Source organism: Schistocerca piceifrons, chromosome 4 (assembly GCF_021461385.2).
Source record: "Schistocerca piceifrons isolate TAMUIC-IGC-003096 chromosome 4, iqSchPice1.1, whole genome shotgun sequence".
NCBI classification, from domain to species: domain Eukaryota; kingdom Metazoa; phylum Arthropoda; class Insecta; order Orthoptera; family Acrididae; genus Schistocerca; species Schistocerca piceifrons.
This window is the reverse complement of record NC_060141.1, coordinates 825661069-825733157: the sequence shown is the minus strand read 5'-3', so window position 1 is coordinate 825733157 and position 72089 is coordinate 825661069. Positions and strand designations below refer to the sequence as shown.

Genomic DNA, 72089 nt, shown 5'->3' with positions numbered 1-72089 from the left:
ATTAGAAAATCAGAGGCTTAAAGTAGTAAAGGAGTTTTAATATTTGGGGAGAAAAATAATTGAGGGTGGTCGAAGTAGAGGGGATATAAAATGTAGACTGGCAATGGCAAGGAAAGCGTTTATGAAGAAGAGAAATTTGTTAACATCGAGTATAGATTTAAATGTCAGGAAGTCTTTTCTGGAAGTATTTGTATGGAGTGTAGCCCTGTACGGAAGTGAAACATTGACGATAAATAGTTTAGACAAGAAGAGAATAGAAGCTTTCGAAATGTGATGCTACAGAAGAATACTAAAGATGAGATGGGTAGATCACATAACTAATGAGGAGGTACTGAACAGAATTGGGGAGAAAAGGAGTTTGTGGCACAACTTGACTAGAAGAAGGGATCGGATGATAGGGCATATTCTGAGGCATCAAGGGATCACCAATTTAGTATTGGAGGGCAGCGTGGAGGTTAAAAATCGTAGAGAGAGACCAAGAGACGAATACACTAAACAGATTCAGTAGGATGTAGTTTGCAATAGGTACTGGGAGACGAAGAACGTTGCACAGGATAGAGTAGCATGGAGAGCTGCATCAAACCAGTCTCTGGACTGAAGACCGCAACAACAACGTACTTAGTATGGAGGGTGAAAAGAAGGGGACATTTCACCATCATACAGGATATCGTTAGTCTTGCTCACAGCCACATTGTGGGGGGGGGGGGGGGGGGGTGCATCGTTACACAAGAGAATACAATGGGTGTGCTTAGTAGTACAGATGCATAGACGGCATAACATTGCAGACTCCTCAGATTAACAGAAAGAAGAACTCCAGACTGCAGTAGTCTCCTTGATTGTGGGGAATTTATTACTGAGAGCAGTAGTGCATCTGATGTCATTACACTTTCGGTCAAAGGGAGATTTGATGTGTATCAGCATATCTGCATCTGGAATCATGAAAGGGAATGGGAGGCAAGTATCTTCCTCTCCAGCCAAACGGTCAGTCGGTTCGTTCCCTGGGATGCCTACATTACTTGGAACCCAGATAAAGACAGCTTAGCGGGCGGCATTCGAAGGGCAGAAAGAGGGTCATGGCTAGCAGGGACTATAGGTGATGAGAGTAGCATCTGTGTATAGCCTGCAGGCTGCTCATTGAGTCAGTGCATATTAAAACATTATGGAGGGAGGCCTGGGTAATAGAATGGCTACCAGCTTTGCTGTGAACACACTACATGATACCACCAGTAAATGGTATTCCGTGCCAGTGGGAGATGTAAAAGTGTATCCCGCCATATCTATCGTTCTAGAACCATCTGTGTAGAAGATGGTAGCACCCTGGAACTTTTCAAGGATGGAACATATAAGGCTTCAGAATATCGTAGGTGCTACAGAGACCTTAGGACCCTGGAACAGCTCTGTACTAATCTGTGTTCTAGGCACCATTCAAGGGGAAGTGTGGAAGGAAATACGTGGGCACATTCCTGTGAGTGGAGTTGGAGATCCAGACAGAGGGAAGTGAGATGCATTGACACCAGCAATCCCATCGAGTGCGGGTATCAGGAGGGAGGCATCCCTCGTTTGCAAATTCAGGGTACATGGGATATTCAGGGAATTATTGAATGACGATTGCGTAAGAAACCAGGAGTTGGTCCCACCATATTTGCAGAGGGGCAGTCCCCACTTCTGAGAAGACACTGTCGACGGGACTAATGCAAAAGGCACTGATAGTCTAATGCACCCCGTAATGATGGACAGGATCAAGTAGTTTCCGAGTTGAATGAGCGACTGAGCTGTAAGCCTAACGCCCATAGTCTAGTGTGCACAAAACCAGAGTGGGCTAAAGGTGGAGAAGCGTAGCACAGTCTGCCCCCCAAGGCATGTGGGCCAATAGGTGGAAAGAATTAACACATTGACTGCGACGTGAGCCAACGGTGGCACACAGTTACATGGGTTGTGACGTCACATTAGCCGTATTTGGTTCATGTATACATTGTACTGTGGGCCGCGTGAAGCATAAGTGGCTCACACGCAGAGTTGTATTTAGAGGCCTCGTGAACCTCATAGGGCTCCCAGATAATGCGTTTCAACTATGGGTTTAAAGGTGGTGGCTCCACTGAACACTGTCATGTTCGTAGCACTCAATATTGTTATAACTGGTAGCCATGGTGATTCCTAACTTCGGCGTACGGTCAAATGGTACAGAAAGATCGTTTTTTAAATCTTTTTTGGAACATGTTTTTAAATGCTCAGTGCTGTACAACTTGGAAAACAAAGGATCAAAGTCTCGCATACAAATAATCCCTTTAAGGGCGCGACTCTACTGCTATTCAATGCCAAAGATCCACAACCACGAGCAACATTACAACCGTTCCACGAAGGTAACAGCCATCGCCTTGTGACAGTAGAGGGACCAAAGCAGAACAGCCAAAGATGATGTTCGGGCTGTTATACACGTCTGTGAAGAATATAAGAAAGAAAGGATGCTCTGAAGAAAGTGAAGAGGGTATGCACTAAATGCAATGAATGGGACAGTTTTGTGCAGCGAGTGTTTTAGTGACATTGACAATGCTGTGTTGAAGAAGTAGAATATTCTAAGCTCTTTATTCATGAAATAGACCAATTAAAAAAAATTGTAAATAATGTAATATGTAGGTAATATAATCAAATAAACTAAGTGTTTGAATCATTTATTGAAAAACGGTTTTTTATACCTAAGTGGTTTTAAATCGTGTGAACCACATGTGGCTCATGTGGCCACAGATTATAATTGTGTTAAAATGTTGTTGTTGGGCTACGTGAGCCATATATGGCTCACTCCTGTTATCAGTCCAGATCAATCATAAATTGACATTCATTCTTAATGTTGCCATCCATGCTTTTAATTTCACTGAAGGTTTTTTCGACTTTTCAGTATGAATGTAGTCATTCCAATGGTATTTTCTTTCTTTGATGGTTCAAATGGCACTGAGCACTATGGGACTTAACATCTGAGGTAATCAGTCCCCTAGACTTAGAACTACTTAAACCTAACTAACATAAGGACATCACACACATCCATGCCCGAGGCAGGATTCGAACCTGTGACCGTAGCAGCAGCGTGGTTGCGGACTGAAGCGCCTAGAATCGCTCGGCAACAGCGGCTGGCTGGAGTGAGTTGTTGGGAGGTGGAGAGAAGACGGTGCGATTGCCGGAGGAGGGGAGGTAACCCGGTCGGTGAAGAGGTGTTTTGAAAAGGATTGTACAGGCGACAGTTTTAACGGCTGTGTCTTGCGATGGTCTGCGTAGCCAAGCAGTTGGTGGCCGTTAATCATTTACATTTTATTGAGAGATTGTAGTGCCGACTTACTCCTCTGATGCTGTTGGACGATTATGTCGCTCACCTGATAAGGTGACAACATTTTGTTTATGTGTTTCGCTGGCCCGGCACGTTCCGCCTTCCACACTGCAACGGTACCTCACCTGAGACAAACTATTAGCGAGTGCTGAGTTATGAAAATCTGTTAGTAATCCATGTCGTGGTCGGACGCTACGCAATTTGTTGCGCCATTTTGATGGAATTATTGTTGCTTGGTGTCCAATAACGCCGGCATTCTGCCTTACCATCCAGACCGTTCGGTTTGTTATGTATAATGTTTTACAACTGAGTGTTTAGTTTGTTCCGGACAATCAGGTGGATCTTGAACAGTATGATCTAACAAACCACGGTAACTCCGTGAGACCCTTTTGCGGAGGTTTGAATGGCGGCATCCACCAATGAACATCGATATCAATATGGGATATGATCACCATGCACACGTACACGTTGCCATACTCTGGATCAGGTTGTCGAGATGCTGCTGGAGTATAGCCTCTTATTCTTGCACCTGTGCCTGTCTGAGCTCCTGAAGTGTCTTAGGGATTTGAAGACGTGCAGCGATACGTCGACCGAGAGCGTCCCAGACGCGCTCGATGGGGTTTAGGTCTGGAGAACAGGCAAGCTACTCCATTCCTCCACGATGGCAGCTCGGTGGGACCGTGCATTATCATTCATCAGGAGGAAGGTGGGACCTTCAGCATCCCTGTGAAAAGGCGGACATACTGCTGCAAAATGACATCCCGATACACCTGACCTATTACAGTTCCTTTGCCAAAGACATGCAGCGGTGTACGTGCACCAATCATAATCCCACCCCACACCATCAAACCACGACCTCCATAAAAGGACCCTTTCATGGACATTTAAGTGGTTGGTATCTGGTTCCTGGTTCACGCCAGATGAAAACCCGGCGGGAATCACTGTTCAGACTATATCTGGACTCGTCCATGAACATAAACTGGAACCACTGTTCCAATGACCATGTACTGTGTTCTTGACACCAGGCTTTACGGGCTCCCCTGTGGCCAAGGGTCAGTGGAATGCACCTTGCAAGTCTCCGGGTGAATAAACTATGTCTGTTCAGTCGTCTGCAAACTGTGTGTCTGGAGACAACTGTTCCAGTGACTGTGTTAAGGTCCCAAGCAAGGCTACCTGCAGTACTCCGTGGCCATCTGCAGGCACTGATGGTGAGATATCGGTCTTCTTTCGGTGTTTTACACTGTGGCCGTCCCGTACTGTAGCGCCTGGAAACGTTTCCTGTCTGCTGAAATCATTGCCATAATCTTGAGATCACACTTGTGGCACACGGAGGGCCTGTACTACGACCCTCTGGGTTTGAACACGCTCCAGTCGCTCTAGTATTCTACCACTCATAATGTCATCAATATGTGTCCTTTGAGCCATTTTCAACACACATTCACCATTAGCATGTCTGAAATCGTGTGCACACTTACTCTCTGCACCGTCCTTTGACATGCACCAACACACCTCTGCGTATGTGGACTGCTACCAGCAGACCGCAGATCAGATGCACCGCATGGTCATTCCCCGAGGTGATTTAAACCCGCAAGCCGCCCACCAGAGCGTTGTTTCACCATGTATCAGCATTATCCTTAATTTACGAGCATGAGTGTATTTGTAAGAGAAGTTTCTGATGTACCGGGTGATCAAAAAGTCAGTATAAATTTGAAAACTGAATAAATCACGGCATAATGTAGATAGAGAGGTACAAGTTGACACACATGCTTGGAATGACATGGGGTTTTATTAAAACCAAAAAAGTACAAACGTTCAAAAAATGTCCGACAAATGGCGCTTAATCTGATCAGAATAGCAATAATAAGCATAACAAAGTAAGGCCAAGCAAAGATGATGTTCTTTACAGAAAATGCTCAATATGTCCACCATCATTCCTCAACAATTGCTGTAGTCGAGGAATAATGTTGTGAACAGCACTGTAAAGCATGTCCGGAGTTATGGTGAGGCATTGACGTCGGATGTTGTCTTTCTGCATCCCTAGAGATGACGGTCGATCACGATAAACTTGCGACTTCAGGTAACCCCACAGCCAATCATCGCAGACTGATGTCTGCGGACCTGGGAGGCCAAGAATGACGAAAGTGGCGGCTGAGCACACGATCATCACCAAACGACGCACGCAAGAGAACCTTCACGCGTCTAGCAATACTTTTAATTAAACCCCATGTCATTCCAAGCATGTGTGTCAATTTTTACCTCTCTATCTATATTATTCCGTGGTTTATTAAGTTTTCAAATTTATACTGACTTTTTGATCACCAGGTAGATTATTGCTTGTCCAGTTGGGAGTCCATATGTAAGGTTACTCTTTCTCTTAAATGAATATATTTGGGCAAGGTTTTGAAACTGTCTGTAAGTATACCCCGTTAGGCGTGCAGTGTTTTCTATTTTCTATGGAAAGGTATTACCTTTCACATTTGAAAAGCCCGGCCGGTGTGGCCGAGCGGTTCTAGGCGCTTCAGTCTGGAACCGCGCGACCGCTACGGTCGCAGGTTCGAATCCTGCCTCAGGCATGGATATGTGTGATGTCCTTAGGTTAGTTAGGTTTAAGTAGTTCTAAGTTCTAGGAGACTGATGACCTCAGCTGGTAAGTCCCATAGTGCTCAAAGACATTTGCCAACATTTGGAAAGTTGTTATACATTCGTTAGTAACTGATAGACTGCATGTATAAATGTTCTCTGAGTGAGAGTTTATTATTATAAATGTTATTTCTTCACTATTTGCTAATACAAAATACAGATATTCACAGTTCATGTGTAAAGTTGCCATTTTTTTTCCAAACGAATGTATTTTTAAAACTGTAAGGGAACTTACTGTAGCCCTTTTTTTATGAAAAGGTATTATCTTTCTTTTTGAATGCATTACGGGAACAGCAGTGATCAATGTCTTACAAATAATTACTATTAAAAACAGTCTTTAACCTTGTTAAATAAATCGTGATCAAGGCTGTTTTTAATAGTAATTATTATCTTTCTCATTTGAAAAGTGGTTACACTTGGTTTGGTATTGAAAGCCAACTGATGGGATCCATGTACAAATCTTCTCTCCCTAGAAGTTTATGGAAATTGTTATTTCTGTTGACTGACTTTAATAAATATCGTGAACAATAAAAGATGAATGCTCGCCTGCCCTCAGGTCTAGTCCTTTCGCTCAGTCCTTTAGGCGTTTTATGATACGCCGAAGTAATACCGGTTTCAGAGGTGAGTGTAGTGCCAACTCTAACCCGGAAGAGCTGGTGGGATAAAAACTCGCCGATAAAATTGAGAGAAGGCCGCGAAAGCCCCAGTAATGGAGTATTACTAAAATATGACGGCGCCAAGCCATATGTCTTATGTGGGACGCAGAAGACCGCAACAAGGTGTCAGAGTTTACTGAAAGCTTGTCACATGGGTGTTTCCAATCTGAGTAAATGATAAGTTGTAGATCGTCCTTCCTGGAAGATCCACTTAAACAGGGACAAAAGGCCCCGAGATTCAAGTACCCAACAAAATCAGAACTAACCATCCTCTTGAGCAGTTTACAAAAGAAGTTGGTCAGGCTAACCAGTTGGTAGCTGTCGAGGGAAGTTTGCTTCTCCCTGGGCCAACTACACTGTTTCGCCATTGCAGGGTGAAGACACCCTTGAGACAAATGTGCTTCAAGACCCTGAGTAGATGTTGCGTCTGGGTAACGTCCAAGTGTTGTATCATGTAGTTGTGGATGGAATCTAGGCCTGGAGCCGAGTAATGTGAAGACGTGAGACCCTGCAAGACTTGTTACTCAGTGAACGATCCGTTATAGGCATCAGATTGGCGGGGATTGAAATAGAGGGGATTCTTCAGCTCGTTGTTTCTGCCAGAGGTTACAGAATAGGAAGACGACGCCAATGCCTTCACAAAGTGTGCCACAGGGTGTTCTGCAAGGACCTGTGGATCAGTACATAGAGCGCCCAGTAGGGCAAGACCCTGGACACCTAATTGTCACTGATGGGCCAGAAGGCTACGGAGCTTGGACCAGCCCTGGGATGAAGAGGCGTAGATCCAAGGATTCCTTTTTACTCTATTTAGTTAGAGAGTGAGCTTTAGCACAGTGACGCTTAAAAGTGATAAGGTTAGTCCGTGAGGGTGTCGTTTAAACTGTTGCAGCACCTGATGGCTGCCCTGATTGGCGACTCATATGACATTGGTCCACCACAGCACTGGTCGACGACGAGGGGAGTAGCAGTGCCAGCAGCATGAAGAATAGTGTCAGGGAAGTCTTGGACGACTGCATCGATGTACTCTGAGAGAGAGTGTGCACAGCAGATGTATATAAAGACCAATTATCTCCGTGGAATGCCTAACTTGAGGGCTTGTCTGCCTGGCGGCGGCAGGGGAACAATAGAATCACCGAAAAGTGCTCACTGTAAGAAAGATCATCATGGGGTGATCAGAGTAGGGAAGCCCCAAGAGCAGGGAAGGAGATCGTGAGATCGATGTCAGAAAAGTGCCGTGAACAACACTGAAGCATGTAGAAGAACCGTTACTGAAGAGACACAAAATGAAGTCCATAATAAGTTGGTCAACTAGAAGACCATACTTATTGAAGCGACACTCCCTCAGAGGGTGGTCTTCATTGAAGTCCCCAAGGAGGAGTTATTGTATTGAGGTATATAACATAAGGAAATGGCCTACCTGGAGGGAGGTAGACATTGTAAACAGTTAATGCTGCATCGGTCGCACTCGTACCGTTATTGCTTCCAGTTTGGTACAAAGGGGGAACCAGTCACTAATGACGTTGGTGCAAAGCAAAGTGCAGAGCCCTGCAGATGTTATCTCAGGGCTGGCACAGTTCTGACAGAACACCTGATAACCATGAAACATTGGAGAGTGGTCATCACAGAAGTGCGTTTCTTGAAGAGCTAGACAGAATCCAGAATAAGAGTTAGCAAGTTTTTGTATTTCCAGTAAGTGACAGCAGTATCTGCTGCAAGTCGACTAGATTATCACATAGCAAGATTCAAGGTTAGAGATAAAGAAGCCAAGGGGAGGTAATGTCACTGGGTCAGTGATCATCACTGACAAGGATGGGCTGACATCCATAAATAAGGATCTCGAGGGGGGAGGTACTGCCAGGGTCACTGGGAAGAGGACTTCCCCTGAGACTTACTTTTCTTTTTCATCTTCTTCTTCCTCCCTTTCAGACATTGAGGAGGGTAGGCACAGAGGGAGAGCAGGCTTCTGCAAGATCTGGAACTGAAAGAGAGTGGGCCAACTTAGAGTGTACAGACTGTGCAACACATGGTCGAGTTGTGGTAGCAGGCCTCTGACTTGAGAGATACCAGAGAGTGGGGTCCTGAGAGGGAACCCCATCACCAGCAGGCACTGAAGAAGGGGTCACTCTATTGGCCAGAGAGCTGAAGCAACACATGGAGAGGAGGGCATGGAAACTGCAGGTTAGGGGAGAGTGGAGAGGGGCACAGGACTGGGGTAACGAACAGGTAGGAGGGGGAAAGGACGTAACAGGGGCGAAAGTGGAAGATATTGACACAGGCTGGAGACAGTCATATTTTTAATGAGCCTAAGTGTCAAGTACGTACACTCTTGTATCTTATTTTCTTTCTTGTAAGCTGGGCAATCTGGCGAGTGTAGAGTGTGGAGGTCATGACAACTTACAAACAAAGGTGGCAGAACGTAGGAGCTACCCTCATGGAGTGGGTGTCCACAGCCACCACACACAGGGTCCACCGTACAGCAGTAAGACATATGTCCAAAATGCAAGTGCTGAAAGCACCTCATGTGAGGCGTACCTACACCTTCACATTACATCGGTTACACTTTAACCATGACCTTCTCTGGGAGGGTATCTTCCTCAAAAGCGAGAAAGGCACTGTATCAGTGCAGTTCTCTCGACAACCCTTCTACACACATTGGACAAAATGAAAGCCGCATCACTCCAGACTAGCCTGGAGTTCCTCATGTCTGAAAGATGAGGTCACTATGAAAAATCAATCCCTGGACCATATTCAGAGACTCATGAGGGGTAATAGAAACTGGGACACCACCCAGACAATTAAAAATACGAAGAGCTGCAGAATTGTGAGAGGGGGTGGGGGGGACAGAAGAAGCTTTGATCAATGGAAAGCCTGGCTACATCTTATTGAGATACTCAACCATACTTGTCCCCGACATTATCTGTAAGAAACAATGGCTTTGTGGCGGTGAATGTCTCTCTGTCAGTCCTAGTACAGACCAGGCGTCAGACAAAGTGTTTCATCCTAAGATGGTGAGGATGCCCCTTCTTCCAGGGTGTAGCCAAGGAACGGAAGGCTGGTGGGTCATACAAAGCAGCATTCAATGATCCATTACCACTCAAAGAGATGCATGTTTGAGAACAACCAGATTTTTGCACCTTGATACACTTCATGCACCAAGCATCCACTTTGATACCACCCACTCCAATCAGGGGCTCTCCCCATGGGAACCACCCAGCCACAGCAAAGGCCCTCTGGCATGGCAGCCATTGACAGGAGTTCCAACGCTCCAGGAGGACAAGCAACCACTCCTTGGCATGCACGGGGAGGCACCAGCTCAGTTATAAGTAGTGTGATCATCTTGTCAGGGGGCTCAGCCAGATGGTACATAACAGCCACACCACATGGCTGGCTCCATGTGCTGGTGAGCTAGTGGGATGGAGGGGGGCTATGGCAGGGAAGCGAAAGGAATCCCTGCCATAGATGCTAGGGAGAGCGTTCTTGCCCAAATGGCTCACACTAAAGACAGAAAATTTGGAAGTGAAGGTTAGAACTATAAGGGGGGACCAATGGCAATAAAGAATGAAAGAGATGGGCAAGAAGAACAAACCCGCAGGGAATACAGGAAACCAGGTGGATAGCCAGGTCGACATAATAAAAACACTGAGAGAGGAGAAGGTGGGGGCAGCGGGGAAGGAACAAGGATGGCGAGGTAGGGGCATGGTGAAGGAAAAGCAGCCCATGAAGAAAGAATGCGCTGCAATGCTCAGGGCCCTGTGTGCACCACAGCTGAACTCACGAAAGAGCTGTGAGCACCATAGGGGCATGAGTGTGAACTACAACGAAGTACCATAGCATCATCGGCAAATGTGCAGACGATAAGACCTCCTCCCAGTTCTACAGTAGTACTAGGTTCTACATTAAGGAATCCCAAAATAGCATGTATAACTTCATAGATAGGGGACTTCCCTGCAGGACACCTTGATACACGTCTATGGGGGCAGTAAGACAACCATTCACTTCAATAGATGCCCGAATACCAGTAACTACACAGGTGAACATCCACCATGCAGCGTCCTTAAAACCAAGAGCCATCAACATACAACAGAAATCAAGGTTAACTTGGTCCAATGCATGAAGCTCCTGACGCACGAACAGTGGAAACAATCGAGATCAGATCACGACATTCAGCTATGGTAGTCAGGAGAAAACATCCCGGGAGAGAGCTCTGATAATGTGCAATGATGCCAGCAAGCAAAACTGATAAATAACTATTTATCACCTGGACTACGATTTTATAGCCAAAATTGAGTAACGTTACTGGTTAGATCTGATCCACAGAATGAAAATAATTTTTCTGACCCTAAAGGAGGCTGGTATGTGTACTCCTTGCAACACTTCATTCATCATAGCTGTTGTATCTCTTGTTAGAGGCCAAAACCGAACATAAAATTCTTTGGGAAAACCATCCAAACCAGGCGATTTGTGGGAAGGATAGTGAACTGCAATGTCAGATACCTCATCACTGTGAAAAGCTGCCAAAAACTCCTGATGGAGAGCCGACGTAACAGCAGTATAAGGGAGGGAAGCCTCTGTGCAACCTACTGTCGTTAACAGTCTCTCTAGTAATTAATATCATTTTGCTATTGCAAAACTCCAAAACAAACCAAATCAAGCACTGTCATAGATTATTTGGAAAACAATCCCATTAAGTACATGTGCTCAGTGCAGGCAGCCACTTCTTTTTCTTCATTTCGAGGCCAGCACCACTTCTCTGTGGATCTGAGTGGTGAATACACTTTCTTCTGCACATCACGGGTAGCACACACGACATGGAAGGTGTCACCCTGCCTCCCACACACTGACATACTAGAACAGTACAGGTACCAACAAATATTACGCAATAATAAGCCAAAAGCTGACATTGTTCTGTTCTTAGTTATGTATGTAAGGTAGTGCAGATCAAGAAGTCATTGTTGCCATAGGGACTGCCGACTGTGTAAAACTGCATGTAACAGCATGTAGGTGCTTAACTTCCTCTGCTGTGAACATTTATTCTGCAATTACATTTGTGTGACAGCTTGAATAGTCAGCTAAGCATCAAGATATACAGCACTGAATTAGCAGCTGTGTAGGGATCCTGCAAATAGGACCAAAGCTAAATGTGCTATTGATAAGTTCAGAATGCTATCTGATCAAAAAGTAAAGCACTTTTTCTTCTCTGTCAGTTGCCTGGCACACATATAGAAGAAAGCCAGTTGCACATTAAAAGCGAAGGTATTGGAAACCAGAAGTTTCTACAGAACAGAAATTTTCATAACAAATTACAACATTATTAATTCAAGACATCTGCAAATCAAACTACCTATGTGACAATTAAATTTAGGCTTTGTGTCATTTCAAATATTTCCAGGTTTATTTTACAGATGCTGTACAAGTGCATAGAAAAGGACAGTAGGGTATTTGTACACATCTGCAATTGTTGTCACTATGTTTTCCATTGATGTAGCAAACATTTCCTTAAAATTACATAAACGAAATCATATCACCAGTACTAGGAAATGCATCACCAGTGGCAGCGAAATTCTCAATCAGTGACCAGTTTAACTGCATATCCCTGGATAAAATTACTGTGGACCTGGAACAAATCTGAAGTAATGTTTACTGAGTATGGTACTTGATTCCTAAATAATTTTACATTTGCATAATCCAGCCTACCTGCTAAGCAGTGGTGACTAAAAGTATTATAAGTTTCTTAATAAATAAAAAGATACATTGAGATAAAATCATTTATTTATCCCAGCTTGTACCATGTTGAGGCAGACAGACTGGTGTGCATCTCCAGGTTGCAGGTACTCTGCGGGATTTAGGTTCCTCTGGTGCACCTACTTTCTGGAGTCCCACATCCAGCTTCAGCCTTCTGCTCTCTCACAACCTTGTACAGAGGGCAGTGATCACAGCCCCTACGACTGGGTTGTCATCCACCTCCATTGCTGGTGATCTCTCACATGTCACTCTTGCCACCATTGCCCACTACTGAAGCAATGCTTCCAATCTACCATACACATGACCTTGGTCAGCCAATAAGCTAACCACGATTTAACAGTGTGCCACCACATAAAACCTGTACATGTTTGAATGTGTGCATGTATCATGGCGTCATCATGCAGGTCGATAATTGCAAGAAGCAGCATAGCATGTTTCAAAATAATTTAACTCAATGTACCAATTAATTACGGATGTTGTCACATCAGTGTTTCATACCAATGTTTAATCTAGATAACAATTTTATTTCAGCTTATATCGTTTCACCAATTTCATCTTAATCTGTGTAAACAAAAATAGAAATACAATGATGATCCTGCAACAATTAGTAGCAAAATATTTAATTTATGAAAGGATATATATATATATATATATATATATATATATATATATATATATATATATATATATATATACCACAATGGATGCATTATGTGTTATGTATTATTTCAGGAATATTATTTTTCTGTAGCATCACACTAATAACCATGCAAAAGTTTCACTTTGAGAAAGACAGAACATATAACATTTAACAGAGTTAAAATCAAAACGAACACGTACAGAGATATTTTACGAAAACCAAAAATATAATTAAATATAGAGGACCAAGATTAAGCAGGACATTTGCAGGATGGAATGTTATTTCTTTTCCTTTTAGTTAATTATATACAGTCTTCTAGTTACAAGTACAGTAAATGTCTCAGTAATGACAGGGAAAATTACTGAGACCAAACGAGAAGATGACTAGATAACAAAGATAGAGAAATGGAAATTTATCACATTAGTGCAGAACTCACATGCCATATTCTTTAAATACAGAACTAGGGACTTAAATTCAGATGTGAAAATAAATTTCTGTACAATTTAAACAATCTGTTATAGAAAAATATTGCTATATGCGGTAGTTTTCCAAAAAAGAGAACCGTTAAATACAGAGTTAAGGCACAATTGTAAACACTTACAATGAAATATATATAATAAAATAGGGTTCATTTGATTTTGATGTGTTAGCACTGTATTGGTTTCCATATACTAGGTTTATATTTTTGTACATATGGACGTTATAATGTGATTAGATCCATTATTACATTCACAATTTTCTTTTTTCTTGTTATCATAGAACTGAGTGACCATGGTTGCCAAAACAAATATATATTACAAAAAGCTTCAACAAACTTGCTAACAAGGATGAACATTGAATGTATATAGCTGCTACTCATATTGTTGCACTCACCTCCAAGTGGAACATTTTATCCTACACTAAGACTTTTATCTTATGTTATTCAAATATTCATGTGTCATTATTTATAAGAGAAATTATGTCATTATTGGAAGAATGTGAGTAAAGCAATGGATGAACTGAAGTTGTAAAAGAACTTTATTACCTATAACAAGCAGTAATGTGCAACACATTAATATACATTTCACTCAAAACACTTGTCTCAGTGATCAATAGGATTCACTGAGCTGCTTGGAATCAGTAAGAAAATATAAAAATTGAAAAAGTGTACTAAAATTATGACTTGCATTGTTTGGCATTGCAGATGGATATAAGCTCCATCTGGTATTAAATAAGACATAAAATTATATATCACAGGACATTTTCAGAGATCGACAGTGACACTTGTTTCCTTAAAATGGAAGGAAGTAATGAGTGAGGAGAGGTTGAGATGCTCCTCAGATGTAGCAGTCTGATACAAGGAGGCACTGTCTATATGTGTATGACGAGAACCTCGTACTCCGGGCAAGCAATCTCTGCCCCACCATATGAGATGTAGCACACACCGTGGCTTGGGTGTACCTGCAAAACAACGTGAACAATGCACTTCCTGCAACACCGTCATGTATTCTTCATGAAATATGTGGCTTACAGATTTTAGGTTTATCTTTCTGCTTTCCAGAATCATACATCCTTCATGACTTTTTGTTGTAGTTACTTTAAAACCTCAGTAGACACTATTCTGCACTGGCTGACTTAATGTTTAGTAGTCATCCTAAGTTGTAAGGGAAGACCACATATATTTCACAAGCAACATAACTTGTGGTCTAGGAGTAGCGTCTTTGAATATTAACCAAAACATCCTGGGTTCAAACCTAGCCACTGCTAAAAATTTCAATAAAAGCATTAGAAGCTACCCTTGTTCTGCCAACGGTCTTGTCAAAAAGTGTGCAGCAGTAAACAGAGGTTCAGGGCACTCTTGCCCTAAGCATGGGAAACTGACCCTAAAAAGTGTATACTTAACAGCATGATGATGAAGAAGGCAATGGAAGGAAACCACTACATTAAAGACACCATAATGTGTATCCACAGGACATGTGGCCTGTAACTGAAAATGTGTCATGATGACCTCTCCACCAGCAAAAGATTCTGGATTAGTACCCCAATTGGATAACTGGGAGCAGACTGCAGATGGAATACTTGATGAGAGGATAACAGTCTATATGTTGGAGCATGGAATATCAGATGTTTGAGTGTGGGAGGGAAGCTAGAAAAACTGAGAAACGAAATACGAAAGCAGGGCACAGAATGAGTTACTGCGAACAATGCAGTGACAGGTTGTTCTCATCAGAATTGAAAACCATCACCAACAACGTTCAGGTGTACATGCCAACAGATGATAAAGCAATAGTGAAAATATATGAATATATTGAATGGATAGTCCAGTACACAAACTATTAGGTTATAGGGATTAAAATGTGCTTTTAGGGGAAGATGTACAATAAAGGCTTATGGGAGAACATAGGATTGGTTGAAAAAATGAGAGAGGAACAAGACTAATTGAGTTCTGCAATAAATTTCAGTTAGTAATTATGAATACTCTGTTCAAGAATCACAAGGTTAAGAGGTGGGCCTATACATGGAAAAGTTACGGACAAATGGGAAACTTGCAGTTGAATTACATCAAGGTCAGACAGAGATCCTGAAATCAAATATTGGATTCTAAGTATACTCTAATCATAGTTTAGTAAAGATGAAAAGTAGACTAATTTTCAAGAGAATCATATGGAAGGATCTGTGTGTAAGGAAGTGGGATACTGAAGTACCAAGGAATAATGAGATAGATGGATACTGTGATAAGGAATATCACAGTAGACACTTCAGTAAAGAGTAGTGGACATCTCTAAAATGAGCAATCACAGATCTTGGAAAGACAAATATAACTGTGAAGAAACCTTGGATAAACAAAGATATACTTTAAATGTTAGATGAAAGATGGAAGTAAAAAAAGTTCACAAATACAGGTATATTGGATTATAAATTACTTAGGAATTAAATAAATAGGAAGTGTAGATAAGCCAAGGTGAAATGGAAAAGAGTCAGCCATTGCGGCTGAGCGGTTCTAGGCTCCTCAGTCTGGAACCGCACATCTGCTATGGTCACAGGTTCGAATCCTGCCTCGGGCACGGATGTGTGTGATGTCCTTAGCTTGGTTGGGTTTAAGTAGTTCTAAGTTCTAGGGGACTGATGACCTCAAATGTTAAGTCCCATAGTGCTCAGTACCGTTTGAACCATTACAAAAAGGACTATATCATTGGAATGACTACATTCATACTGAAAAGTCAAAACAACCTTCAGTGAAATTAAATGCATGGATGGCAACATTAAGAACGATCATAAATTCCACTGCTAATGCTAAGGAGATAGAGCATAGGTGGAAAGACTACATGGAAAGAATAAGATGTAGAGCATAAAAACTGAAGAGGAAGATAGAGATTGGAACACATCCAACAAATGATTGGGGACATAGGATGCAAGTGCTACTATGAGATGAGTAGGTTGGCACAAGACAGAAATTCCTGGTGGGCTGCATGAAACCAGTCAGAAGGATGGTTCCAAGAAAATCCAAAAACCTATAAACCAGTGCCACTGCTTGTCATACTGACCATGACAGTCTTTCACCATTCACTTTTCTGCTGACTAGCTGCTTGGAAAGTGGAGTGAAACTACCAACTTCATATCATTACTACCAGTGAAATCAAGTGACTGCTTAATATTTGAAATTATCCCAACAAAAAATCATAAAAGGTCTAATATTAATTTACAAAGAAGTCTGTAAAATAAAACTATCCCAGTTGAATGGAGAGTGGCATTAATTCACCCACTGTACAAGTAATATGATAAACAAGATTTATTCCTTTTGAAAACTGCTCATATTATGAAAAACTCCAAATTTTTACAAAATTAGGAAAGATGAACAAGTAACAGTTTTGTGGATTAATAATAAGGTGGATTTGCAAGGACCCATCTTTCTCAGGGCAATATTCAATTTTAAACCCATAACTTGTCACCAGTTACGAAACGCCAAGGACATGCAGTATCATTTAACTGTGTTGACTTATTTGTAGTGATTATTATGGCTATCTACTTAGGTGACTCATTTCATAGTTAGCTAAAACAGCTCATAAAACACATCTTATGTAACATTCACAGTTCTTCATGGTACCATTATTTACGATTTCGAGCTTAACATAATAATATTTATTATTATTTTTGAAGAACAAAAAAGCTTAAAAATAAAGTAAGAATCAACATGGAAACATTAAATATCTGGTTTGTTGCAAAGAAACACTTGGACATATGGGATAAAAGGGGTCACAGAACCTCAACGTGACTAAAATCCTATGATAGCCTCATCAGATCCTCAGTAGAATAAAGTAAGAAAGTGAGCGCTACCTGAACAGAAACTCACAAGGATCTATCCAGAAACTCAAAGATACCTGACAATAATTTCATCCATTCCTCTTCCAATCACGTTTACACTCTGCGAAATTGGTGAAGCCATGTCTTCAATAAGACTGAGTTACATAATGAACACACTAATGCATGATCAACTAGACAACAACTGTCAGACCTGTAAAAGTCTGTCTGCTTTCAGGCAAGGTACAACCTACTCAGTCATTCACCCATTTGTTCATTGTGCAAAGATACAGGTTCATGAGCTAAACAGGAAGAGGAGTTACCAATAATGACAGAAAGTAGATAAAATACTCTGGCTTTGAGCCCACTCAAGTGATTACGAGTCCACGAGCTTTGAGCTGAATTCTCCTCAGGCGCTGTGGTGTGCTGACAGTTGCTGCCCTCTCCATCGCAGGAGTGTTGAACGTTGCCTATACAGCGACGCACAAAAATTGTTGATGTCACACCAAGTACTTGGGCTACACAAGGTCAGAAACCACATGGCAGTCAGTCAGCACTTGACAACAGCTGACAAGCATCCAAATGAAAGAGCAAGGATGTATAACCACTTGCTTGAGACGACTTTATTCAGCTGTATTGCATGAGACCACTGATAGAGGGCTTTCTTGGATGTACACATTACATAATTTTATGAGACTGAAAGTTTTCCATACTAGGAACGAGGTAGTCGGCCCTCCAAGAGACAGGCATGTTAGAGCTCAGAAGCTTGTTCACTCACCTTGCCAGGCACCAGCAAGCCATCGAAGCAGGCCCTGCCCACAAAGAGCGGCTCGCTGCCGGCAGCACCAGCCTCCAGTGCCTCAATAGGCACACAGCCACCGCGCGTCGCAACCCACCGACCCTCACCCCCCAGCACCACCAGCACCTGCCAACAGACAGACAATATAATGTGTGTCCCACTCACAAAGAACTCGATTACAGAGATAGAACAGAAACTCAGACCAAGTATTCTATCTAACGTGGAACCAGAATAAAGAGTCGCCATGTCTGCAAACAAAATGACACGGTTTCAAAAAGTGCATTGTACTTGAAATTTAGGCATATATTCGGACAAAACGTAGATTCACACACATAACACGTGCGGTGTTGTCAAACAGGAGTGCTGGCCAGTGGTATGCAATGCAGGATATTTGTCACATAATCATCTAATGTGTCACAATAGTCCACTCATAAGAATACGGAGGTGTACAGTGTTTTTTATTGTATCCTCCACTTCTCCCTCCTTGTTCTCATACATAACCACAACAGTGCTGGCATACTGGCCAGGTCCACAGTTTGTGTTGGCGTATAACATTCATATTAATGATAATAAACAACCTGCCACTTCAACACAAAAGGATTCACAGTGTGACAAACCACTGTAGGAATTTTATGCAAATTTAAGAAAGATGCTGTAGACATTAGCAGTGTAATATTATTCTTCGTACAGAGACGAGTTGTGCAGGTGTCAGCTGGGTTTGCATGAGATGGGCTTCTAGTCTGTCCACAACCAATACACATCTCTTTTGCTAACAAATAAAATGGAGTAGCCTCCAAGTTTGGATCTTGGCAACAGTTTGACCACTCATACAGTTACTCATGCAGACTGGCTCTGGAAGAGGATTTTTGCATGATGTTAGCGGGAAAATTTCAGAAGACTATAACGTAAATAATATGGATGATAGGTCATACCAGGAACCAATAACAAGGGGGACAATGAGGCTAGCAGGAGAGGCATCTGAATCAATAAGAAGTTTGAACGCTGAACAGATCTCTTCAGTTACACTCAACTCGAAGATTTATAGGTAATAGTCGTGGAGCCCCATGCAGAAAAGACCACTACTTTGCATCCAGCAGTACACTGGGGAAAGATGGTGCCTTGTGGCAGCTCTGATTTTCAGTGCGAAGTGTAGTGATTTGGTGCAGGCATGTAGTGCCCTACATTGTCAGCCAAGCGTTGTGTTGTAGAGGCAACAACAGACCAGAATAGAATTCGTTCAATGAAACTAGTTGGGAGATTAACAGAGACCATAAGAAATGCGTTGTTTTCCAATCAAGCTAACCAACTAAGAGTTTGACCGAGTACAACGAAATAGCAAAATGGATAAAATCTATGGTGTAGGTCTCATGGCCATTTACATAGCTCTTTGTTTCAGTTGTTTGTAGCCACTTACGTATTATCATTAGAGAAAGGTGGTGAAAACCAGTGAACCACTTACATCAAGTAAGCACTTGTACCTGGAGATCTAGGATTTTGTCTTTCTCAGTACACAGTTGTACAATAAGGTCATACCTTTGATCATAGAGAATCTAATTATACAAGTTGCATAATGCCTGCACATATTAGGAAAGTGAATGTATCTATGTATGTTCCACATCTGTTCCTAAGCCACTTGATTGACTTCAACCTAACTTGATACATATACATACATTGTATCACAGACACAGTCCCTTTGTCTGTTCATAGATATCACTAACCGCCCAATGATTTAAACAACCATGGATGACTAGCGCCTATTAGATGGAGGGGGTCCGACAGCCGGTCCGACAGCCGATCAGTTGCAGTGATTCCACAAAGAAGGAGGTACACGGCTCATGTTGTCTGCAGTTCAACCATGCCTAGATGGTCAGTACTGCGGTTCGATCGCGCCCACATTGTCACTTTGTGCTGGGAAGGGCTCTCAACAAGGGAAGTGTCCAGGTGTCTCGGAGTGAACCAAAGCGATGTTGTTCAGACATGAAGGAGATACAAAGAGACAGGAGCTGTAGATGACATGCCTCGCTCAGGCTGCCCAAGGGCTACTACTGCAGTGGATGACCGCTACCTATGGATTATGGCTCGGAGGAACCCTGACAGCAACGCCACCATATTGAATAATTCTTTTTGTGCAAATGCAGGACGTCGTGTTATGACTCAAACTATGCACATGATGAGCAGCTTCACTCCGACGTCCATGGTGAGATCGATCTCTGCAACCTCAACATCATGAAGTGCGATACAGATGAGCCCAACATCATGCTGCATGCAACGCTCAGGATTGGCATCACATACTCTTCAGCGATGAGTGTCGTATCTGCCTTCAACCAGATAATCGTCGGAGACAAGCATATTGGGGACGCATTCGTATTCATGGACGAAAATTCGCGCCCCCATCGTGCACATCTTTTGAATGACTTCCTTCAGGATAACAACATCGCTCGAATAGAGTGGCCAGACATGAAACCTATCAAACAAGCCTGGGATGGGTTCAAAAGGGCTGTTTATGGACGATGTGACCCACCAACCACTCTGAGGGATCTACGCCAAATCGCCATTGATGAGTGGGACAATCTGAATCGACAGTGTCCTGATGCACTTGTGGATCATATGCCACAACAAATACAAGCATGCGTCAATGCAAGAGGATTTTCACTGGTTATTAGAGGTACCAGTGTGTACAGCAATCTGGAACACCACCTCTGAAGGTCTCGCTGTATGGTGGTACAACATGCAATGTATGGCTTTCATGAGCAATAAAACGGGGGGAAATGATATTTATGTTCATCTCTATTCCAATTTCCTGTACAGGTTCTGGAACTCTCGGAACCGAGATGATAAAAAACTTTTTTTGATGTTTATATTACTTAATGTCAGAAAAACCGATGGGTCAGTAAGAACCACTTATCTCTCAATGGGATGGGGGTTTAAAAGGTATCATAGCTCACAATGTGCAAACAGTCAGATTATATTCATCCAGTATTTGACAATGAGAGCACATAGTGCCTGAAACGCACTTTACATGTACTTTCAAACATTTATGAGACTTATGTTCTGTCATACCGCCATCCCGCCCCACCCTCCCTGCCCCATTCATTAAAATAGTGAAAGGGAAAAAGCTCATAGCTTACTATACTATCTCATACAATAAAACTATGGCACCAGACATGACCTTTTATTGTACCAGTTCTTCGCTACTGTATTTGCAACAAATTTTGCAGATGGTAATCACAAATAGTATGGAATGTATTGGGGCAAAGCCTTTTCTGAGCCACTCTGAATTGTTGCCAGACGTATCCAAGTTGGCGACGATGACGTCATCCAAGATGGCGGCGTGTAGACTTAGCAACAGTGCATGACATCATCCAAGGTGACGGCCATGAGGTCATACAGAATGGCTGATTTTGGAGAGAAGATAGGTCAATTGGGCAACCTCCACTAACCTAACCCACCTCCCCTCCCCTTCCTCATAAAAATGGCAGGAAGTTCAAATTCCAACAGGATAATGCATCACGCCACATTCATCTCTACTAACGTAAGAAAACGGCAGGAAAATAGTTCAATAGGGCTACCCCCAGTACCCTAAGTCATCCAACCGCCACCTCGTCCTTTGAACTGCCGCCGAGTTTGAATTTTCGCTGTGAATAGGTCAATTAGGGGTTTCTCTGCCAACCTATGAAAATGACGGGAGAGAAAGCTCATCTCCATTAACCTAAGTCACCCGAAGCCCACCTTCCCCTAGGGATTCGCGGGAAATGGACTCGACCACGGAGAGAGAAATGAGTGTACTTTATTTATTTTGGAACAATTTATTTAGGGATGGGGTATATTTATTACACTGATACAAAACACACGCAATGACATGCTTAGGGTCATGCCACACAGCCTACAGACATGCAAACCACTAAAAGACTCTGCAGACATGCTTGCAAATTGTCAACTGTCGAAATCATGCACTAGTCTTTGTTTACACAACTACTGCCATCCAAGGTGTTCACCATGTGTCCATAACCCAACTGACCTAGTACACAGTACTGTCACCAGAGAGCACTGTCATCCAAGATGATGGACATGACGTCAGCTGATGACGCAAGTAATGTTGTCCAAGATGGAGGGAAACAGTGTGTTTGCCATGATGTCCAGGTCTAGCATGCAGTACCACCACCAGAGCGTGCTGTCGTCCATTACGTGAAGTAATCCAAGATGATGGTCTGGTGTGGGGCAAGGCCTCTGCCTGTGCTGAACATAAGTCTTTATTTTCAAGACAGTGTCTCCACCACAAGATCTAGAGTCCAACTGAACTAGTGCAGAGTACTGCCACCAGAGGGTGCTGTCGTGCCTCCTGTGATGTAATCCAAGATCTTGGCCTGGAGGGGGAAAATGGCCCGAAAATGACTCAGCCTGCACTGGGCTGCTGGAGAGAGTAAGGAAGGAGTATACTTTATTTATTTTGGACGAATTTATTTAGGGATGGAGTATATTTATCACACTGATACAAAACACATACTTGGGGTCATGCCACACAACCCACACACCTGTTAACTACTCCTAAATAACACTGCAGACACGCAAACCACTCCTATCTTGTTGTTGTTGTTGTGTTCTTCAGTCCTGAGATTGGTTTCACGCAGCTCTCCATGCTACTCTATCCTGTGCAAGCTTCTTCATTTCCCAGTACCTACTGCAACCTACATCCTTCTGAATCTGTTTAGTGTATTCATCTCTTGGTCTCCCTCTACTATTTTTACCCGCCACGCTGCCATCCAATACTAAATTGGTGATCCGTTGATGCCCCAGAACATGTCCTACCAATCGATCCCTTCTTCTAGACAAGTTGTGCCACAAACTTCTCTTCTCCCCAATCCTATTCAATACCTCCTCATTAGTTATTTGATCTATCCATCTAATCTTCAGCATTATTCTGTAGCATCACATTTCGAAAGCTTCTAGTCTCTTCTTGTCCAAACTAGTTATCGTCCATGTTTCACTTTCATACATGGCTACGCTCCATACAAATACTTTAAGAAACGACTTCCTGACACTTAAATCTATACTCGATGTTAACAAATTTCTTTTCTACAGAAACGCTTTCCTTGCCATTGCCAGTCTACATTTTATATCCTCTCTACTTCGACCATCATTTTAGCTCCACAAATAGCAAAACTACTTTACTACTTTAAGTGTTCATTTCCTAATCTAATTCCCTCAGCGTCACCCGACTTAATTCGACTACATTCCATTATCCTCGTTTTGCTTTTGTTGATGTTCATCTGATCTTCTCCTACCAAGACACTATCCATTCTGTTCAACTGCTCTTGTAAGTTCTTTGCTGTCTCTGACAGAATTACAATGTCATCGGTGAACCATAAAGTTTTTATTTCTTCTCCATGGAATTTAAAACCTACTCCGAATTTTTCTTTTGTTTCCTTCACTGCTTAATCAATATACATATTGAATAACATCGGGGATAGGCTACCACCCTGTCTCATTCCCTTCCCAACCACTGCTTCCCTTTCATGCCCCTCAACTCTTGCCATCTGGTTTCTGTACAAATTGTAAATAGCCTTTCGCTCCCTGTATTTAACCCCTGCCACCTTTAGAATTTGGAAGAGAGTATTCCAGTCAATATTGTCAAAAGTTTTCTCTAAGTCTACAAATGCTAGAAATGTAGGTTTGCCTTTCCTTAATCTAGCTTCTAAGATAAGTCGTAGAGTCAGTATTGCCTCACGTGTTCCAATATTTCTACGGAATCCAAACTGATCTTCCCTGAGGTCGGCTTCTACCAGTTTTTCCATTCGCCTGTATAGAATTCGCGTTAGTATTTTGCATCTGTGACTTATAAAACTGATAGTTCGGTAATTTTCACATCTTTCAGCACCTGCTTTCTTTGGGATTGGAATTATTATTTTCTTCTTGAAGTCTGATGGTATTTCGCCTGTCTCATACATCTTGCTCACCAGATGGTAGAGTTTTGTCAGGACTGACTCTCCCAAAGCTGTCAATAGTTCTAATGGAATGTTGCTTACTCCCGGGGCCTCGTTTCGACTCAGGTCTTTCAGTGCACTGTCAAACTCTTCACGCAGTATCGTATCTCCCATTTCATCTTGCTCTACGTCCTCTTCCATTTCCATAATAATGTCTTCAAGTACATCGCCCTTGTATAGACCCTCTGTATACTCCTTCCACCTTTCTGCTTTCCCTTCTTTGCCTAGAACTGGGTTTCCATCTGAGCTCTTGATATTCATACAAGTGGTTCTCTTTTCTCCAAAGGTCTCTTTAATTTTCCTGTAGGCAGTAACTATCTTACCCCTAGTGAGATAAACCTCTACATCCTTACATTTGTCCTCTAGTCATCCCTGCTTAGCCATTTTGCACTTCCTGTCGATCTCATTTTTGAGACGTTTGTAATCCTTTTTGCCTGCTTCATTTACTGCATTTTTATATTTTCTCCTTTCATCGATTAAATTCAATATTTCTTCTGTTACCCAAGGATTTCTACAAGCCCTCGTCTTTTTACCTACTAGATCCTCTGCTGCCTTCACTACTTCATCCCTCAAAGCTACTCATTCTTCTTCTACTGTATTTCTTTCCCCCATTCCTGTCAATTGTTCCCTTATGCTCTCCCTGAAACTTTCTACAACCTCTGGTTCTGTCAGTTTATCCAGGTCCCATCTCCTTAAATTCCCACCTTTCTCCTGATAATGACGGCCTCCTGAGTAGTCCCCACCCGGAGATCCGAATGGGGGACTATTTTACCTCCGGAATATTTTACCCACGAGGACGCCATCATCATTTAACCATACAGTAAAGCTGCATGCCCTCAGGAAAAATTACGGATGTAGTTTCCCCTTGCTTTCAGCCGGTCACAGTACCAGCACAGCAAGGCCGTTTTGGTTAGTGTTACAAGGCCAGATCAGTCAATCATCCAGACTGTTACCCCTGCAGCTACTGAAAAGGCTGCTGCCCCTCTTCAGGAACCACACGTTTGTCTGGCCTCTCAACAGATCCCCTCCATTATGGTTGCACCTACGATACGGCTATCTGTATCGCTGAGGCACTCCTATCTTAAATAATTTCAGTAGAGACCTGCAAACTCCTCCTAAATAATGCAGCACAGTAATGTGTGGACACGTTCAGTACTCGTAAACTGTCCAAATAATGCATGGGACAGCCTATAGACATGCACACAAACAATGTAAGAAGACACTGCCCGCCGCCCCCCTGTTCATTGGCCTGCACAGGAGGCTACTGCACACGCTCCCATCAGTCAGGATTCACCGATACACCCTGCAAAGTGATGCACAGATGCCTGTTCGTGACCCGCACACATGAGGCTGCACAACATCCCTTTCATACTTGGTACTTGAGAAATTCCTCTCGTAATATGTGATCACCTAGGCGCCGTTGATGTCGCAACAAGACATGAGCGAAGACTTATTTACAGAGCACGGAAGCTCCATGGTGGGCCACACCTGCATGTGTTTTCCACTACACTCCCCCTACCTGTCCGGTGAAGAGTTAATTGCCAAGTGATGCTGCAGAAATCCGTTCCAGAATAGCACAAGCTGCTTTCTCCCTAGCGACTCTAATGGACCATCTGTGACGTGTGGCTGACACATCACTGCACATAGCTACACACCATTGCAAGTGCCTCTTGCAATGTTCTCAGTGTTATACTTAAGCAACATGGCTATCTAAAATAATAACTAAATCGAACTTTAGTAAATTGGACAGTGTCCCAGAAATACTTTAGGTGTGCTTTCGTAGGAGTTTTCATGATGTCTCAGCTTGTGCAAAGAAATTCTTGCCCTAACAGAACCTTTTCACGAAAATAGCGCAGAATAACATCTAATGCACTCTTCCCAGCGGTCCTAATGCGATACCCCGCCTATCACATGCTACCCTTCCTGCTTAGAGACTCCTTTATCCCAGCGCATAGGATGTCTTGAGAGTGAATCGAGCATTATGATTGGCTCTTATCGAATTTACCCACCAAATTACTGATGCCACCTGTATCGAAGCACCATTCACCTTTTCTTTCATCTGCAGATGAGACTTTCAGCAGTAAAATTATTTTGCACAGATCGCTAAATTGCATTGACAGTTAAACTCGCAAAGTTGTCTACGGATCATCAAATACATACAAGACTCACAAGCATATTGGAAGGCAGGAAGATGTTTACCAGTATAACTACAATTAAATATTATGATTGCTGCTACAGTCTGACAAAGATCGATGTACAGGTAGTGTCTCCTCTTGACGGCTGTGCTTCTGGAACGAATCTCAGTATATATAGCACACATAATTTTCCGTGTAAAAAATCTCTCTCATATCCTCACGGTTATCGATGTGCTGAATCTATATGTTCCTCACGATAGGACACACAGTCATCTTTTCTAGTGATGCCACAACATAAACCACAGTAGCTTTACAATGGAATACATACACATTTTACACAACATAAGCCACAGTAACTTTACAATGCAATATATACACATTTTACACATACAGTGCAGTTATCTTTTATATCTGTACAGCATCCAAAAAAATTATGGTATGCCCACACGCACACTGGCTATATGTCACGATTCTCCTCAGTCCTAGGGAAGCGCCGCCTGCCTTTTCTTTCTTTCTACAGACGTGACTTTCTGTGGCAAAAAACTATTTTACACTGACCGCCATATTGTATCAACAACTAAACCTTGCAAAGTTCCATGCATATTGTGAAATACAGAAAGACTGTTACTCAATAACACGGCTCTGCCACTGATTACAGGAGGTCGAATATTAGAGTGAGAAACCGATCTCCAACCCTGCAATATATCACTGCGTATCGTGCCGATGTAGTAAACATACAATTCATATCCTCCGGCATACAAAATCATCCCTTTTACATCAGAAAGCCGTCAGTGGATTGAAGTCACTCTCAGAACTGTTGTGCAAAGACTGGCTCGTTCCTCCCACCTCCACCCCATCCCCCCTCGGTACAAACACGTTACTGTTTCTGTTCCAGACCTGTCTGCTTGCTCATGTTTCTGCACTCATCTCCAGACTCTGGGATTACAAAAAATTCAAATGGCTCTGAGCACTATGGGACTCAACATCTCAGGTCATAAGTCCCCTAGAACTTAGAACTACTTAAACCTAACTAACCTAAGGACATCACACACACCCATGCCTGAGGCAGGATTCGAACCTGCGACCGTAGCAGTCCCGCGGTTCCGGACTGCAGCGCCAGAACCGCACGGCCACCGCGGCCGGCTGGGATTACAAGAACACATGTAGTTACGCATGGGTTGCCATAATATTGTACCATTTTCGTTGAACTTCTAGATGTCAAGAACATAGCAATAGAGCATGCATAACAATATTGGCCCCACAACATAACTTCGAGGATACGGACTGGAAACTATTGAAATTTCCTGGCAGATGAAAACTGTGTGCCAGACCGAGACCCGAACTCGGGACATTTGCCTTTCGCAGGCAAGTGCTCTACCGACTGAGCTACCCGAGCACGACTCACGCCCACTCCTCACACGTTTAATTCCACCATTACCTCGTCTCCTACCTCCCAAAGGTTCGGAAGGTAATGGCGAATACCTCTTACGAGGAAACAGATGAAATTGTAGGAGCAGTGTCAGACATGTGAAAATTATTGTTTATTTTATGCCTTATTAATTACAGATCTGTCCAGTTTCAGATAATTAACAAAGAGTTCGCAATTTTGTAGGCAGCTCACATCTGTGGTAACAATTATCAAATTAATATTGCTTGGCTCTCTTTGTTTTTGATGGGAACTACCCATTACAGCCGCTGTGGGAGCGCCCTCGGCATCCACTCTGGCTAAGATCAGTCCGTAAGTTCGCCATCTAGTCTCAACCTTTTCGCTTCGACGTAAGATTCGCGTTGGTCCTCATCAACACTGTGAGCGAAAAAACCATCCCAGGAGACACTTTGTGCGCTTTATGACAGGCTAGCCGCCCCAGGTACTGCTGATGCAAGTTTGGTTGCCTACTTTAAGGGTCCGTGCCAGTGTGACCACGAGCAGGAACTCTTATCATGTCGACTGGGAGGTTGCGCACGGTGACGGGACGATTAGAGGCGAATCTAATCTCCCGCGAGTCTCTACTATGTACAGATGGTATGCAGGGAGGCGGCATCTGTAGGTGAAGAGAAGTAGAGAAGTGAAGGCAGGCAGCTGGCCCAGGGCTCACCTCGTACTCCAGCTTGACGTGCTCGCCGCCGCCCCAGGGCACGTAGGCGCAGCCGTCGCGGGGCGCCAGCCGGCCCGGCACCAGGTCGCCCTCGTGCCGGCTGCGGCACACGTACAGCTCCCAGCCGTCCACGTCGACGCCGGCCGCGACGGCGCCCTCGTCGGCGTAGCCCAGCGTCCGCTCCACCCAGAAGTAGTGCTTGCCCTCTGCGACACGAGCACACAGGTCCTGCGTCAGTGCTGCCGCAGGTCACGCTCATTCATCTCGGCCTTAGTGTAGTAAATCAGGGTGTAAATGGTACACGCTGTCAAAATTATACAGGCGGTAAATCTCGGTGTGCTTTGCATAAAAGTATAATGAAATGCCGTTGTATCACTTTGTTGTGTACGTAGTTCAGCATAGTCAGCACGTACGCAACTTTCCCACTAGAGCACGCCACGCTAAGCACAACAGCACAGGCGCAGCGCTCGTCCGGCTCTGCACTACGAGATGGCGCTGCCTTAGAGACGGACCAAATTCTGCTGTATTAATATGTAACGCAGCCAATGAGATTTCTCGTAACATAGAACCTTCTCTTATCACGGATCACACTCGTGCAGTGATACCTGAACGCGAGAGGTATTATAACGAGTATACAGACCTCCAATGAGTCAGTCTGCATTTGTGTCCACCAGTCTGTACCAGTCTGCATTTATCTGCACCTGTCTGTACCAGTCTACATTTGTCTGTACCAGTCTATAGTCAAGTTTCAGTCTGCGCCCAATAAGATTATCATATTCCTGTACATAGCCATGAAGAGAAATGTATAGACACTTTGTCAAGTATCAGAGATATGTGAGAATAAGATTAACGTACCAAGACCAAAGCAACTTCAGATTGTCAATTGTAAATAGCATCCAGAATAAAGTTACGTAAGGTTTATGCTTGTTGCTATTTTAATAAATGTGTGAGAAAATTAATCCAGTTCTGTTTAAAGTTGGTCACCGTCAATCTGCTACTCTAAGCGTGCAAGTGGCATTTCTATCGTCTGACCTAACGGCAGAAGATAAACACGCCACGATAAGACCACGAGACATATTGCTGACACTCGCCTACTTCGTTAGAGCGACAAGTCAAATAATCTGATGGTGTGTGTACCGAAAGTCTTACAGTACGCACACCACACACTTCTTTATTTTTGAATTTCTAAAAGAACGATATTTGCAGGACTGGTAGCAGACGCATTTCTGTTGTCAGCTGAGGGCACACGAGCTTGCTTGTACATCACCGACATCGACGCGGCATTCGGAGAAAGGTAAGGGACGAACCAGACCAATGTAAACATTGAAAGTACCGGGTGGCAAAAAGTCAGTATAAATTTGAAAACTTAATAAACCACCCGAATAATGTAGATAGAGAGGTAAAAATTGACACACATGCTTGGAATGACATGGGGTCTTACTGGAACAAAAAAAAAAAAAAAAAAAAAAGAAAAAAAAAGCAAATTTCACAAAATATACGACAGATGGCGCTGGACAGCAAAACGTCAGTGACTACGCATGACAATCGTGTATAAAAGCAGCTGTAATGAGGGAGAGAATCAGATACGCCAGCAGTCGCAGCATGTGGACGCTACCTGAAAAGTCGCTTTTAGTGAGGCTGTATTATCAGAATGGGGAATGTGCTAGTTCAGCGTTGCGATCCTATCGCCATAGGAAGGGGATTCGAACGGGTAAAGGTCCATTGAGAAATGCAGCTGTGGCGAGAATGATTTCGAAGTTCGAAGCCGCGGGTTGTTTAGACGATAGACCCCGTAGTGGCCGACCGAGCACAAGGCGTAATGCTGCTGTGACAATTCAGTAAGAAATGGAGACTGTAGCGGGTTCGTCTATGCGCGGGGAAGTCAGCGCTCGTGCAGTCGCACGTCGCACCGGCATTCCATACACTACTGTTTGGTTGGCACTGAGGCGTACCCTACGATGCTATCCGTACTAAAACCATCGGCATCATGAACTGTTACCTGCCGATTTAGTGAAGCGGAAGGCATTTGCGGTGTGGCAGCTTCAAAAGATGGAGGAAGATGACGATTGGTTGAGTAACGTGTTGTGGACGGACGAAGCTCTTTTCACGCTCCGAGGGTCTGTCAGCACCCACAACTGCAGAAGTTGGGCTACGGACAATCCTAAAACTGTCGTGGAACCTCCATTGCACGAGAAAGTCACGGTGTGGGTTGGATTTACCAGATCTGCCGTTATCGGGCCTTTTTTCTTCGAGGAAATGCGTGATTCTGGTTTTGTAACTGCTACGTGACGGGTGATAGGTACGCCGATATGTTACAGAATGGCATCATCCCCAACCTGCCTGATAAACACCTGCTGGAACGTATGATGTTTATGCAGGATGGCGCTCCACCCCATTTTGCTAGACGCGTGAAAGATCTCTTGCGCGCGTCGTTTGGTGATGATCGTGTGCTCAGCCGCCACTTTCGTCGTGCTTGGCCTCCCAGATCCCCAGCAGACCTCAGTCCGTGCGATTATTGGCTTTTGGGTTACCTGAAGTCGCGAGTGTACCGTGATCGACCGACATCTCTAGGGATGCTGAAAGACAACATCCGACGCCAATGCTTCACCATAACTCCGGACATGCTTTATAGTGCTGTTCACAACATTATTCCTCGACTACAGCTATTGTTGAGGAATGACGGTGGACATATTGAGCATTTCCTGTAAAGAACATTATCTTTGCTTTGTCTTACTTTGTTATGCTAATTATTGCTATTCTGATCAGTTGAAGCGCCATCTGTCGGACGTTTTTTGAACTTTTGTATTTTTTTGGTTCTAATACAACCGCATGTCATTCCAAACATGTGTGTCAATTTGTACCTCTCTACCTACATTATTCCGTGATTTATTCAGTTTTCAAATGTATACTGACTTTTTGATCACCTGGTAAACACCGGCGTGGCGCAGCGGGTATGTACTATCGAAACAAGCAACGTAAAAAGTCACTGGATTGTCAAGAAAGCGTCATCCGTTTTACGTAAACGATTAACTTCCTCTTTTACAACAATACCATAACGAAGCTCGTGATAGTAAAAAAAAGCTAACATCAAATAAAATGTATTTCCCTTAGAACGAAAAAAAACCAACTACCACGTAATTTGTTGTCAAAGCGTTTAATAAAATAGTCTTTTAGACTGAAAGGGCTTCACATCCTCCTTATAGGAACAAGTTTTAACACGTTCACGCTGGCGCCTACCACGCTCTACTGTACTAATTGTGCTGTCAACAATACATTAACGTACAAGTTATTATCTATCAGCCAGGCGCTACGAGCAACTGTGAAAACAATTTTGTGTGACCCTTCGACGAGAGAGCTTGCTGAACGAATGAGTTATCACCTAATTTATGATTAATTTAGTGCATAATTATTTTATGTGATCCCTCGTTGCTTTAAAAGAATGGACTTTCGCCGCTTTTAAAATAAAAGGTCTGTATTTGATAGCCGGCGTGTGTGGCCGAGCGGTTCTAGGCGCTACAGTCTGGAACCGCGCGACCGCTAAGGTCGCAGGTTCGAATCCTGCCTCGGGCATGGATGTGGGTGATGTCCTTAGGTTAGTTAGGTTTAAGTAGTTCCAAGTTCTAGGGGACTGGTGACCTCAGCAGTTAAGTCCCATAGTGGCCAGAGCCATTTGAACCATTTTTTTGTGTTTGAAAACAGTAGTCTTGGGCGACTGATTACGACCGCCATCCCAGGAAAAGCAGCGCCACCAAGCGTATGAATGCGCGCATGACGCCCCACAGCTAGAAACCCAATTCTCAGCACCGTGGAAAATTCGCGATAGTTGAAAATTACCTTAATGCCATCGAGAGCTAGGCTACCACCGGTACCAAGTGAACTGTGGGGCGCATACGCTTCGTCACATAGGTAAACGTGCGGGATATAACTGGACGATGCAGGACCGAGTTGATTATGCGGAAATGCAGGTCCAGCAGGAACTTGAGTCACAGGTTAAGCTTTTCAGAAAGGAGAGAAGAGAAAACTTCAATGTCCCTCTATCGACAGAAATGGAGAACAGGCTCCGATTATGGAAGGCTCAGAGAGAAATCGGAACTGTCCTACTCGTTTGCCTTATGTGATTCAGGTAACGGCGGATTTACGAGGTGCGTTCTATAAATACTGCAACGCATTTGTTTTCTGAAAGCATGTTGGTTTTATTCAGGATTCCAATACACTATATTATTCCGCACGCTTTTGGATACAAAATCCTATTTTCCATCGCGATCTCTGTTCAGTGCGACGGCTTTACGGCACGTTAGTGACATCTTCTGTATTTCCGTATAATTCCACTCTACTGATCGATATCGGAGCCAACGTCTGCCTGCATAGATTACCACCCACCACCCGTCATCCACGTACTGCGTCCTGTGGAGTGCACGCAGATGTCCTGACCAGACCCGTGCGAGGCCTCGCGTTGTCATGGAGAGGGGGAAGTCCGTTCGCATTTTCGTGGCGAAGAACACGCTCGAATGAGAGTGTCTGCACGTCCCATCATTGCAGAAGCACGGCCAGGCGCCGCGCGGGAGGTCCGGCAGGTCTGCGCGACCCTTTTGCGGAAATGACAGAAGCCTCGCCCAACGACTCGTCATGCTTCTGTTCACTGCCAGGTCTCCGTAGACATTCTGCAGGAACCTACGTATATCTGTGACACTCTGGTTTTTCGCCAAAAGAAACTCAGTGACATCCCTCAGCTTGAAACGCAGCTCCGTTGCAGACGCCATTTTGAAGACTAGGTACAGTGCCGCCACCACCGGAACTTCATGAAACTATAGGGTCTGAAGCGGGAATATTCCACGATGTCGCACAACAAACTCCTCATTTTTTCAAATGAAACTGGCCGCGAAAAATATGTGTTGCATTACTTACTGAAAGCCGCTCGTATTTAGCATCTGACTCAATGCCACACCAAGGCAACAAAAGTACCACCCTATGTGAATAAAACAAAATCTGTGAGTACACTCAGGATTTCTTGACAGGAAGGATATATCATGCATCCCCCAGGTGTACGGTTTGGGGCCCTTTAGGTTAACGTTGTATATTTATCACCAGACAGAGAATATTAACGGCAACTTCAGACTGATGACGCATTTAACAGTAATGAAGTACTCTCTGAAGAAATATGCAGACTTATCCTGATAAGTCTACAACGTCGTATGCAGAACGGCAGCTTGCTTGAAATGTTCAGAGAAGTAAATTTGTGCACTGACACAAGAGGCAACACGACCGCTGGATACTTGTAATTACTTATGTTTATGATAAGCGAAGTTCAGAAATCAAAGTATTTCGATGAAACTCTTAAAAATTAACGAGAAAAGTGACTTTAAAGTTTTTCGAGCAGCTGTAGTTCGCTATAGCTGGAGCGATTCTTCAGCGGTGCACATGGCTGTGTAATAAAATAATCGCCTAACACCTGCGGTAACTAATTACCTTTAAATCACTGAAACAAGGAATAACTTTCCTGAGGCCAAGTAGTTCAGTGGTGGAACGCTCATCTGACACTTTGATGGACTGAGCTTGATTCCTGGCCCCTACAATTTTTTAAACAAAGATGAAAGCTCTGCAACATTTCCATAAAAAATTAGAAAAACCGGCAGCGCAAGACACCGTTACTCGCTTGATCGAGTCTCATTCCAGTCTTTCTTTTCAGTTTTTTCGTTCACTTCAAATACCTACGTCATTCAGATATAAAATCATCAAATATGTGCTAATTAACACATATCTGTTATTTTGTAATGAAAAACGCACGTCTTCTTACATCTAATTACGTATCACACACAAAATTCCAGTTTTCATTGCAAATATACGCCCTTAATTAGTGATGCTTTATTGAAGATTTTAAAAAAGATTGTTTGAATTTAAAAAACTTATTGCAAGTAAATGTTTTATTTCTTTACGTGTTTTACGCTTCTCGGAAAAATAGAACATTCAACTTTGTTTAAAAATTTGCATTTGTTGGAAGTCGAACCCATAGTATCTACATGTTACGCTAGTATAACTTAGCCGCGTGGCCCGTTGGAAAATTGCTGTAGTTTAAGCGAATCAAAGTTGTTTTCGGAGGCTGATATTTCAATAGTGAACATCGCGTACCATAAATATAATAAATTACAAAAGCCCGATTGTCGAGTGGTCTGTTTGTCAGACAAGTAGTTACCTTACGCCCTGAGTCACAATTGGAATCAGACAATTCGAATAAATTCAAATAATCAGCAAATCGAAGAATATGAAAGAAATTCCCTAAAACCTGCTATACGAATCTCCCGCAGACGAGACCATACTGAGCACTACACAGCACCGCACACAGGTCCTCCAGCAGCTACTTTTCAAATGGTTCAAATGGCTCTGAGCACTATGAGACTCAACATCTGAGGTCATCAGTCCCCTACAACTTAGAACTACTTAAACTTAACTAACCTAAGGTCATCACACACATCCATGCCCGAGGCAGGATTCGAACCTGCGACCGTAGCAGTCGCGCGGTTCCAGACTGTAGCGCCTAGAAGCGCTCGGCCACTCTGGCCGGCGCAGCTACTTTTGCAGCGCTCCATTCGCGAGTAGGGCAGGAACATCCAGTAAGTAATACTCGTACACTGAGGCGGTAACAGTCATGAGGGACCTCCTAATATCGCTCCAGACTCCGTTTTTGCCAGTGTAGTGCAGCAGTCCGACGTGGCACGGACTAAAGTCGCTGGAAGTCCACTGCACAAATATTGAGCCATGCTGCCTCTATAGCTGCTCGAAGGTGCGGTGCGGGATTATGTGCACGAACTGACCAGTCGATTATGTCCCATAAATGCTCACTGGAATTCATGTCAGGCGATCGGGTAGCCACATCAGTCGCTCGAACTGTCAAGAATGTTCTTCAAGCCAATCGCGAACAACTGTGTCTTCCATAAGAATTCCATCACTGTTTGGGGACAAGAAGTCCATGAATGGCTGCAAACGGTCTCCAAGTAGCCAGACATACTGATAACCAGTGGACCAGAGGACCCAGTCTGTTGAATGTAAACACAGGCCACACCGTTATGGAGCCACCATCAGCTTGTCCCGTGCCTTGTTGATACCTGGCTCTATGCCTTCGTGGGCTCTGTGTCACTCTCGAGCCCTTACCAACTGAAATGGGGACTCATGTGACCAGGCCACGGTTTTACAGCCGTCTAGGGTACAACCGATACGGTGACGAGCCCAGGAGACGTGCTGCAGAGGATGCCGTGCTCTCAGCAAAGGCACTCGCCTCGGTTGTCCCCTGCCATGGCCCATTAATGCCAAATTTTGCTTCACTGTCCTAATGGATACGTCGTCATACGTCCCACATTAACTTCTGCGGTTATTTTACACAGTGTTGCTTGCTATTAGCACTGATAACTCTACGCAAACGCCTCTGTTCTCGATCACTAAATGAAGGCGGTCGGCCACTGAGTTGCCGGTGGTGAGAGGTTGTTGTCGTTGTTGTGGTCTTCAGTCCTGAGACTGGTTTAATGCAGATCTCCATGCTACTCCATCCTGTGCAAGCTTCTTCATCTCTGAGTAACATCTGCAACCTACATCCTTCTGAATCTGCTTCGCGTATTCATCTCTTGTTCTCCCTCTACGATTTTTACCCTCCACGCTGCCCTCCAATACTAAATTGGTGATTCCTTGATGCCTGATCCCTTCTTCTAGTCAAGTTGTGTCACAAACTCCTCTTCTCCCCAGTTCTATTCAATACCTCCTCATTAGTTATGTGATCTACCCATTTAATCTTCAGCATTCTTCTGTAGCACCACATTTCGAAAGCTTCTATTCTCTTCTCGTCCAAACTATTTATCGTCCATGTTTCACTTCCATACATGAGAGTTAATGCCTGAAATTTGGTATTCTCGGCACACTCGGAATACTGAATTCCCTAAAGATTTCCGAAACGGAATGACCCAAGGATCTAACTGCAACTACCATTTCACATTCAAAATCTATTAATTCACGTCGCGCATCCATAATGGCGTCGGATACCTTTTCAGATGTATTACCTGAACACAAATGACAACCCTTTTGTATCTGCTGGCCTGTGTGGCCGAGCGGTTCTAGGTGCTTCAGTCTGGAATCGCGCGACTGCTACGGTCGCAGGTTCGACTCCTTCCTTGGGCATGGATGTGTGTGATATCCTTAGATTAGTTACGTTTAAGTAGTTTTAAGTTCTCGGGGACTGGTGACCTCAGCTCTTAAGTCCCATAGTGCTCAGAGCCATTTGAACCATTTTACATCTTGCTATACTGGCGCCATCCTTAGATGTGCCACGACTTTTGTCACCTCAGTGCATGTCTGCAGCGCCGTGTGCTTCACAGTCGTCTGCGAAGTAGCACGTGTGGATCTCGATGCTCGTAGGTGCAGGTGTACGGGGCGTGCTGAAAATTAATGTCTCTGGATATTTTATATCAAAGCTCTTAAAACTTTTTAAGAAAACCAACTTCATTAACATTCTTCATTTTCATTCTTCGTGTTTACATATCTGTTTCTCTAGTGATGAAAATCGTTACTTATGATGAGGTGTGAGTCTTGTGTTATGATGTTGAGACCACGTTTCAGTCTCCACAATGGGTCGGGTAGGGTTCTCCAAAACCAAAAGAAGCTCGTGAGATGAAGCCAAATGTCAAAGCCAAGCTGATAGTTTTCTGTCACTTTGAATGATTAGCTCACCCAGCATTCGTGCCACAGGGACGAATGTTGGAACGCCTGCGAGAAAATATGGGAAGGAAACGGTCTGAAATTTGCCGAGACAATTCATGGCTCTTCCATCACGATAACGCACACGCACATATGTCCCTGTTGGTGGCTGACTATTGTAGAAGAAACGAAATCACTGTGCTGCCTCCTCCTCCGTACTCTCCCTTCGTGGCCCATGCAGAAGATTTGCAACGTTAGACGAGATTCAGCAAGAGGCGTACCAAGACTGCTTCCGAAAGTCTAAACGGCATTGCGAGCGGTGTATCAATTATGGAGGAGAGTGTTTCGAAGTTGACCATGCGCCACAAGTAAAACACAAGCGTAGAAAAATTTTGTGGACAAAATTCCGGAATTTTTTGGACAGGTACCGCTGTTTTGCTTCGCCTAGTAAAAGTACTACAGACTGATATCACTCAGAAGAATAAGTGGATGACTCGGTCAGCAAAACCACTAAAAAGTGCTTTGAATTAAACGAACGTCCGCCCCCGGTAGCTGAGTGGTCAGCGCGACAGACTGTTAATTCTAAGGGTCCGGGTTCAACTCCCGACTGGGTGGGAGATTTTCTCCGCTCAGGGACTGGGTGTTGTGTTGTGATAATCATCATCATTTCATCCCCATCGACGCGCAAGTCGCCGAAGTGGCGTCAAATCGAAACAGTTGCACCAGGCGAGCGGTCTACCCGACGGGAGGCCCTCGTCACACGCCATTATCATTATTAATTGAATGAATGAGTGAATACAAGCTTCAACTGACAGAAACACTAAGGACTGCTTTCACTTGAAAAGGAAACAATGAAAAACTCGGGACTGGACAGTCTGTCAACTGGTTTCATTCGGCTGCTCCCGGAGACTGGTTTCAAGGCAAAGAAATGGATGAATAAATATACCACCGATATGTAATACTGCAACTGACTCACTCAATTATTTTCATTCTTTTGCTCTCACAGACTGGTTTGACTCAAAAGAATGCCGATACATAAAGCTACAATCGAATGAGTCGATTGTTTTCCAACGAGTAACAGAATCGATTGTTTTCACTCGGTTGTTCTCATGACTAAAACCCTGGGAGAAACAAGTGTCTGTCAGCGACAGAGTGGTTTGTTGTTACCGTCACTGTAGAATATTTGACTTTGTTGACGGAGCCACACCACAAGTCTACTTGCAACGCGTCATTTCTAGCCAAGTGAACCACTGGAAGGCGTTTGTAAGTTTTGGGAACAGATGAAAATCGGATGGGGCCAAGTCGTGTGGCATTGTAATGCTGGAGGAGACGGTGCTCAGTGAGCAGAACAACTTTTCGAATTCGTGCTTTCAGTTTTCTGGGGTTCTCGCAGTACACCAACTTCGTTACTTTGCTCACCGCCGTGGCACAGTCAACAATTCGGAACCCCATAGCAGCAGAGGGTTGCAACTTGTGTCAGCGAAGCACTACCAGTTGACCAGTACTCTGTGTGACACGTAATACCGCAACCGATATTGAGAACAAAGTAAGGAATTCTGAGGCATCAGTTTTTAGCACGCTCCCGTAGAGAGGAGAAAAGCAGTGGCGGACGCGTTGTGCAATCGTCGGCGAGCGCAGCGCTTCCTCGAGCAGCCGCGACGGGGCGGAAGCCGGGCGCGCGCAGGCGGGAACTGCGCGCCGTGACGTCACGCGCTGCAAGGCCGCCCGCTCACACGGCTGCTGCTGCGCGTCTGCACGGACGTTCGCTTCGTTCGCGGCAAATGCGCGCGGAACCGAACCGCCGGCTCCTGTTCGACTGCTTCCCAGTTCTGGTTCCTGCTAACATTCTGTGGCGTCCACCATTTCCTGTGGTGGCCGATAAATAACTATCGTAGGTTCCTTGTTAAAACTTATTTCCATGTCGAATGAAATGAGTTACGAAATTCGCAGCCAGCCCCTGCCATCATCTGCTGCCTATTTCCTACGCTTGCTTGTAAACGTTAGTAAAGTCCTTCCAAATAGTGTAGGATCTCAACGCAGGTTCAGCTTCTCTGAGATCAAAAGTCATTTGCTTTCCAGTCTGCTTTTCCTCGTCATCAAAGGAACAAACCGGTTATCCATGTCTAGTAGTAACAATCGTTATTTTGCCATCTACTTAGTCAATAACACCACAGCATTTTTCAGCTTTTATAGCTATTCCTCAGTCGCCAATAGAGAACTTACAAACTACCGTGTGATTCCTTGGGGTATTGCGAGATACGAATTTGGAAATGAAGAGGTTTAAAATAATGTTAACGCTCGAGGAACTAAATGTTGCGAATTATGGAAATATTACGAAATACCGATTCACATCGTCTTGAAACACTGTTTGACACTTGCACTACTGCATTTAATCAGCTGACGCTCCTATTTGGAGTCAAAAGAATGTTCGTTGTTACAAGTCATCAAATAACATTAGTGTCAGCTGGCAAAATTATGTAGAGACATCTCCGTAAACATCAAAGGCTGTTCATTCAGAATAATTATTCACGTATAAAAAGTCATACACTAATTTTATGTCAAGCGACAATGATACTGTTTCAAGCACCTAATATTACGTTAAAAGTCGTTCACTGGAGGGTATTGTACCGATTAAATTTTACACGAAACATGTATTTGTCGATTCAGTATGACATTTTATGAATATCCTGCGACTCCTGGTCCTTATGCGTAAAGATTAATGTTTCTTGATTGAGATCCCGTTTTATGTTATTTCAACGTAACGCATAATACGAAAGTTATTTTCGATTGCAACTTCTTTAGTCAAGTTGGGGGACGAATTATTGTACCCAAATACAACAGTAGTATTGTTAATCTCGTTTGAAATCGTCATTCCATTAATTCTAAATAATGTGATGTGGAATGACTTAAGAACAATTAGTGTACTCCTGATTTAGAACGAAGTTGTTAAGAGTGCTTTGAAGTTTGTTGTCAATTCAGAAACTTGTTTTCGTATTCTGGTGAAACAAGGCTTACTGTGTATGTTGCCTAGAAAAGAGGGAGCAGAATATTTTATATTTATTTTGAGGTGACCATTGCGGGTAAAATAAACGGGCCTATTCCGTCTTTTATTTTTTACCTAGCCTGTTAAGCAACACAGGATTATTTAATGACTGGCACTATCAATATGTCAGTCAGTCATTAACAATTGTCTCCTACTCAAAAAGGTCATTATACAAACTTAATTGAAATCGATATTGTCTCGTAACAAGCTAAAATTGGTGGGTGCTACGTGTCAAACCCGCTGCCAGTTGATTTATGGTCTCTCTTATCTTTCTATAGCCTCATCTGACACTTTTGCGCAACTGTGGCCTCAGTATCAGATTTCCTTTATATTACGCAATACGTGCAACTAATCTCTGGGACTGTATTGACATTTTAGCGCGGGATACAGTGAACATCGCGCTTTAAACGATTGATTTCACACCAGCTTCAGATCAAAACATTTAGATAACTGCTTTTCGCCAAGCTGTCTTTTTATTCCAAATTTCCATTCAGTTATTCTCAGTTCCGTGCTGTACCTATTTTTTGTTACCCTTTTCGCTAATTCCACGTTATTGGGTCTTCCTATACTTTTTCATGAACTTCATTCACCAAAATATTTTAATTTCTCTATTCTCAGTCCCTTTTTCCAAACCTCGTCTGTCAGTCTTTTTCCTTATTTTAATCATGCGTAGCGTAGAGTACGGAAAAGAGAGGTAGTTAGTACGATAGTCATCTGTTTATAATTATAACAGTAACAAAATACTTCCGCATTACATTTATTAAAGAATACTTGTATTTTAGTACGGGTTCGGTTTCCAGATAAAACCTATTCGAGATCCTACTCCATTGACTTCAAGTGTGTCGATGGAAACAAGAGGTTCAAAAATGGCTCTGAGCACTATGGGACTTAACATCTGAGGTCATCAATCCCCTAGAACTTCGAACTACTTAAACCTAACCAACCTAAGGACATCACACACATCCATGCCCGAGGCAGGATTCGAACCTGCGACCGTAGCGGTCTCGCGGTTCCACACTGAAGCGCCTAGGACCGCTCGGTCACACTGGCCGCCGAAACAAGAAGAAAAAAATGATTGGCAACATGCGTTGTATAGGAGACTAAAGAAACTTTTTCTGGAAATTAAGAACTCGAATGAAGTTGTCAGTTATGGAAACGCAACGACTGAAAGGCGTTACAGAAGGCTGCTTACGATAAGAAAATGTTTTTGGGCAATTTCCGATGTATTCCAAGAATTGAAGTCCAGTACATTTAGCAGCTCTTTTCAGACGTACACGAAGAATTATGCAGTGGGTAAAAAAGAATGAAGTACAAAATAAGGTAATAACGTAGAATTATAAGAGATTCAGTAATTGTTTGCTGCTTCGATATGCCGAGTATCAGATGCCTGAAAGGGCTTTTACAATTCTTCAGTGTTTGAATGGTTAGTGAAAGCAGTGCTCAGAAAGTAGGAGCCGTAATGAAACAGTCCTCATAAAGGTGACGTGGGGCTTAACAGTTGTCCGCAAAAGCTCGTTAAAACAAAATGTTAGTTTTCCGTACAGATAAGTCACTCAGTGTGACCTGAGTTGTTCACGTAAGTACTTGTCGAACGGGAAATGCCCAATCAGTGTTCGTAATGAGGGTCTAAGTCAAAGGCGCAAGGAAAATATCGAGAGGAGAAATTAAAAAAAAGGATAGACGGAAAGGTCAAAACACTCCACAACTTCACTGTGATTAGATGGTGAGGACGTTGTAGACAACAACAGAGACTGAAGAAGTTCATGACCAATTTAAAAACGCGTGATGGCGTGGTGTATAGCTCAGAGACCAGACAGCGAGTGTGCAGTAAGTGTGTCACACACTATCTAGATACGAATGTGACACCAAAACTATTGTTATTACGGTACCGTATATTAGTGCCTCGTGAGTGTTAATGAGGCTAAAGTGACCAGACTACAACTGTACAACTGGAGAGTTAGAAAGTAATTCGAATCAGAGCAACTCTCGTTATGCCTAGACTGTACAGGAAATTTAGTGAAAGTAATTCGAATCAGAGCAACTGTCGTTATGCCTAGACTGTACAGGAAATTTAGTGCAAGACAAAAATATTTTATACAAAGGCACATCGTCACTGATGGTAAAAACGAATAGAGCGAGCAATCTCAGATCTTTAATCGACTGTGGCTGACAAACAAAGAAGCAATGAGGACTCTCGATCACTAATGCCATTCTGGACGGGGTGTCAGCACGTGGTAAGTCAGGTGGGTCGCCTTCACTGCCTTAGAGGTCTCGTGGTGGTCTTTAGGCTCGCGTGCATTTTTTTCTGCAGGGGGGCGGCGTGTTGCACTGTCCATTCAACCTCTTGTGGGGTAGGCGAGTTAACGAACAGCGAAAAAAAAGAGAACAAGTAAGCTGGAAAAAAAAGTCATCAGAGCGGAAGTTTTGCACCAGGTTCGAGGCACGCAGCTTTTAACGTGAACAGTGGCCACTCCATGGCAACAAGATACGAAATGTTACATAGCAACGGGACCCAGGAGGAAGGCCCGTATGATATGTTTGTTGCGATGACCACTGTGGGGCCTAAAGCGCGGAGTGTGATGTCTGGAAGAGGGAGGAAGAGACTTGCAAACAGTGTCCGTATGCCTCACCCCTGCGGCTTATCGCAGAATTATTGTTTTATCGCTGGACTGAAGGCTGAGCAAAGTGTCATGTAACGACAACTGCTGACAGATACGTAAGACGCTGACGTTGTCGGCGTTTACGGTCCTCGTTTGAGGCATTATCGACGGCGACCTGAAACGGAAAGTCCTCGAGGTCTGCACTTCCTCAGCAAGCTCGAAAAACAAAATCACGCCTCACTGTTGAACGCTAAATGTCTCTCACAGATCAGACGGAGACTTCTGAAGGCCACACCGTCCGATTATAAGTTTGGAACCGCGTGACCGCTACGGTCGCAGGTTCGAATCCTGCCTCGGGCATGGCTGTGTGTGATGTCCTTAGGTTAGTTAGGTTTAACTAGTTCTAAGTTCTAGGGGACTGATGACCTCAGTAGTTAAGTCCCATAGTGCTCAGAGCCATTAGAACCAATCGTCCGATTACCGATGACGAGAACTGTTTCCAAAACACTTAGACAACTTCTGCCAGAGGAAAATGACAACGTTGGCACAACCTGACGTGCTACACAGCAGTACACGGAAACATGCCTCATTCACTGCTTCCGTCATTTGCTTCGAACGTAAACAAAGGCAACGTAACCAGTCGCCAAACTTCGGTTCTTCAACACCGGTAGCTATGCTCCACCGTCAAATGGTTCAAATGGCTCTGAACACCATGGGACTTTACATCTGAGGTCATCAGTGCCCTAGAACTTAGAACTACTTAAACCTAACTAACCTAAGGACATCACACACATTCATGCCCGAGGCAGGATTCGAACCTGCGACCGCAGCGGCCACGCGGTTCCAGACTCAAGCGCCTAGAACCGCACGGCCACACCGGCCGGCCCGTCAAATGGTTCAAATGGCTGTGAGCACTATGGGACTTAACATCTGAGGTCATCACTCCCGTAGACTTAGAACTACTTGAACCTAACTAATCTAAGGACATCACACACATCCATGTTCTCGCTTCCCCGCCCTGGTTCAATTCCGGGTCAGGGATTTTCTCTGCCTCGTGATGACTGGGTGTTGTGTGACGTCCTTAGGTTAGTTAGGTTTAAGTAGTTCTAAGTTCTAGGTGACTGATGACCGTAGATGTTAAGTCCCATAGTGCTCAGAGCCATTTTTTTAACACATCCATGCCCGAGGCAGGATTCGAACCTGCGACCGTAGCAGCAGCGCTGTCGGACTGAAGCGCCTAGAACCACTCGGATACAACGGCGTTCCACCGTCAGATTTGGGCTGTTATTTAAGCTGCTGTACTCGCAGAAAAAGCTGCGATCTCGAAATTTCTGCAGCCTCGCGTATCGACCTAACGTGTTGTCCCCGAGAGCTGTGAATGCGCTGTGCAGCTCCAGTGTTGAGTAACTGAACTGAGAGCCAAGTAATCGCCCGGTGATGCATTGCAGCCATCGAGCGGATGTATTGAAGTCTTCGAGCGCGCCGTGTCTCCAGAATTAAGGTTTAGCGAGTAGCGCACGGACATGAACAGCACGTATACGCACGCGTACAGTATAACGGCTCTGAGCTGCCGGCCGAGTACTCACCAACCATGGCGCGGCCGGCCCGGACCCGCCTGATGACCTCGAACCTGCCGGGTGCTGCGCTGTGTCTTGTTGTGCTGTGGTGCGTGTTGCGCCGGCCGCAGCGCGGAGCGGCCGCTGCGTGTTTGGCTGCCGCCACGTGCGAGGTCGCCCTCTTATAGAGAGCGGCTGTCAGGTGCAAGGCCGGCGGGGCGGCGGGGAGTCGCGAACGTTGCGTGCGAGCAGAGCAACAGCTGCTGCCAGCTGGCGGGTCGCGATGGAAGGGGGGGGGGGGGGGGCGCTGTGACGTCACGCAGTGGCGAAACGACGCAGCAACCGCGAGCCAGAAGACGGGCTAGGCCGCTTCCTAGAAGCGGGCGCCCGATGCGCTGGCCCGGCAGGCAGGCGCTATCGACCGATCGATACCGATCGCTTGCCCTCAGCGCTACACCTGCCCACGCTGCCGCAAGTCTCGGTGCGGCTCCGTAAGAAGTCACTTCGTCTGACGTGACAGCGTCTCGGCCACTTCATAGCATATTGTTCCATCATTTTGTGTCCCACGTAAATAACTTCCTCCTCCCTCTTTATGAATTTTTAGCATGAACGTCTACGAGAAGAGACGCAAAATTACACCATCAAATAAAGGAATGCTTGCTTAGTTCACAATGGGGCGCCAAAAGAACTAAGCACGTTAGTCAATTAATGTCAATTTCGTATGCACTTATTTTAAAATTGATAGCTTTCGTATTGATACATAATACAATAAGAGGAGTATTAAACAGAAAAGTATGATAATTATGATCAAGTTATTTATCCAAAATCCCTTAGAGTTTACTGAAGACGAGGCGCGGGATGACAGAAACGTCATTGTAAAACTATTGTTGTTGCGCTCTTCACTTGGAAGACTGGTTTGGTACTACTCCCTCCTGTGCAACCCACGTAAGCCATGCAAGCTGCGTAACTATCGCAAGCTGCGTTCACTCGATCCTACCTGGTCTGTTCATGCCTGGGTATCCTTCTACAATTTTGCCCCCAGCCAAGTCTCCACACATACACACACACACACACACACACACACACACACACACACACATACACAGATGCACACACATACACACACACACACACACACACACACACACACAACACACTTACACTCTCTCCATTACGAAACTAACTATCCGGTCATGCCTCAGAATATCCTGTTAACCGATCCCTTCTTTCAGTCAGGTTGAGCTATAAATTTCTCTCCGTCTCATCTGTTCCTCGGCGCCCCCCTGTTGTGCCACATCTCGAAAGCTTCTGTAGTCTTCTTGTTTGAACAGCTCATCGTCCACACTTCTCGCTTTTACAAGCCTACATTACAGATAAATACCTTTAGAAAACACTTTGAAAGGTCTCTGTTGGATTCCTTTCATGTTAATTTCTGAAATCTGTTGTCATTTACGGCATCAATTCCTCTTCTAAATTTACTGTGGCGTTTCTGACTATCTGGGAGGAGACTGAGTAGTGGAACGTGTTACTTTTGCACATCAACAAGAACGATCTGACACACTACTACACTTTAAAACACAGTTTATATGTAATTCATGTCACACACTCGCATACGGAACCTACATCCGCTTTCTTTTATATACTGTATATGATAAGATAATGTCATCCCCCTTCCCTTCTGTGTGAGAGGATGAATGAGCAAATGTATTTCTAGTTGCATGCTGGATGGTAGCAGACAAGCCTGTCTGGTAGAGAACAGTAGGACCAACGTCGGAACAGGTAGCTACGCTTTCTGAAAGCAAAGAGGTTTCTATCCTTAGTATGGTCCTGTCCGTCTCTTGTCATGTTGGTATAGGAAGCTGCCCCTCTGGCCACTTCCGTTTGTATTTGTGAAGCACCCTCAGGAAGGGACCACGGCAGTCTGTCCGCGGCGAGCGTCTGAAGTGGTAAGATCTCCGGCTAAGCGTGTGTCTGCTAAGTCCGTAGGACAATGGATTTCTTAAGTTCAGCCTAACTGAAAATTTGACCACCTTTATTTCAGGTTTAGCTATAAAATATCTAATGTTATCTTAAATTGCAACGCAGTGTGATTCGAGTGTACAGTTCAGAATATTCCAGTAGTTGCTTTGTCACTACTTTGTGAGTAAAGTGGAACCACGTGTTGATCAGTAACTCTACTAAGATCATCAATCTTAAATGCGAATGTGCGTGAGATTATAACGTCTCATCTTGACAATATTTTTCAATATAGCAACTTTTCTTTATGTTCAACCCACGTGGGGTGTACTTTGTGAGACCAATACCACGTGCTTATACAATTGTTTGACCCATCAGGTTAATAGTAAGACGATAGTAACCAGTTCGAGGTTTTTCTTTTGTAAATTGCTTTTCGATCTAATGTATTTTAATTATCAAAATTATTGTGGAGTTACACTCTTTGTGTAAAAAAAGTTGACGACGTGAAGCATGTGGTGTAATCATCAAAGTAGCCCTCAGCTATTCTTTTCGGGAAGATTTCACAGAGACTTAGTATGAATTCAGCATACCAGTGTGTGGTAATTACATGACGGACAGGATTGTGCTACGAACGTAACTTCTTTGGGTGAAAATTGAATCGGTTGGTTGTGGTTAATTTCCTCTTGCATACGTTTCAACGTTCTTCGTGTGTTATTTTATGAATGCAGTGTTGTATGCAGTCTCCCAATCTTGGCTCCATATTTGATGTGTTCCATAAGATTACAAACTCACATTTTCACAATCCTAAATAAGGCACCAGTTTAGTTATGAATCAAGTTTAATATGCTGAAATTTCAATGATCAATGTTAAAATAAATTTCCAAATATAAACTTATTTATTTCTTTTTATTTAAATTCTCTTATACACTCCTGGAAATGGAAAAAAGAACACATTGACACCGGTGTGTCAGATCCACCATACTTGCTCCGGACACTGCGAGAGGGCTGTACAAGCAATGATCACACGCACGGCACAGCGGACACACCAGGAACCGCGGTGTCGGCCGTCGAATGGCGCTAGCTGCGCAGCATTTGTGCACCGCCGCCGTCAGTGTCAGCCAGTTTGCCGTGGCATACGGAGCTCCATCGCAGTCTTTAACACTGGTAGCATGCCGCGACAGCGTGGACGTGAACCGTATGTGCAGTTGACGGACTTTGAGCGAGGGCGTATAGTGGGCATGCGGGAGGCCGGGTGGACGTACCGCCAAATTGCTCAACACGTGGGGCGTGAGGTCTCCACAGTACATCGATGTTGTCGCCAGTGGTCGGCGGAAGGTGCACGTGCCCGTCGACCTGGGACCGGACCGCAGCGACGCACGGATGCACGCCAAGACCGTAGGATCCTACGCAGTGCCGTAGGGGACCGCACCGCCACTTCCCAGCAAATTAGGGACACTGTTGCTCCTGGGGTATCGGCGAGGACCATTCGCAACCGTCTCCATGAAGCTGGGCTACGGTCCCGCACACCGTTAGGCCGTCTTCCGCTCACGCCCCAACATCGTGCAGCCCGCCTCCAGTGGTGTCGCGACAGGCGTGAATGGAGGGACGAATGGAGACGTGTCGTCTTCAGCGATGAGAGTCGCTTCTGCCTTGGTGCCAATGATGGTCGTATGCGTGTTTGGCGCCGTGCAGGTGAGCGCCACAATCAGGACTGCATACGACCGAGGCACACAGGGCCAACACCCGGCATCATGGTGTGGGGAGCGATCTCCTACACTGGCCGTACACCACTGGTGATCGCCGAGGGGACACTGAATAGTGCACGGTACATCCAAACCGTCATCGAACCCATCGTTCTACCATTCCTAGACCGGCAAGGGAACTTGCTGTTCCAACAGGACAATGCACGTCCGCATGTATCCCGTGCCACCCAACGTGCTCTAGAAGGTGTAAGTCAACTACCCTGGCCAGCAAGATCTCCGGATCTGTCCCCCATTGAGCATGTTTGGGACTGAATGAAGCGTCGTCTCACGCGGTCTGTACGTCCAGCATGAACGCTGGTCCAACTGAGGCGCCAGGTGGAAATGGCATGGCAAGCCGTTCCACAGGACTACATCCAGCATCTCTACGATCGTCTCCATGGGAGAATAGCAGCCTGCATTGCTGCGAAAGGTGGATATACACTGTACTAGTGCCGACATTGTGCATGCTCTGTTGCCTGTGTCTATGTGCCTGTGGTTCTGTCAGTGTGATCATGTGATGTATCTGACCCGAGGAATGTGTCAATAAAGTTTCCCCTTCCTGGGACAATGAATTCACGGTGTTCTTATTTCAATTTCCAGGAGTATATATATATATATATATATATATATATATATATATATATATATATATATCACGGGTTGTCGTATGACTATTAAAAGATTATAATTAACGTTAGTCTGGTTGGGAATTTGGTAAGCTAGACTGGATACCTGGTGAAACAGTTGCGCAGTTATGCAAGGTTAAGTTCCCCAGACAGCTCACAGCTTTTAACCCACTTTTATGGTCTTGAATAGCAGCACCGCTTGCAGAACAAAATAAAGCAACAACTTTACAACTTCATAACACTTAAATTAATCTTACACCTTCTTATGAAACGCTTTTCTTGGTATTGCGAGCCTGCATTTTATACTGACTTTAACTCGGGAATCTTCAGTTATTTGAAGGGAATTGTGCACGCCATACGAAATACAGAGACATCCACGTATTTGACATAGCGTCCATAATAGCACTAATACAACCTTCAAATTACATAAAAATGAGCGCACACTTCTTACGTGACTTCACGTCACACCTGTCACCATCAGTTATTTTGCTGCCCAAATAGCACAACTCATCCACTACTTGTAGCGTCTCATTTCCTAATCTAATTATCTCACGTCGCCTGATTTAATTCGACAACTTCTCATCACCCTTGTTTCGCTCTTGTTGACATTCATCTCGTAACTTCCTTCCAAGACACTATCCGTTCCATTCAACTGACACTGCAAGTCTTTTGCAGTCTGTCTGAATCGCAGTGTCATTCGGAAAACCTCGAAGCTTTACTTTTTGTGGTACGACTCGTTCGAAGTTGACGCCAGACTGGATTTAATGAGAAAGCATTAAGAACGTAAAACGCAGTATGCTGTCAACTTGGAACGAAGCAACGCGGACTTTAAATGAAGCGACATCGACACCAGAAACCTCAACAATCAGCGAGCGGTCAAACTCGGATAACATGTGGGCTCGCTGTGTCACGCAGCCAAGTTAGTCTCTGACAGGTTGCGGTGGGAGCGGTGTGGCCGCTCACGTGGGAATTTAATGAAGACTAGTTAGTAGTGGCGGAGAAATATTCCAACAAATTATACTCTGTTGTATGCAAAAAAAGACAAACATTATGATCGTAAACAAGTGGACGGAACGTAAACCTGAACACGATATTGAATCGTCACCATTCTCGCTACGCAGAAAAACAAAGCCGGCAAGTAAAAGAACCTTTTAAATCGAAAAATAATTTCAGGTTTCCTCCTCGTCACGTTTCCTCCGAGCCCGTCGCGTAATTCCGCAATGATTTGTCTTCTGTTGTATTGTTGCATCTAAGATGTGCAGAAGTTCAAACGGTTAATACCACCAAACGATACATACCAAAACGAAATACATCGATTAGTGTACAACTGCCAAACGGCAGGACACATCGTCATAATTTGTGTGAGCAGGATCGTTTGTTGTGCAATGTACTGACAACGTAAATTATCCTAAAAATATTTAAATCGTAACAATAATATTACAGCGCAAAACTGTATAACCACGGAGGCTGCAGCTCCTACCCAGAGTAATAGCTCGTCATATGTAATGCACACAGACAGAATCAGGCAATTAACATATGTGATGCGTCTCGTGTGATGGTATTTTTATATTAACCATTTGAACATCTCTCCCTCTTCGATGCAATTTTTTGCATAACCTATCTGAAGATGGCTTGTATATAAACCGGAACTAGTAATCAAATAATATAAAATTTTCGCACTTAACTATAAAGGGCTAAATCCATCGTTTTAGTTCCACCTGCACTTTGACCATGTCAGACAACTAAAAAATTCAATTAATGAAGTGTTAATGTAGCTACGTTTCAGAGCTACTATTTTGAGTAACGACAGGAAGTAACAGTTCCCTCTCAAGCGTGTGGCACGCTCCACAATTCACGACACTGTACAGAGTGAAGCGAAATTCGACCACTCGAGATTCGCAGCGTGACTCCTCATACGTCATCGCTAATTGTGAAATGTTCTGCTTCGAATTACACTGTGTCCCTAACGGTAATAGACGTTATGTTTCCACAATCCCATCGATAGAATGATAATAATAATAATGCATTGAAATACATACTAAACAGCATACTGTTACCAGACTGAGTGTTGAGACGCATGGGACCATGGTGATAACACATACAAAAAGTAACCAAGTTTCGACATAATTCGCAGAGCACATTGGTGTAGTCCTATTGGTAACGTAAGGCCCTAACGAAATGTATGGACCTGAACGAGGCAAGAATAATAGTTGCTACTAATCTCTGGGACCATTGGAGGTGGATGCAAAAAAAAAAAAAAAGTTTCGCGTCTAGTGGATGAGGTAATTGTGAAATTCCATGACATGAAAAGGGCTTCTTTCAACGCTGACCAATCTTCCATTACTACGATTGTATAATGTAAGTGCAAGTGTTTTCTAGAGGACTCGCTCCAATCGGTGTTGATGATTAAGATGCCAGATACTGCGCCACCTGCACTACATTTACCAAATAAAAAATATAAGCCTCAAACCAGGATCGAACCGTCGACCTGCTGCATGCTAACCCAAAACTCTAGCCACTGCACCAAGCGTACAGCAGAAGTTTTAAGTGCTGACAGAGGTACTTACCATAAATGTGGTTACAGTGTTGCCAGATTGCCACTCCTGCTGGATGTATTCGCCGGACGAATTTTTGTGTGAGACATTCTTTTATCGCTAGCGTGTGAGGAGTTGCGCTGCGAAGCCCGGGTACGCGAAAAAAAAAATGGTTCAAATGGCTCTGAGCACTATGGGACTTAACATCTGAGGTTCTCAGTCCCCTAGAACGTAGAACTACTTAAACCTAACTAAAGTATGGACATCACACACATCCATGCCTGAGACAAGATTCGAACCTGCGACGGTAGCGGTCGCGCGGTTCCAGACTGACGGGCCTAGAACCGCTCGGCAACACCGGCCGTTCCTTTCATGTAACAGATTCGATATGTCACCATTTTCTTTCAAGAGTAATATGAAGTTTACATTAATTATATTGTAACAAACAAGCCCTCGGTCACAGATATTAAGTCAAAATTGACCTGGTTTCGACGCTACTATGAGCGTCGTCTTCAGAATTAGAGTAACTGTACTAAAACATTAGGTATATAGTACATTAATAAAATTAAAGTTTGTACTGACTCGAAAAGATGCAGTACTTACAAGTCACATATTAAAAAAAGATCTCAGCCAGAAAGGCGACGTCATGAACACTTGTCATATGGCGAGCCGCTAAGGGCTGCTCGTACTGTGGACAAGGGTTGCAACAAGACCTCGGTCTTTTCGAGCCCGTACAAACTTTAATTTTATTAATGTACTGTATACCTAATGTTTTAGTACAGTTAGTCTAATTCTGAAGACGATGCTCATCGTAGCGTCGAAACCAGGTCAATTTTGACTTCATATTTGTGACCGAGGGCTTATTTGTTACAATATAATTCTGACACGGTCACTGAACCTTAGCAGCTATGTTCAAAGTTTTAAGTTTACATTAAGCCTGAAACTACTAGCACCTTATAGAGCACAGAAACGTAGACCCCTTGTTTATGACTTTTATAAAGTACGTTCGCAAGAGGAGCATTATAAGAATTTTTTGTGACAGGTCGTGGTAAATGCCGGAGTCAGTGGTCTATTAAGTTTGTCACGTTGTTCTGAAAGCTGCGTTTGAACTGAAAATGTTACGTAATGTTACCTCATAGTAGAGCCAAGGGAAGAGGATGTGGCATGATGAGATGCCACTTTGTGTTGTCTCCCTTCGTAAATGTATTGACGACGAGAACGACCAAATGGTGAAACCACGGTCTGTGAAAATGACAGACGTGGCATGCCAAGTGTTTCAGCGATAGGAGGGATGCGATACCACCGCAAAAGGCATTCTGAGCAAAACCAGAAGAAATGCAGTGCTTAAAATTTATCCCTCGTTATCGCTAATCATAAAAGTACTAAATGGCAGCCGTTTCTGGGAAGAAATATAGTTTTTCCAGTTGTTAATTTTTCCGTAAGTGTCAAGTCTATCAGTCCGCGTGACGTGACCAACGTCAAGCGACGCTGTGTATCGCCCAAGTGCACCAGTGAGCGATACATACTGCGTCGGCGGCAGCCAACTCTTTAACTGTTGCATTAATCCGTTCATCCTCTGAACTAGTACGTCATAGATAATGATCTTTATCCAATGAGTGTTTTATAACTCGCATTTTGCTGAGTGCCGTTACCTCAGCTCTGACATGTCCACTGAATAACGCAAGACGCTATGCAACGCTTTCATTCACTCGGTTGTCGTCTATTACTTTCAGCATTCTCATACGACGATTTTGAAGAAAAGAAGAAAGAGGGAATTTTGAAAGCCTATCTCATCATCTTGGACACTCGAGTCTGAAATTTTCCTTTAACAAATCATTCGTTAACCGTAGATTCCTAAACACTCGTAAAATTTACAACTGAACCTGCATCAATTCGTGGTTCCCGCCAATATGGTATTGGCAATATAGGTTGTAAAACAGGAAGTTTTTCACTTATTTTATTTTATTGACACACCAGTGGAGGCCTTATAATTGTAAATACTTAGTACATAAACTATAAATTATGATTGCCTTTGAATAAAATATAGAGTAGTAAATTTACGATAGTTTAGTAACCGTGTAACATTTATCACACTTTAGCGTTCTAAGGTTAATGCTTGTGTGATTCATGTTGTCTGGTTTTAAGGTCCAAATTCTCTTGAAATATTAAGCAATAATTCCTTATCAACTGACTCTTATCTGTCAATATCTTTGGCCTGTTTAATGCTGCTTACTGTCTCAGTAGGATGTCGCTAATGCACCAAAATATTTCAGCACATCAGATAGTCGTTATCTTCAGGCAACAGCATTTATTTGCACCAATAACAAGCAGCAGTCCCTGAAGGTGACGGCCAGTCACTCGGTCCAAGTGGTGCAATACTTCAGTGACAGTACGTGTTGCAATCCTGGCTACGACGGACAACAGGAAATAACTACTGATCTGAGCTGCAAGCTGTGTGCACGAGTATATGTTTCTCTGAAACCGCGTTTATAGACAGGTGTGGTAAAAGTTAACAACCATTCCAGCGTCTTCTTCTTTTGTGTATTAATGAGTGCTGATACGCAACATAGGAAAATTTACACTCTTAGTCATATTCTAATTGATTGCAAATGTCGCAAAGATCAGTTTTTTGTCACAAATTTTACGCGAGTTGTCTGACAACTCTCTAAGCAACCATCAGTCCAAAAACAGTTGTGAACACCGTCCTGTTGGAGGAGCCGTGGCGCGGAGTCTCTTCGACCCCTGAGCTGACTCACTGCAGTTCAGCGTGGTGTCACTCGGCGTTTTCCACATCAACAAGCACTGACAGAGTTGACAAGGTGTGATCAGTGACACATAAAAGTCCTAGGATTTACGGCCGTCGAACCCGAGACCTTCAGGCTTATAATCTGACGCTTTACCACGGAGGCAACGAACGACGCTGCGATAATCTTATGAGGTACACATATTGAAAACAGAGCGCTACTTCGTTCTAGCACGGTTGATTTATCATATTTGGGGTTTTGGGATACGATAATGATTTTGCATCGCATCAGTCGTCGGTGTGGACCGATGGTTGCTGTGCAGCACCGGCCTCTGACCCCAGAACTTGAGCATGGCTGCGTAACTCCTGTCGCCCACTTCGTCCGCCATGTTGTGGATCGGGAAAATTTTTTCATCGCTCTGTGTGTGATTAACAACTTCTTTATTTTTACTTCTGGTTATGAATCTTATCCCATCAATCGTAAAGGTGTCTGAAGCAAGTAAGTGTCAGATCAGTACTTCGTTAGGAGACGCCCATAAAACTAGAACAATTGCTTTCTTCACACGAGCTACGAATTCTACAATCTCTATTCTGGATGATTGTAAATAAAGAATTAGTGCGCAGAAATGTTTATCAGTCTATCCTACACTGAACAGACAAGCATTTGATGCCCTGTTCGTGAAGAAATTCAGCTGCCACCTTGTACATGTACCTCTGTCATCAAAGTGGATCGCATATAGTACCCACAATTTGAGAGAATCTTCGTGAAAAATAGGGATTTAACGTTCTGTTGAGAGAAACACAGTTCCGTTTGCGGTACATATCCCTACAATTAGCAACATAAATGATGTTGGGCAGTGCATCACTTCCCATACGAAACATATGAAAGTGTAAATTGCTTTAGACTGAAAAGGAGGCACTGTTGCGAGTCTCACATCAGTTCATACTTAGTGAGTAGTGCTGAGGTACACTGAGGTAACGAAAGTCATGGGATAGCACTATGCGCACATACAGATGGCGACAGTCGTACACAAGATACAAAGGGGCGGGCAGTGCATTTGTGGAGCAGTCATTTATATACTCAGCTGACACACGTGAGAAGCTGTCCGACGTGACTACGACCGTACGTCCTGAATTAATAGGGTTTGAACGTGGAATGGTTGTTGGAGCTAGACGCACGAGACAATCGACTTCGGAAATCGTTTGGGAATTCAGCATTCCGAGTGTCATGAGTACGCCGAGAATACCAAATTGCAGGCATTACTTCTCACCACAGACAACTTTGTGGCCTACGGCCTTCACTTAGCGACCCACGTTTGCGGAGAGTTGTCAGTGCTAAGAGACAAGCAGTACTGCGTGAAATAACTGTGGGACCTAAGACGAACGCATCCATCCGTTAGGACAGCGCAGCCAAGGGTGGCGTTAACGGGCTGCGGCACAAGACGACCGACACTGCTGCCTCTGCTAGCAGCGCGACGTCGCCTGCGCCGCCTCTGCTGAACTCGTGACCTTATCGGTTGGACTCTGGACTACTGGAAAACCGTGGCCTGGTCACGTGAGTCCCAATTTCAGTAGGTAAGAGCTGACGGTGGGCTTCGAGTGTGGCACCGATCCCACGAAGTCATCGACCCGAGAAGTCAACAACGCACTGAGCAAGCTGACGATGGCTGCGTAATGGTGTGAGCTGCCTTTACGTGGAGTGGACTGCGTCGTCTGAACCACCTGAGCCGATCGTCGACTGGGAAGATTGTGTCCGGCTACTTGGAGACTATTTGCAGCCATTCGTGGACTTCATGTTCTTAAACAGCGATATAATTTCTGTGGATGACCATACACCATGTCACCCGGCCACAATTGTTCGCGATTGCTTGTGAAGAACGTTCTGGACAAGTCCACCAAATGATTTGGCCACCCAGATCGCCAGACACGAATCCTGTCGAACATTTATGGGACGCAACTGAGAGATCGGTTCGTCCACAGTAGTTCTGCAGTGGCAACACTTCCGCAATTATGGAGGGCGATCGAGGCACGGTGGCTCAATATTTCTGCAGCGGACTCCCAACGACTTTCTGAGTCCACAGCATGTTGAGTTGCCGCACCGTACCCGTACTAAAGGAGATCCGACGCGACATTATGACGCACCCTGCGACTTTCCTCACCTCAGTGTAATTCGTAATTTACATGACCGGCAGTGACATGTCAGAGCAAACGATGTTACCTTCACGGAAAAGGTGTCTGTATTGTTTACCACACGTGGTTTTATGAACTGTAATGTAGTACGTGATTCATTGCTTTCTGCTGCATATCATAGCATTGATATCCTCGACAACAGAATGTACGGGCAACTGTAATGAAGTAGAATACTTATATTGTGGTTAAAGCTCTCTGTCGATCCGTATTTGTTTTCGAATAAATAAGTTTTGAACAAATAATCTGTCTGGATCAGACACAATTTTATTCATTTTCACCGACAGATTTTTCTACGAAGGTTGACTATCATCGGTGCGAACGTTTTAGTTTGTATCGAACAACAGGTAAAAATTTCCACGATAATGTGTATGGTTTTGGGATTATGGTCATTATATTTTACCGATTTTCGTAAAAGTCTGTGAGTGTCCAGATGAGTTCTTTGCACTAGGTTTCAAACAGTTTGGTTCAAATGGCTCTGAGCGCTGCGGGACTTAACATCTGAGGTCATCAGTCCCCTAGAACTTAGAACAACTTAAACCTAACTAACTTAAGGACATCACACACATCCACGCCCACGGCAGGATTCGATCCTGCGACCGTAGCAGTCACGCGGTTCCGAACTGAAGCGCCTAGAACCGCTCGGTCACAGCGGCCGGCCAAACAGTTTGTTTTGTTCTTCTACAGGAATATCTAATGAGTCAGGGCAGTGTGGGCGCAGGAATAGGCAGTGTATTCTTTTGCATACTAGTGATAGCAAGTCGCCGCCATGTTGTAGTGAGGCAAACAAACGAGGTTGGCCGACGTTTTGCCGGCGCACTGGCGCAGGAGCAGTTTGACATCGTGTCTGGATTGAGATTACTTGTGGGGCTCCAGCACATGGGAAACCGGAACTGAGACGAGATGCTCGGCACAGAAATTCAGTTTCACTGACAGTAGCTCTCGCACCGCCATGCTCCAGTACCGACGGAAGTAACCGGCCGAGATGGCATCCTACCGCATATCGTGAAGGCGTACTCGGCGAGGCGTCGGCGCTTGCGCAACGTTGTAAGAGTGGACAATGCCCGGGGGGAGGGGGGGGGGACGGGGGCGGCGTGGGAGGAAGGGGAAGAGCGGCTGAGCTGAGCCGAGCGACGGCGGGCGGCCCGCGCCGCGCCGGCGCGCTTTCCTGCCGTGGCGCAACAGCCGCCGCCCAGCTCACCACGCGTAATGAGGGGGGGGGGGGGGGGGGGAGCACCTGCCATCTGGACGAGCACCCCAACATTAGTCGTTACTGGACGCTCACACTGTTCGTTCCCAGCACGAATATGGAGGACGTGGTGCTGTTGCTGTGTTCTTCAGGCCGAAGACTGGTCTGAAGCAGCTCTCTACGGCAGTCCTTCTTGTGCAAGCCTCTTGGTCTCTGAACAACTGTTGGCACTCCCATCTAGATGAACCTGCTTACTGTAGCCAACGTGTGGCATCCCGCAGTCGCCCCTATCACCAAACTGATGATTAACAAGTTTGTTTGTGTGGCCATCCTCCGCAGAAAGCATACGAATACTTTTTTTGCAAATCAAACTGCCTTTTCCTGCTGCTAGTTATTTTATTAATCCCACTGTTCTCTGGCATCACCAGTGGGATCTGTAATGATACAGTTTTGTTAGTTACAGATTATCAAACAGTTCACTTCGCGATTTTCTGTAAAAATGTAATTGTGGTGTCACCGCCAGACACCACACTTGCTAGGTGGTAGCCTTTAAATCGGCCGCGGTCCGTTAGTATACGTCGGACCCGCGTGTCGCCACTGTCAGTGATTGCAGACCGAGCGCCGCCAAACGGCAGATCTAGTCTAGAGAGACTCCCTAGCACTCGTCCCAGTTGTACAGCTAGCGATGGTTCACTGACAAAATACGCTCTCATTTGCAGAGACGACAGTTTACCATAGCCTTCAGCTACGTCATTTGCTACCACCTAGCAAGGCGCCATATTCAGTTACCATTGATATTGTGAATCATGTACCGTCAAAACCGACGTTCATCATTAATGGATTAAAGTTAAGTATTCCACCAGCTACGTCCGTTTTTCTAAATTCTAATTTCCTTGTCCTGTTCCAGACCTCACGCCAGCCTGCGTGAGCTAAAACGCGTGCATTTCGGCCTCCTCTAGTAACACGGTGTTGGCTCTACTGCCAACACAACAGTAATTACTTACGATTTGCTGATCCGCGTTTCCTCACATCTCGTCTGGAGGTCGCACTACCACTTTTATCACTGTTCTATATTCACATCTAGATGTGAATATATACTACCACTTTTATGACTGTTCTATATTCACATCTACATGTGAATATATATTCATATCCTGATGTGAATATAGAACAGTGATAAAAGTATATTCACATCTACATCTACATCTACATCCACATCCATACTCCGCAAGCCACCTGACGGTGTGTGGCGGAGGGTACCTTGAATACCTCTATCGGTTCTCCCTTCTATTCCAGTCTCGTATTGTTCGTGGAAAGAAGGATTGTCGGTATGCTTCTGTGTGGGCTCTAATCTCTCTGATTTTATCCTCATGGTCTCTTCGCGAGATATACGTAGGAGGGAGCAATATACTGCTTGACTCTTCGGTGAAGGTATGTTCTCGAAACTTTAACAAAAGCCCGTACCGAGCTACAGAGCGTCTCCCCTGCAGAGTCTTCCACTGGAGTTTATCTATCATCTCCGTAACGCTTTCGCGATTACTAAATGATCCTGTAACGAAGCACGCTGCTCTCCGTCGGATCTTCTCTATCTCTTCTATCAACCCAATCTGGTACGGATCCCACACTGCTGAGCAGTATTCAAGCAGCGGGCGAACAAGCGTACTGTAACCTACTTCCTTTGTTTTCGAATTGCATTTCCTTAGGATTCTTCCAATGAATCTCAGTCTGGCATCTGCTTTACCGACGATCAACCTTATATGATCATTCCATTTTAAATCACTCCTAATGCGTACTCCCAGATAATTTATGCAATTAACTGCTTCCAGTTGCTGACCTGCTATTTTGTAGCTAAATGATAAGGGATCTATCTTTCTATGTATTCGCAGCACATTACACTTGTCTACACTGAGATTCAATTGCCATTCCCTGCACCATGCGTCAATTGGCCGCAGATCCTCCTACATTTCAGTACAATTTTGCATTGTTACAACCTTTCGATGTACCACAGCATCATCCGCTAAAAGCCTCAGTGAACTTCCTATGTCATCCACAAGGTCATTTATGTATATTGTGAATAGCAACGGTCCTATGACACTACCCTGCGGCACACCTGAAATCACTCTTACTTCGGAAGACTTCTCTCCATTGAGAATGACATGCTGCTTTCTGCTATCTAGGAACTCCTCAATCCAATCACACAATTGGTCTGATAGTCCATATGCTCTTACTTTGTTCATTAAACGACTGTGGGGAACTGTATCGAACGCCTTGCAGAAGTCAAGAAACACGGCATCTACCTGTGAACCCGTGTCTATGGCCCTCTGAGTCTGGTGGACGAATATCGCGAGTTGGGTTTCACACGATCCTCTTTTTCGAAACCCATGCTGATTACTACAGAGTAGATTTCTAGTCTCCAGAAAAGTCATTATACTCGAACATAATACGAGTTCCAAAATTCTACAACTGGTCGACGTTAGAGATATAGGTCTATAGTTCTGCACATCTGTTCGACGTCTCTTCTTGAAAACGGGGATGACCTGTGCCCTTTTCCAATCCTTTGGAACGCTACGCTCTTCTAGAGACCTACGGTACACCGCTGCTAACATTTTCCCGCTGTGTTGGGTTCAAATGGCTCTAAGGACTACGGGACATAACATCTGAGGTCATCAGTCCCCTAGAACTTAGAACTACTTAAAACTAACAACCAACCTAAGGACATCACACACATCCATGCTCGAGGCAGGATTCGAACCTGCGACCGTAGCAGCAGCATGGTTCCGGACTGAAGCGGCTCGAACCCCTCGGTCACAGCGGCCGGCGCTGTGTTGGATGCCTGGGAATTAATCTGAGCTGGACGCTGACAGCAGGCAGCGGTGACTGTTACGTGTCGCTGCGAAATCGGCGATCGGTAGAAGGGAGGCTAGAGAGTCTTGTCGTGTTTACAGCCTCAAATTGAAACTCATCTGTTTCTATTACACCCTCATATTCTTTTCTAGTTCCCTCAGCATCAGCCTGATTTCCACTGTCACTTTAATAAGAGGAAAATTGTCACATTCATCTGCCTGAGAACCTCGTAAAGTGTGTTCCGAGTGTCGTCCTGTTTCCCAAGTGGAGTACGCAGCCGGGACGTGTTTAAAGAAGTGTGGCGAATCGTCCAAACTCGTTACCTTGGCTACCTGTGTGCAGAATGTCGTCCGCGACTCTAGGTGCCGACGCAGCCTTCACCTGCTCTACGTGTCAGTTTCACAAGTCGGCGTCACTCTGTGCGAGCACTGTTGAGTTTTTTAGCAATTTTATTTTCAAAAGGTCGTCTCGATCATATCGATTTATTTACACTTTATGACCGGTTTCGGCTTACCGCCATCTTCAGATCTGTTGTAAATATAAATATTGTGTAAGCGACCAGGTTCAATTAGTTAAGATTACATAAATGCAAGTCTTAGTGATGCATGAAATATTTATAGCCATGTATGGTAGCCATACATACAATTAAAATATTCTGGTATAAATCATTGTCAATTTAAACATGTGCGTGCTAATACTCAGTTTCCGACAGTATTTATACAAAAACCCAACGCCAGCAGAGGGCACTTTAGCCAGAGTACATAGTAAACCAGTGTCACCAAAATAAAGATTAAAATGCGGTATCCATTGTCTTTAGTTAAATTTTTTTTCCCTTGGCTAGTCGAGCGTCTGTCATTAAAAACATATACTTATATACTATATGTGAAATTAGACTAATACTTGATATCCATAAAAAGTACAAGTAATATACAACACAGCCATTAGCCTGGTTAGGTAACATACAAAATCTATGAATGCCATTATAAAAAGTATTGTATATTACTTGTACTTTTTATAGATTTCAAGTATTAGTGCAATTTCACGTATAGCATATAAGTATATGTTATTAATAACAGACCCTCGTTTAGCCAAGGGGGAAAAATTTAACTACAGACAATGCATACCGTATTGTAATCTTTATTTTGGCGACACTGGTTTACTATGTACTCTGGCTAAAGTGCCCTCTGCTGGCATTAGGTTCAAATGGCTCTGAGCACTATGCGACTTAACTCCTGAGGTCATCAGTCGCCTAGAACTTAGAACTAATTAAACCTAACTAACCTAAGGACATCACACACATCCATGCCCGAGGCAGGATTTGAACCTGCGTCCGTAGCGATCGCTCGGCTTCAGACTGTAGCGCCCAGAACCGCACGGCCACTCCGGCCGGCGCTGGCATTAGGTTTTTTTATAAATTCTGACGGAATCTGAGAATTAGCACGCAGATGTTTAACTTGACGATGATTTATATCAGAATATTTTAACTGTATGTGTGGCTACCATACATGGCTATAAATATTTCATGCATCACTAAGACTTGTATAGATGTAATCTTAACTAATTGAACCTGGTCGCTTATACAATATTTATATTTACAACAGATCTGAAGATGGCGGTAAGCCGAAACCGGTCATAAAGTGTAAATAAATCTATGTGATCCAGACGGACTTGTGAAAATAAAAGCGCTAAAAATTTAATGATCGAGGACTCATATAAGGACTTCATGTCTTCGACTGATAACTACTGAGGTTGTTCATTCCACGTCTTTATTTCTACTCCTGCCTGTGCCATCTAGCTATTATGTGCCTTCTTCGGCCATCATCTATAGCGTTGTTTGCTGTACGGAAATGTTCTTCTCATGGTGTAGCTCCCATACGTTTGCTTCGATTGTCCTGGATCTTAACTGTCAGTTACTCACCCTGCTCGTTCTATGTAACACTTTCAAATGCTCCTACATTTCGACACGAAGTTTTCGCCCTCTTTTGAACATTACAATTAGCATATGTCCCCCTATGTCGTAGTTTATTTTTACTTGCAATGCGGTCTCTTAGACGTACAGGCTAAACAAACTTACCGATGGGCTGCAACTTACAACCATAATCTTAAAGTAAAAATGAAGCTTTTACAAGAAGACATATTTGTTATCGAATAACACGGTACTGTAACACACAGTCGCAGTGTGTGTTTGGCGGCCGGACACACACAGTGGGGGCGGCGCCTCGTCTGTCCGTCTACCGTGAGCACGCGCCTAGCGTTAACTTGAAAGTACGAACTGTTGCGAACGGTCACACTCGCTATTCTGCCCACTAGGCGCTTAGAAGGATCATCGTCAAGGGAATTTATTACCATCAAAAAGGATGCAAACCTTGTATGTACTTGCACATCCTTTGCATTTGGTAGCTCCCAATACGCCGTCTTTGCTTACGGTCGTTTATAGGACGCGTATGTGACGTCAGTACGACTGGAGAAGCAGCGAGTGACCACTGAAAGACAGTTCCAGAATTTACGCACAAACACAGCCATTCTTTTGTAACAAAGCCACATGATTATGTGGGTATAATCCTCAAAAATGGTTAGTATGAAGTACAATAAACATGGATGGCTATAACAGTTGTTACATTCATATTGATCACACAGAGGTACTAAAATTTTTGGATTACAACTTCTCACCATGTCAATAATTACGTCACTAGAAATGAAATAACAAATGTTGTTCTACCTGCAAACATTAGATGAATCATACAGAAGTTTATCTTTGTGAGTATAATTAAGTGTATACTCTTCATGCGTTATAATTAGACTTGTTCTACATATACCTTGATAAAAATTAAACAGGATGTATTACAAGTATTAAAAGGATAAACTTGCAATTTTTTTAAAAAAAATTACAAGTTCCTGCACGTCTCGCTCTCGGTCACGTCAACACTGCAAGGAGAAAGTATTTTTGAAATCGTGTTTCTAGAGGAAACATTGCAATAAAGCCACAGTTTACTGAGTGTAATCGTGCTTGTACGCCAAAGATCATCTCTTGCATATGGACAGTGAGAGTCATCAGGCACTCGCGTATGTAGGTACGGAGTGTGAGGACGGACAGAATTGTGTAGGTAGGCAGTGTTTGCGGCACCCGAATATATAAAGAGAGGTAGTGTGAGGAGAGATAGAAATACTTAGATTGCAAGTGTTAGGAGAACACGAGTATGCAAGCAAGCGCCGGCCGCGGTGGCCGTGCGGTTCTAGGCGCTTCAGTTCGGAACCGCGGGACTGCTACGGTCGCAGGTTAGAATGCTGCCTCGGGCATGGATGTGTGTGATGTCCTTAGATTAGTTGGGTTTAAGTAGTTCTAAGTTCTAGGCGACTGATGACCTAAGATGTTAAGTCCCATAGTGCTCAGAGCCATTTGAACCATTTTTGTAAGCAAGGATTCTGAGGAGAGGCATGACTATCTAGGTAATCAGTGTGAGGAGGGACTCGAATATGTACGCAGAGGGACAGCGTACGTACAAGGGCAGTGTTAGGAGGGACACAAATGTGTAGCAACGCAGTGTAGGGAGGGACAGGAGGATTTAGGAAATTATTGTGAGGAGGGAGGAGAGTATGCAGGCAGGAACGTGGGTATGTCGACAGGCAGTGTGAAGAGAGGCGGAAATGTGTAGGTGGCGAGGGTTAGGAGGGAGGCTGGTTTCGTGGTCCGTGCTCCGTCTCTCGGCTGTCACGTGTCGTCTTGCTGTCCTGTACTGCATCTGAATACACCAATAGCACACAGAAAACTTACTCTACTGACGTCTCACAACATTTTTCAATCATTCTGGAACGATAGCGGTACAAATGTAGTTTTAACGACTCCACACCATAATGAAAGTAGACAAGACTCCCTCACAATTCATTCAGTTCCTCTGAAGAACTGTCGTGAGAAACAGTTCCAGGCGGGATACCCTCAGAATTCAATAAGAAAGTGATATTTCCAGTAATGTAGAAGGTAGCTGTCGACGAATGCAAGTATTATGGAACCGTATGTTAAGTGATTACGGCTGAAGGTACTAATACGCACGATCTACAGAACAATGGATTATATGGAAGACTGAGACCTGGTGAAAGATCATTCCGGATTCTGGAGAAATGCAGGAAGTACAATAACTTATCGCAAAAGGCCGGGGAAATAACAAACCCACATCTACAATATTTGCAAATATAGAAGCGACTTTTGAAATGTTGACTCGAATACATTTTTTCTGTTATAAAGAGTCGACGAACACGGAGGAAGATAATAACTGAGAAGGAAGTGAGAGACCGTGTATTGAGGAAGCAATGAAGCAAATTAGGAGAAATTTGAAAAAGGGAATTGAAGCTTGAGGAAAAGAAAGAATAACTTTAAGATCAGCCGATGACATCGGAATTCAGTCACAGAGGCAAAGGACAAAGAGTACGAACTGATACGCGCGGATAGTGTCGTAAAAACGGGCTATAACTTGAATATTTGATCACTGCCGGATGTCGGGTGCCCGACAAGTGGAGACATTTCTCGTAGGCACTGCACATTCACGTGGGTGCCTCGACTCGTACGGGTGAAACGCCGTCGGCAGCCACGTGTGTGGGCGAAGGGTCGCAGATTGCCGGGAGCCTAGGGGGGGGGGGGAGCTTGCCCTCCGCCGGGGCGCCACCGGGCGACTGGTGGGCGCCCTCAGGCTCGAGCGAACACAGTGGCTGCCGGCGCTCGCTTCCGGTTTCTCGCGGAAGTCACGCAGCCGTTATTGAGGCTATCCGCCACAAAGCAAGATTTCTAGCTCAGCATTACTGCTCGGCGTACGCAAATTCCGAAATAAAATTTTACATCAACAATAAAAGAGCGCGACAGCAATGCTTCATTTAATTCTAAACATAGACCTTCCCGTGGCAAACAGGGATAACATCGTTAAATTGCACAAGTAGAGAAGACACAGTCGAAGGAGTGAACGAAATTTGTCATCTGCGAAGAAAAATTATTCAAGATGACACAGTTAAAGGGTGCATCGGGAACATATTGTCAGAATCTAGGACACTTTTCTTAGGGGATTTTCAGTAGAGTCTATTATTGGCATCGAAATTAGAAAAATCTTTGACAGGCTCCAGTTTGCGAAGAGGATGTAGAACACCGAATGAACTTGGGACAGAAGAGTGTACAACAACTGAACTTAGTATGGTGGAGAAAATCAACACGAAAGGCAGTAAGAAATGAATATATCACACAGTAAGCGAAGGGACTCCGCTCTGTACCACAAAATGAGGGGAGTTGAGGGTTTAAAAAATAACGAAATCTGGATACTAATGTACTGAGAAGAAATTGCAGAGAATCGCTGCTTGCGTATGTAGCAAATGCAGCCACAAAATAAAGAACCACAAAAAACGATAGAAGGTATTATAGACACGTAACAGGAAATGTGTTAGTGTAGTATGGACACGTAAAAACTATGTAGGAGGAAATGAAGCCTGTAAAGAAGTGGAATTGGATACATTCTGAATGATAAAGTTAGAAATTAAAGGGAGTAGACGGACAGTGCAGCAAGTCACGAACAGCAGGCAGCTAAGGGACGAGTCCGTGAATAAGAGCGAGTCTTGGCGTATTGGATGCCTGAAATGGCCAACGTTGTAAAACACTCAGGAAGACTTAGCAGCTGGGGAAACAGTAACCCGTAATCAGCATTGAGATAGAACGACTATACGTCACGCACACTTCGATTCAGAATTACAGGTTTCGGTGGCAACACGTCAGGGATTAAAAGGCACTGCACCGTACCACAACAGCCAAAAACTAAGTGCTGTGCGTTGGATCTAATCCAACTCCATTACCAGATGAACAGACGGGTTGGCGGCGTATGGATGACGAGGTAGCCGAGCTTACATAGAAGAAATTAACTCGGGTCTGTAAGGAGCTGCAGGAAGAAGAGCACTGCAGATTCAGATTAAGTTATATGAAATAGATTTTGAAGATGCTGCGTGCTGAAAATATCGAGCCTCTGTACGATTAGCACGCGTAAGGAACAGAAAGATATTTAACGTAAAAAATTCGACATTTCTTGTTTTTCAAGTCGCCAGTTCCCGCTGTCCTCAGACTTCTCTTGTCACATACTGATCTTTTCGTCCCACGCAACGACTACACCCAACGTGGCATATGATCCGTTTTGCACATATTCTAGTCTTCGTTCCCCCTTTCACTATTCCTTGCCTGCTGCTCCTCCCACCTTCTAGTTAACTGTTCTCGGATGCAGCAGCACTAACCTGCTCTTTCATAAATCGTCAAAAATTCCTCGAACATCACTCCATTGAAAAAGTTAAGAAATCGCATAGTGCGACGTTGTAGTCGAGTTGACTGCTTCTGGCATACCACGTGTAATACGGCAAGGATCTGCAAGTTGTCGTGCAGTGAAGGAGCCAGGGTGTACGAACCGCAGTTGTGTCCGACTGCCCATCAGGCCATCAGCCTGGTGTGCTGGCAGCCCGTCGCTTGGGTTCACGTCGCGCCCCGTGTAGGCCACACTCAGCCTGGTGTCCTTCCTCTGACCCACAAACGCACTGGACGAATGGTTCACATAATTTATTAATTGCTAGTTTACGCAGGAAATATACACACTCACTCACAGACACACACACACACACACACACACACACACACACACACACACACACACACACGGAGTTCAGTTCACAAAGTTAATAGGCATATGACGTATGCAGTACTCGTGTGTTTAATTGTGTGCATCCAGTACTAGAAATAAGTTGGGTACGTGACCAGTCGAAACGTATCGGCTGGAGGGACGAGGTCGACGCCAAGGAAAATCTAGATTCTGAATTATTAATATGGAAACGTGCAGTTTCATAAAACTTGGTTTTCGCCAAGAGAGAACAGCCAGCAGTTGCTGAGAATTACCAAGAAGCGTTAGGCAACTATCGACTGAAAGGTGGATAAGAAAAACGATGGAAAGAAATACGGTTAGCTTTGAGAGACGAAATAGTTTGGCAGAAGACGACCAAACAAGTAAATTGAGAAGTCCCAGTAAAAATCCTTGGATAAAACAAGACTTGTTGAGTTAGTATGATAAAAGAAGAAAATATAAAAGAGCTATAGTAAATGAAGCAGTCTAAACGGAATATGAATATCTAAAAATTTTGGCAACTTCAAAAATGGGAAAGTAGGAACAACGGGAATAGGATTAGAAGCACGCATATGTATGGCAACGATATATATCGTAGGTAGGAAAATTAAAGACACCCTTGGAGAAAAGGGAAGCAACTGTTGAATATCAAGAAATTAGAGGGCACGTAAGGGAAGGCGGTAAGTTGGAAAGCGTACGATGCGCAGGAGTGTCAAACACGCGAGAGACTATTTGTGGCCGTCCGCGGTAGCCGAGTGGCTCTAGGCGCCTCAGTCCGGATCCGCGCGACTGCTACGGTCGCAGGTTCGAATCCTGCCTCGGGCGTGGATGTGTGTGATGTCCTTAGTTAGGTTTAAGTAGTTCTAAGTTCTAGGGGACTGATGACCTCAGATGTTGAGTCCCATAGTGCTCAGAGCCATCTGAACCATTGTGTAGCCCGCCCCACTAATACAACGGTTTGTTCCGTGCGCAGGCGCAAAGACACGATTAGCGGTAGATATTTTGATACGTGTGTACCATATGACAGACCCAAAGAGTATGAAAGGAGATTCCACCCAGGTATTCCGCAGATCTTTCGCTTCACAAAGCGCTGCTGTCTGGCCCGTGGAGCAAAACCGAAGGGTGCACTGCCGCGGATTCAAGCACAAACAGTAGACCGAGTTTCATCCAAGTCCAGCAGTGCAACTTGTCATCTTAGCTGTGACGTTTTCCGTCCTGGATCTGCTCGACACGTTTCGGCGCAATTCGGTAGACTTCGTGACTATGACGTCACGATTATTTCCTCTCGTGTCAACAACAGCGACGCTATAAACGGAACCCACATATGATCACGTTGCTGTCCACCAGTGCGCCTGTCAGTCCGTCCGACTGACAAGCCAGCTTTATCTCAGTGTCGGGTAGGGGTATCAAGCTGAAATTTGTGTCAGGTACGAAATTTAAGCTTCTAAGTCAGTGCTATCAAAAGATACGGCTGTCGGCAGAGTCCCGGTTTTCTCTGGGACAGGCAGAGATATCAATCAGAAGTTTATTTCAAATATCAAAATCTGGGGATCCCTTAGGATGTGAAAAATTTAAGCTTCTAAATTAGTGCAGTTAAAAGATAGTTTGACACTCGCAAAAATTCACTCATCAAAACCTATGGATCAATTGTCTACATACATGTCGGACATGATGGCCTTGCGTTAATACGTGAACTTGGAAACCGAGGGATTGCGGGATCGAGTCCGAATCGGACGAAAATTTTTTCAGTTTTCGTGTTAACCAAGCCTTCACCTGTCACAGATGTCAGGACTCGTCAGAAACAACACGAGGGGCGATTTCCACGTTAAACTGTAGGTCCGCTTTCCCCACTTGGACAACTGGGGTGGGTCACGGAAACGCAAGTCGCCGAAGTGGCGTCCACTAGGGAGACTTGCTCCAGGCCATTGAGCCACACGAAATTCTTATTATTATGTATACACTGTGTCCCAAAAAGGCCGAAGAAGCTGAGTGTGTTTCGAAGGAAGGCAAACTGGTCCGTTTTCAACTAGGAATCCATATCCGGAAACGTACGGCTTGGGCGCTGGAGAGCGTCGAAGACTGGTGTGAACGGTTGTGACGGTTTGTTGCAGTTAGTTGTGGTTCAGAATGTGGAGGGTATGCAGCCTTAAGAGCTGTGTGTACTGCGGATGGACGACCTGAGCGTAATAACACTCCTGCGCGTGCGCTACATTGCTCCCTCCACACAGCCCCTGTACGCGTCCTACTGCAGATGTTACGTGGTGTGCAAGTGCAGTAACGTAGTCGACAGCAGTGCCACACGTACCAGTACAGAGCTGCCGAAATGACCAATGTGGTGCTTGCATATGGCAGTGGGAGGGCTGCCGTAAGATTTTATGTGGAACATTTTCAAAACAGACGTAACCCACATCATTCTACGTCCACAGTCACCGAGAGATGCCTCATAGAAGCCGGAAAGTCGCAAGTAGGTATTACCTGCCTGAGGTTCGTCCACTGTATACTTTGAATATTAGCACTTTGCGCTCATACACAGTGTACTGTTTGCCCTCTGGTAGGTGTCAAACGTGATGCGAGTCGCTCCCGCCCCACTCACACTACAATTGGAGGAGGACTGAGTCACCAGCACTCGGCAGGTGGCACAGCCGCTGCACACAGTTAAAAATGCCACGTGGCGCGTTGTCCGTGAACACCAGCTCCATTTGTTGTCATCCCAATTGGGACCCCCCGCCACCGACGCCGGAGGTGCTGTCAGAGCCGGCAGTTGCATCAGACGTGGCGTTCGGAGGGAGTTGTTGCGAATGGCAGTGGCAGAAGCGTCGCAAGATAGGTTTGGAATTGCGTCCTGAAGGGGGATCTGCCTGTGTGGGATATTGCTAATGGTCGAATCACAACACAGTACTTCCAGGAATAGTATTAAGTGTGTATCCACTAAACACTAGAACTGGAAAAATTGTTCATGTTGGCCCCCTCTGCAAAAGCCAACATCCATCCCTGGAAAAAATTTCTCCTATAATGTTCTGTGTAGATCCACTCACGTATCGTCCGAGTTGTTGTCCGAAACTTGGATGCACCAGCCCTCAATTCAGGAACAGTGATTGCGTGGGATCTAGCATATGATACATATGGGAATAGTGCTCTAAGCTCGGGGTAATGAGCAAAATATTCTTGGATAATGTTCGGTGTGAACACACCCACATACGAGCTGAGGTGCCGTGTGAAAGGTACGGCCTCTTACAGTAGAACCAACACTGCCACTTCCGATGATGCACCATTGCCGCAGCCTCTTACGATGCCTTCATCGTTGGTGGAAGGTAGGACTGCTGTTCCCAGCAAGGAAGCCAACACACAAAGTACCGTAACTGTACTATGTGTGTGTTTACAACAGAATAGCCCCAACACTCTACCCTCACAGCAATCCAGGTAAGCCTGTGTTTGTGTTACAGCATTTACTCTGGCACTTAGTGATGACATTTGGAGGAATAAGCTGACAGCATGGCTTCGTTCGGACTCTGTATCATCGTTGGGTGGTATCAAAAGTAGCAAGCAACACCTTGTTACGTAAGCAATTACAGCATGTATACAACTGTACATTTACATGTGGAATATGGAAAGGCAGATGCAGTGATACCCTACATGCCTCAATAGTGGAACAAGGGTGCATCCTAGAGAGACAAGAAGAAATACTTGTTCTCCCACTGGTTCTGTGTGTGTGAGAAAACGGTAATGTTATTTTATTCTGAATGATGTGGCATTCTTCATCTAATACAAGCCAGTTGCAAATACTCGGATGTGGTGTAACGAGGTATGATTTCAGAACAAAAAGAAGCGGAACACATTGAGCGCATATTGACGTTGAAATCATGAGAAGTTTGCTGACAGAGGATGAAAAAGGCTTTGTGGGCAAAATGGATAACACAATATTTGTCTATATGACGTAAAGTAGTTCCTAATGCTATTGTTTTCAACCCTACTCGTCGTACACGTAAACAAAATGGAAATCTGTAGAGACTGTAAATATGAAAATGCACAGAATAACTGTACATGACTAGAAGATGTAATTGTCTTGCTGGCAGAGTTATATGACACATTACACCTTTCTGACACATAAAAGAGGCAATGTGCATCGAGCAGACTTGGACTGTTACTTGTTTAAATTATCGTGTATGTAACCCTAAGATCGTTTGTTTGTCTACTGGGGGAAGTAATAGTAGCTTTGATGGTGATCATGACCCTTCTTTTCTTATTATGGATCCTAAAATTAGAATACCCAAATGTTATTTTTTTTTTACCTACATGTGTACACGGTGTGCAAGACTGTAGTTTTTATGGGTTTTCAGTAATGTCAGGATGCAATACCTCGATGCTCTGCCTAAAATAAATACAATCAGGTAATAAAATCGTTTATAAAGCCACAAGATGAATGCCAATAGTCTTAACATGGACATCGATTACACAAAGACATTAGTAATCTCATCGCTTTGTTGCTGCTCTTATCGTGGAATTCAAAGTTATTCCACAGCAAAGATGTCTCGCAAACTGGAATCTTCCAGAGCATGAAAGGAAATACTATTGACTTGTGTGGCTGCATACGCATTCCATATAATCGGGTCCCATAATTGATTATAATGCTATGTTCTGTATGTTTATAGTTTTAGTTCTTTAACGTTATTATTTACGTAACGTCGGCCAACGACAGTCCCTATAGACCAAGAGTGGGAAACTTCTTTTGTTATTAGGTCCTCGCAGCTCTGAAAGGCAGAAACCTAGTCTTTCCAGGTCTGTTATGCATCCACATCGCAATGATAACTTTAGCTTGGGGTTGTAAATAAATATCTATGATTGCATCGCGAATCTGTATCTAATTACCATATACATAATATGTTTAGGATTTTCGTGGTGTTTCATAACAACATGAGAGATTTAATTATCAGTCTGAGACACTCATCAGGTTGGTTTAATAGACATAATTATCGCATGAGCTACTTCCAAAGAAGCCTATTTTAGGGGCATTCCAGAGCTTACATATGTATATTTCTGAACAGATACTAGGCACAGATTCATGGAGTTTTTCAAACGCTTGTCCGAACTCTAGGTAGCTTATAAAAGAACGATGTGAACATCATTTTCTTCCTAACACACATATACAGTATAGTACCTTCTACCACTCACAAAAACGGTGCTAGAGAGGAACATGTCAATCGGTCATTCATTTCTCTTCTACCATGTGCAAATGAATACTGGCTATGAATGCAATTCCCCAGTAGCGGTTAGAGGATTGCTCGATTCGAGTTCACTTGACTGAGCCTACTGGTACCAAGTCTAGCATTACGATATTTTTTGTTTTACTTTATTTTATTTTATTTTTTTGTGCAATCGACTTAACAAATTATTGCTGTCAAGGTAAACTCTATAACCCTTCCTCTCAGAAGTATCAGCCTCTGCATGTGACTCCGATATTAGCTTATTTGCATTTCGTCATCAGTG

General features: G+C 44.1%; 1 protein-coding gene across 1 annotated transcript; it reads right to left on the bottom strand.

Moving 5' to 3' along the window:
* Positions 1 to 13549: 13549 nt before the first annotated feature.
* LOC124795711 lies at positions 13550 to 44311 on the bottom strand. Its single transcript, XM_047259792.1, has 4 exons — positions 44189 to 44311; positions 28284 to 28489; positions 18051 to 18197; positions 13550 to 14434 (listed from the first exon to the last, which is right to left on the bottom strand). The coding sequence occupies exons 1-4, from the start codon at positions 44193 to 44195 to the stop codon at positions 14345 to 14347; spliced, it is 450 nt and encodes a 149-aa protein (XP_047115748.1). The 5' UTR covers positions 44196 to 44311; the 3' UTR covers positions 13550 to 14344.
* Positions 44312 to 72089: the final 27778 nt, after the last annotated feature.

Excerpts from the sequence above, each read along its gene's own strand:
- LOC124795711 (XM_047259792.1), bottom strand. Across the intron at positions 18,198-28,283 it reads ACGTCAAGCTGGAGTACGAG|GTGCTGGTGGTGCTGGGGGG; the intron begins GTGAGCCCTGGG and ends GTCTGTTGGCAG. Across the intron at positions 14,435-18,050 it reads GCTTGCTGGTGCCTGGCAAG|GTACACCCAAGCCACGGTGT; the intron begins GTGAGTGAACAA and ends GTTGTTTTGCAG.